At 57.5% G+C, this 72,089-nt stretch overlaps 1 protein-coding gene across 4 annotated transcripts; it reads right to left on the bottom strand.

The window, feature by feature from the left end:
* Positions 1-23,881: 23,881 nt before the first annotated feature.
* LOC144936286 (uncharacterized) lies at positions 23,882-36,829 on the bottom strand. 4 transcript variants are annotated; one of them, XM_078863359.1, is made up of 2 exons: positions 36,387-36,829; positions 23,882-26,123 (listed from the first exon to the last, which is right to left on the bottom strand). In XM_078863359.1, the coding sequence occupies exon 2, from the start codon at positions 26,098-26,100 to the stop codon at positions 24,982-24,984; it is 1,119 nt and encodes a 372-aa protein (XP_078719485.1). In that variant the 5' UTR covers positions 26,101-26,123; positions 36,387-36,829; the 3' UTR covers positions 23,882-24,981. The 4 variants fall into 4 exon arrangements, with proteins under 4 accessions (XP_078719485.1, XP_078719483.1, XP_078719487.1 ...); XM_078863357.1 differs by lacking the exon at positions 36,387-36,829 and adding an exon at positions 28,673-29,174; XM_078863361.1 differs by lacking the exon at positions 36,387-36,829 and adding an exon at positions 27,264-27,502.
* Positions 36,830-72,089: the final 35,260 nt, after the last annotated feature.

The raw sequence follows: 72,089 nt of genomic DNA, 5'->3' as shown, positions 1-72,089 counted from the left end.
AGAATCAACTGCTCCAATCTCCTAGCCGCCTCAATTGCTCCAAACACCGAGACGGGCTCACACGGGGGGTGACGTAATCGCAGGTAACAGCGCCCGTGAGTCTCAATCGGCAGGGTTCGATCAAAGGCCCCGGTCGCATTTCTACAGCTCAGTCGAGCGCGAAGGCCGAGTGAGGCGCGTTAATGTTTTACCGCGAGGGGGGAGCAGACGGGGATCTCCCACCCCCTTATCCCCTCGCTCCCCCACGACCCCCCATCACCTTCAGCCCTCACACTCGAACAGGTGGTGTGAAGTTAAGGATTTCCTCCAATGGCGTCGGTGGTTGTGGTGGAGGCGACGAGGCGGGGGCAGTGGTAGGGGCAGGGCTCTTTGTATAAACCGACCACCGCGTGTGCCGGGGTCCCGTTAATTGGCCTTCTCCCGCAAAGGGCCTTTCACTGCCGCCCGTTTAAAGTCCCTGGACTCCCGCGAGCGCAGCGCTCCCCCCACCGCGGATTCGTAACGAGCGCCTCCGACACTCACGGAGCGCGGTGCGCGACATCGGCCTCGCCGCGTGCGTGAGCACACGAGTACGTGGAGACCTGGGACCAAATAAACCACCCACTCACCCACCCACTCACCCATCAATTTACCCACCAACTCACCTACCCACTCACCCATCGACTCACCCACTCACCCATCAATTTACCCACCAACTCACCCACCCATTCACCCATCGACTCACCCATCAATATACCCAACAACTCACCCACCCACTCACCCATCGACTCACCCACTCACCCATCAATTTACCCACCAACTCACCCACCCACTCACCCATTCACCCGCTTAAACACTAACCCATTCAGCCATTAACTCACTCAACAACACACCCACTCCCCTAACTCACACCTGACCCTCACCATTCGTCACCTGACCCTCCATCTAATACTCTCCTCCGCGCCATCACGACATCATTCACGGGACTGGGTAGGTCACGTTGTCTTACCTAACCGCCACTCACCTGGGCACCCAGCCTCCCAACCTCACCTCCCGCAAGCTAAGCAGGCCGAGGGGATTGGTGGCAAACAGCATGCCTGACCGCCTTTGTCTCCCCAGTGCTGGTGTTCTATACACTGCACCAGGCTGAGTCTACCTAGGGGAGGCCCAGGACCGGTTCATTTATTCGCTACTTCTATGGGTCGTGAGCGGGAATCGAATTCGGGGTACCGAGTTCGTACGATGCGCTCATCACACTGCAGCCCGAGTCGGGGATCTCACCCACGTGCTGATCGCTGGGAGGCGCGACTGCTGCCACCGCGCCAACCGGGCGCCGGGGAAGAAAGGAGGAGGCGGGGGCGGGGGCCTTGTGGTTGGGGGTGGTGGAAGTGGCACGAAGTGGTGGCACGCTCCCCGCTGGCTCGTTTCCCTCGCCAGTGGAAATCTACCTGGCTGCTTTCGGGCCCACGCCGTGACCTCGCGCGGCGCGCGTGGTCACAACTCGCCCATTAACGAGGTGGCGTGTCCCACGAGGCGGGGGAGAAAGGGAGGGGGAAGCCCCCTCCCCGCTCAGCCCCCTACGCCTGACACCTCTTCGTAGCGCAGAGGACGAATCCCAGAGGACGCGGGGAGATTCCTGTGGCATGGCCGCCTTTGTCAGGAGGAACTCTCCAGAGCAGCAGCTGACGCGGGGTTTTTTTCAAACAGTTGCTTCGTGCAGGCCGAAACGGCCAACAACATCACGCGGCCAGCAACAGACAGCACTGTCAAAGTTGTAACAGGTAAGACTACAGGACGTGTTTCTTGAAGCGAGCAGGTTTTTGTTGTAAGGACTTGGGAAAAGAGACGATCGCGGGAGGGAATTCAACCGTCAAAAATTGAGACGCAGAGAGAAACGGGGGGGTTCTCAAAAAGCGGGGTCCACCACGTGACTATACCTCACGTGCACGGCACTGCTGGGTATGGTGACGATGACAGCAGAGAGAGCAAACGTGATGATTGACGATGATGACGATGATGATCCCGTTCGCCGGGAAAGCAGTTACATCTCGCTGATCCGCATCACGGTTACCCCTTCCTCGACCTTGAGTGGGGGACACGTGGGAGAACGGAGGAGGGGAGGGGGGGCTCTGCCGGGGGGGGGGAGGCGACTTCTATACGGGGCCACGTGCAGAGGGGGGCGGTGGGGGTGTCGGTGAAGGGGCTGAAGGGGACGCGGCGGGGACGGACATCACTCGCTCGATGCTTCACTCAGGCGGAGAGAGCGCGGTGGCAGCGGCGGCGGCGGTGCCGCTGGGAGGAAGCGAAGAATTAGGAGCAGCTCGTGATGTCACGCACGATCCGTGCCCGAACCCGTGCCGCTCGCACCGCATTAACCTCGCAGCATGGAAACAATCGCGGCCACGGCGGCCACAGCGGTCATGGCGGCGGCGCGCGCTGAACCCTTTTAATTGCGCGTAATTGGAGGCGCACTGCGCTTGCTTGGGCAGGCGGCGCGCAGGAAGTGGAGCGCGCGTGCGTGGGTACGTGCGTGTGTGTGTACGTGTGTGATCACGTGTGTGAGTACGTGTGTGTGTACGTGTGTGATCACGTGTGTGAGTACGTGTGTGTGTGTACGTGTGTGGGTACGTGTGTGATCACGTGTGTGAGTACGTGTGTGTGTACGTGTGTGATCACGTGTGTGAGTACGTGTGTGTGTACGTGTGTGGGTACGTGTGTGATCACGTGTGTGTGTAAGTGTGTGTGTACGTGTGTGGGTACGTGTGTGATCACGTGTGTGTGTAAGTGTGTGTGTACGTGTGTGGGTACGTGTGTGATCACGTGTGTGTGTAAGTGTGTGTGTGCGTGTGTGTGTACGTGTGTGATCACGTGTGTGAGTACGTGTGTGTGTACGTGTGTGATCACGTGTGTGAGTACGTGTGTGTGTACGTGTGTGGGTACGTGTGTGTACGTGTGTGAGTACGTGTGGAGAGGTTAGCGCGCTGCGCCACGAACCTGATTTCCGCTCACGGCCAACACCAGTGACGAGTGTCTGCACCGGTCCTGGGCCTCCCCTAGGTCGACTCAGCCTGAAACAAGTGCGTAGTGTATAATCATTATCACTGGGGACACAAAGATGGCCGAGCATCGCGTTGATCAGACCACTTTTTCGTGGACTGTGCGAGTCACAGCCGAGTCTCCCCAGCGGTCTGCGTGGCGGACATCCGTCACGTCACCCTCGCCCTGGGCATTGCTCTTGAGCCACTCCGGGCCCTGGTCGAGCTAAGGGAAGGCCACCGAGCCCGAGTCACCCACGTGGCCCACTCGAGTCAGGCAGCGAGTCGGCAGATCCTTCCTCCCCCCCCCCCTCGTGTCTCCCCCCCCTCGCACCCCACCACCCGATATGGATTCGTGCCCCCGCCCCCCCGGGCGCCCTCAACGTCTTTCCGATATCCGCCCGTGCCTCGTTTCCCACGTGTGTCATCTCCTCATCCATCACCCACTATCATCCACCACCATGCACCATCCCCGCCATCATCCAACATCTACTATCCATCATCGTATACCATCATCCACGATGTGACATCTTCCACCATCTACTGTCATGTGATGTGTAAAAAACGACTCTTATTTTTTTATCTGTAGGGGACAGTTATGGCTCGGAGGTGCAATCATCTGCCCAGCATTGTTGCGACGTTAATTCCGCCTATCGGTCCGCACCATTATAGACCCATTTGTGCATCTCCCACGCCATCGTCTCCCGCCCAACCGTCCTCTCCTCTGCTCCCCCTCCTCCTCTTGTGCCCCCTCCTCTGCCCCCCCTCCTCTGCCCCCCTCCACGGCCCCCCACTCCCACGCACTGCTCCTGCAAGCAGCTCCACCACAACCCTTCCGACTGACTCACTTCCGAACGCCGAGCCCCTCATTAGGGGTCGGGTGACGGTGGCCGCAGAGACTGAGGGGGGTGGATGAGGGGAGGGGTGGGGAGGGATGAGGGGAGGGGGTGGGGGGGAATGAGGGGAGGGGTGGGGAGGGATGAGGGGAGGGGTGGGGAGGGATGAGGGGAGGGGGTGGGGGGGAATGAGGGGAGGGGTGGGGAGGGATGAGGGGAGGGGGCGGGGGGTGGATGAGGGGAGGGGTGGGGAGGGATGAGGGGAGGGGGTGGGGGGGAATGAGGGGAGGGGTGGGGAGGGATGAGGGGAGGGGTGGGGAGGGATGAGGGGAGGGGGCGGGGGGTGGATGAGGGGAGGGGTGGGGAGGGATGAGGGGAGGGGGCGGGGGAAAATGAGGGGAGGGGGCGGGGGTGGATGAGGGGAGGGGTGGGGAGGGATGAGGGGAGGGGGCGGGGGGGAATGAGGGGAGGGGTGGGGAGGGATGAGGGGAGGGGGCGGGGGGGAATGAGGGAAGGGGGTGGTGGCCATTGGGCGGTGGACCCCACGACCACCGCAGTGGGACGACAGCAGCAGCTGAGTGGACACTGAGGGGAGGGGTGGGGAGGGATGAGGGGAGGGGGCGGGGGGGAATGAGGGGAGGGGGTGGTGGCCATTGGGCGGTGGACCCCACGACCACCGCAGTGGGACGACAGCAGCAGCTGAGTGGACACTGCACCTCACTCACTCACAGATCCGTCCCTCCACATGGACCGAACAGTTCCCTTCACACATCCCATCAGCAGCACGGCCTTCTGGCAGTGTTTGATCTTAGTCGCAGTGTTTGATCTGAGTCGATTACACTGTGGCGCGATGCCTCATGAGCAGTCAGCTTGCTCGACCCATTCCTCGTGACCTGCCGCCTGGTGTACAGGAGGTCATGGGTTTGATCCCAGCCCTGACACCTGTATATGTGGAGTTTGTATGTTCCCCACGTGGTCGCGTGAATTTCTCACCGGGTACTCTGATTTCTCCCTCCAAACTTGGAAACGTGCGTTTAGAGTATTTGGCTGGTATAAATGTCCACATGATAAGCCACTTCGTTGAGCTATCGGTTGTGGCCAGGTCGCTTTTGAAAAAGAGCTACGTGGCTCAGTGGGCCTTACCTGGGCAAATAAAAACAACAAGTTTAGTTCATAGGCAAGGGCCGTCTCTGTTTCATATGGGTCTCAGTTCGACGTAAGCCTATGAAACGCAACACAACATGATAACACATTAGCATGGTGGCGGGATGGGATCTCTGGGGCTATCCTGAGCCAAACGAGTGTCGATTCGTGCCAGAGCTGCGGTCCCCACGTGGGTCTCCGTAAAGGGACCAACACGAATATTATGCTTCGTGGGAATCCTCACAGGGCACATTCACTGCATGTGCGTTGATGCCACATACCGGAGACGCACGCACACACACGTGGACATTCGTCCACGGCATCGTCCCGTTGTCTCTGCGCTCGTTCATTCACTCACTCACTCACGCTCACTCACACTCATTCACACTCGCTCACTCACACTCATTCACACTCTCTCACTCACACTCATTCACACTCTCTCACTCACACTCATTCACACTCTCTCACTCACACGCATTCACACTCTCTCACTCACACTCATTCACACTCACTCACTCACACTCACTCACGCTCACTCACACTCTCTCACTCACACTCTCTCATTCACACTCATTCACACTCACTCACTCTGCACACTCATCCATACTCGCTCACTCACACTCATTCACACTCTCTCACACTCTCTCACTCACACTCACTCACACTCATTCACACTCTCTCACTCACACTCATTCACACTCGCTCACTCACACTCACTCACACTCGCTCACTCACTCACACTCATTCATACTGACTCTCACACTCACTCACACTCATTCACACTCACACTCATTCACACTCTCTCACTCACACTCGTCCGCGCGGCGCGTGAGTGACAAGCCGCTATGATGATGTAATGTCCATTGCCTCACTCGCCATTAATTCCGAACTGACGGAGACAAATGGGCTCTTGCGGCGGTGGAGTGCGCCGCGCTGAGCGCTGACTGACAGCAGCGGGCGCACAAAGGGGGGCGCGCGGGGGGGCTGCCCGCGGGGGGCGGTGTGTGTGGGGGGGGGGGCTCACCCCATGGGAACGCTGCGCCCCGACGCGCAACAATGGGGGACTTGTTCCCCTGCGCCTTTCTCGCTCCAAACCAGCAGCCCCCAGAGCCCCGGTGGCGGGTCCAGGGGGCGGGGGACAGGGGCGACAGCCGCCCGCCCACTCCTCCCCCCGCTTGAGATTCCGAAAATGGTTATCTTATTGATTCTCACCACGGGAGAGACATTGGACGTACTTGTGTTGTTATTGATGTCGGGCTCATGTGTATCAAGGTTTAGATTGCTGCACGGTCCCTCCGTTCCCCAAGAAGTTACTAGATGCGCCCCCCAAACGAGGCGCCAGCTATTCACCCCCCCCCCATCCCATAGCAGCTCATCTTCCCCACAACCACCAACTCCGCTAATAGCCAGGTGGCGGTGGTGGCTATGCACCACCGCATCGCCACTGCTTTTTGTGTTTAGTTTGTGGTCCTTCCCTCCCACCTCCGACTAGCACGGGTGGCTACGTGCGGTGCGAGAGAAGTTCAACACACAGTAGTGACACACATGACTGGGATCCAGCCAAGGTGGAGGAAGCAGCGAGGGTTGGAAGAGCCGTACTCTGCCATGTCGGGAGAAGGCAGTACAGCAAACATGTGGACTTCACCTGTTTCATCTAAACGGGATTGAGTGTTCCCCCCCGCACATGAGGATTTTGTCCGCTTGTTCCGATTTTCTTCCACGTGTATAAACACTCATTAATTGGCAGAACATATTACTATATCCATTGCCAAGGTCCAGTCCGTCCGAGACCCATCCCTCTCCCAACCACCCCGGCACCGCCCCGCCCCTCAGCCGTCGTCCTGCGGATGGTGGCCCACGGCACGACGCCACGTGGCCACCGCGGGCTGGGCCCCACCGGGTGACGTGGGGGGGGGGGGTCACGCGGCCACCAGCCGCTTGCCGGCGAACACCACCCCCGGGCCTGGCTCCAGGGGGGTGTCCCCGGTATCCCGTTTCCGGTCGAGGTTCTCTGATCTGTATATGTCTGAACCATTCTGAAGGGGCTTTGTGATAGTGTTAGTCGGGGGCGACGGCTCCGGGGCCGGCCCGGGACACGCTGGTGGGACTAAGTCGCTCAGCTGGCCTGGGCAGGCCTGGGATTCACCTGCAAGAGTTCAGAGTCCGTCGCCAGGGAGAGAGAGGCCTGGACTGCCCCACTCAAGATGCTGCCGCCGCAACCCTCACAATCACAAGCGGTTTGAGAAACGAACGAACATATTGCTATATAGAGGACCGCAGAGCTTGGCTAATTGTTGGAAGCGCCGGCTCACCGCGTGGCTGCTGCTGCTGCTACTCTCCTGCTCGTCTTTGGTTCCTCCTCCTCCTCATGGCGCCTCGGAGCCGTCCTCTCTCTACGACAGCGAGCGAACACTGTGCGAGAGCAGCCACTCTCAGTGTCACGAGTTGGCACAATGATCACACCACGTGACAAGGGCGCCCAGAGATGTCCGGGAAGGCTGGGACAGACGCCACGTGCAGCCGGGGCCCCACTCTTTCACGAGCGACCGAAATCATTCCCGGTTGTGCCCCTTTGGTCCTCTCCCCCTCCCGTCAAACACCCCCCGTGTCTCCCTCTTACGGTGCGAAAGAAGTTCAACATACTGTACATACATCCGCCTCCCCACCAGGCCACGCTCACGCCTCCTTGAGCCAGACTCGCTCCCCCGCCTCTTCGCTGAACTGCTGCGCAGCGTCACCGCCACGGCCCCCCGACACAGCCCATGCCCTTCCCCCCGACACAGCCCATGCCCTTCCCCCAGACACAGCCCATGCCCTTCCCCCAGACACAGCCCATGGCCTTCCCCCAGACACAGCCCATGCCCTTCCCCCCGACACAGCCCATGCCCTTCCCCCGACACAGCCCATGCCCTTCCCCCAGACACAGCCCATGGCCTTCCCCCCGACACAGCCCATGCCCTTCCCCCCGCGGTGTTTGCGCGCCCAACTCGGGGTGAGTTCCGCTCGGGATGTCCTGAGCCCCCCCCACTCCCTCGCATGATGAAGGAGCCGCTCCTCCATCCACCTCCAGACGCATCGCGCCGCCACCCGCCGCTTCCCCCGCTTCTGTCGATGAGACCCAGGAGGTCGAAACCGGCCGAAGTTTTGCTCGCGTTGAACCAAAATACCGCCCGATTGATGCATTCTCAGCAGGAAGGCCGCGTGGCTGATGGGATGTGTCAAACATTCTTGTATTTTGACGTGGAGGGGCTGACATGCGAAGCAAGTGAATTCATTAAAGATTGTTGGGTCAGATTGCGTAAGTAAAGATGCGTCTCGTACACCCTCCTCCATCTCACACAGCCAACTTCTGCCGCGACAGCACCTCTATTGGGTGCGGCCGTTTCGCTGATGGCTACAACCAGCATCATCAGGCAGCTGCCATCATTGTCTGCGTGTTTATGTTGTCTCTTAAACTAACGGTGCTTAGTGCGGTTGGTCTGAAAAGCCACGTGTTCTTCGTTTGGCTGATGTAGTGCAGAGCGACACCTGCCATGTGCACACTGGGGAGGCTGATGAGCCAGATGATTGCGTCAGGAGGATCGGAGTTGTGAATCATCGCTGCTCGTGTGGCGAACTTCACAGAGCGGAACGCGCCGCGGGCCATTCATGGAGCATCCGATGATGTTACTGATTGCAAAACGATCACGGCTTGTCATCGTAGTTATCGCATACGATAGAGAGAAAACAATCTCGAAGATGTACACGGAGAGACCAATGGGAGGCGAGTACTTGTCCCAACAGTCTGTTAAAGCTATACGGGGGACCTTTGCCGTCGTGCGTGCGTGTCCCTGTGGCGCCGTGTGCCAGTCGGCTCGGAGAGTGGCGGTGTCGCGGTTTGCGTGCTGCGCACTGGGGATACAAATGCGGCCCGGCGTGGAATTGGCGACCCACCCCCTCGTGTGCCGTGCCGGTCTTAATTCTTCTCAATAACAGCACTTGCCTGAACAGTGTTTAAAAGGCTATATGGAGAGTCTTTGTCTTTGTGTGCATGTGACGACGAGTGGATCGATGCGTCAGTCAACGAGTTCATTTTAAAAACACCCAGGCACGAGGAGGCTCTCCGCCTTCGTTCCACGGCCACCTTCACGGAATGCCGCGGGCAGCGTGGGGGGGGGGGGGCACGGGCAGCGTGGGGGGCACGGGCTCTCGATCTCCTGCTGAGAACCCGCCCCAACGTCACCCGGTCCCCTGCCAAGTCTTCCTCGGAGACCGGCCCTGACGCCCCCAGCTAACATCCGACCCCAGCTCTGGCCCTGAGGCGTTCTCTCACCCGAACCGTTGGTCCCAACCCGACCCAGAGTTCAAGCATCTCTGACCACAACCTTAGCAGTCAGCATAACCCCACACTCTCTGTCTCTCCCTCTAACCATAACCCTCTCCGCATCGCTAACGCTAGCCCCGTCCCTCGCTCCTAACCCCTGACCCCAACCCTCGCCCTCACTTCCGCGCGCGAGATAAGCGGTGACGCCGGTCGCCCGCCTCGTCAGCAGAGCTCGGTGGACTTTAGAACTCGGGTGGAGGGCGGGGGGGTCCTGAGGGGAGGGGTGGGAGGGCTCCCCGCTGCCGAACACCAAACTTTCACCCCCTCCACGTCTCCCGCACCCCACGCCTCCCCGTTCTCTCCGGCGTCTCACGAACATTCACTCACAGAGCCTCTCCCTTCCTGGCCCCGTGGGCTGTAACCTTTGAACCGAGAAGCGCCTTTGCTCTGCAGACAGCGCGGGCAGTCCACCGGCGTCGCTACAAGCAAGCTGACGACTGCCGATGAGACATTGAATATCGAAACCGGTCCAGAGTTTGCTTGTATTGAACCAATCTGAATGATAGGATGCACTCAATCCCGACTCTGCTGATGAGACATTGAATATCGAACCCGGTCCAGAGTTTGATTGTGTTGAACCAATGTCGCTGAAATTATGCTCGAAGGCCGCTGAAGGATGTCCAAACGAACCATGCGTTTAGCATTTGTAAGCTATGGAATGAAACCGGAGAACCCAGAGCAATCGCCATGCAATGCAGGGGGGAACATCCAAACTGCACTCACAGCCAAGCGGCCCTCGCGGTGAGGCGCCGGCGTTACCACGGGGAGCGTTGCGCTCTCGTTAGGCGGCACATGTCGACCACTGGACCGGGGCGGGGGTAGTGGGAGGGGCAAGGGAAGGGTCAAGAACCGCGACCTCTTGCGTCTGAGAAGCAATCACGAGAACAGACAGAGACCGCCGGCCGGGACATCGCGTGTCGCCACGGCCCGGGAGAGACACCGGCACTTAGCGTGGACGGCGAGGAGAGAGAGAGAGCGAGCGAGAGTGTTGGTCCCGTTTCCAGATGAACAGATAGAGAGAGGGAACTCCCCCCCCACTCCGAGGGGGCACATCAGTCGGCGAGCCAGACTGAAAAGCATAGACCGCTGCGGATATAGCCCGCGGCGCGCTCTGCACAGAGACAGATGAAAGACAGAGAGACAGATGAGAGACAGAGTCAGACAGGCAGAGAAACAGAGACAAATGAGAGACAGAGAGAGAGAGAAACAGATGAGAGACAAACAGAGAGACAGATGAGAGACAGAGACAGACAGGCAGAGAAACAGAGACAGATGAGAGACAGAGAGAGATGAGAGACAGACACAGAGACAGACAGAGAAACAGGTGAGAGACAGTCAGACAGGCAGGGAAACAGAGACAGATGAGAGACAGACAGAGAGACAGATGAGAGCCAGAGAGAGCCACACGGCCTTCTGGGGTGCGTTATTCCAGCAGCATTGATTCAACACGAGCAAAGCACAGGACCGGTGTCTGATGAGACATTGTATGTGGAACCCGTGCGCGAGGGGCGGTAGTGTAGTGGTTGTCGCGCTGCGCCACAGACCCGGCCACGTGAGTTCCATGTGTACTCGTCGCCACTCGGGAGACAAACGTGGCCGGGCCTGGTGCTGGCCACTGACCCCCAGGTCCAGCCTTAATAGACGCTCGCTAACAACACTTGCTCCAAATGCACGTGTAGGCTACACGGGGGGTCTGTGTCTTTGTGTGCACGTGTGTGTGTAGGTGCGTGCCGTGCAGCAGCTGTGAGGGGTGTGAGTGGTGGCGCATCTCGCTGGGGGGAGGGGGGATTACTCCTCGGGGCGCGGCGCGGTATGGAGCCCAGACCCTAATTGACGGCGCAGCAAGATAATGACGGCGGCTGCGTGCGCGTGTGTGTGTGCGTGCGCGCCAGCATGTGTGTGTGTGGTGCATGTGTTGTATGTGCGCCTGGTGCGTGTGTTGTGTGTGAGTTGTGACTGAGTGTGTGTGCGTGTTGTTTATTGCGAGAGATATCTCTTATAAGTGCGGCTAACCGGAAACTGGTATGTCTGTGTGTGTGTGTCTGTGTGTGTGTGTCTCTGTGTGTGTGTGTGTCTGTATGTGTGTATGTATGTCTGTGTGTCTGTGTGTGTGTCTGTGTATGTCTGTGTGTGTGTATGTATGTCTGTGTCTATGTCTGTGTGTGTGTATGTCTGTGTGTGTGTATGTCTGTGTGTGTGTATGTCTGTGTGTATGTCTGTGTGTGTGTGTCTGTGTGTGTCTGTGTGTGTCTGTGTGTGTGTCTGTGTGTCTGTGTGTGTCTGTTTGTGTGTATGTCTGTGTGTGTGTGTCTGTGGGTGTCTGTGTGTGTCTGTGTGTGTATGTGTGTGTGTCTGTGTGTGTATGTCTGTGTGTGTGTATGTCTGTGTTTGTGTGTCTGTGTGTGTCTGTGTGTGTCTGTGTGTGTGTCTGTGTGTGTGTGAGAGCGGCGGCCCAATAGAACGCTCCGACCCTGGCGACCTGAGTTTTGGGTCTCCCTTAGATCGACTGAGCCTGGGTTAAGACGAGGGCGACCGGGCGTGATGCTGCCCCCCCCCACTCGTGTGCCAGTGTCGGCCTTCAGTGGCGCCGCGACTCGCGAACAGCAGCACTTGCTCCGCCAGGGGCTACGAGGGATCTTTATTTACGGGTGTGCGTGCGTGTGTCTCGGCGTCCGCGCTATGCGCTGGGAGGAGGAGGAGGCCGCCCCTCTGCTTCTACTTGTGCTGCTGCTGCTGTAATAACAGTCCGGAGCGGCCCGGCGTGGCGGCGGCCGCCACTAATGGACGGGGCGCGCTCGGCTCTGTGACAACAGGCAGCAACCCCCCGTCTGCGCGGGCTCTCATTACGGGGCAGACACTCACTCAGCTGCCCCCCCCCCACACACCCCACCCCCCGGCTCCGCGGGCACCGCGCCCGCCACCCCTCCCCCTACCCCCACTAACAACTCCCTCCCACGTGCTCCCTCCCTCCCCCGCCGGCTCCCACGCGGCGCGCACGTAGACAGACAGCGAGCAGAGAGTCGAAGCCACATTCATCCAGAGCGGCCACCTCCATTGACAAGCAGAGCCGCCTCTTCCAGGACGAGCCGCTCACTGCGGGAAAAGCGGAGCGAGCGTCAGCTGGTCTGGCTCAGCTCTCCCTACAGCCAGCGAGAGTGAGCCTGGCCTGGCCTGGCCCAGCTCTCCCTAGAGCCAGCGAGCGTGAGCTGGTCTTGCCCAGCTCTCCCTAGAGCCAGCGAGCGTGAGCTGGTCTGGCCCAGCTCTCCCTACAGCCAACGAGAGTGAGCCTGGTCTGGCCCAGCTATCCCTACAGCCAGCGACACCTGGGGCCAACATGCCGTGCCTTGTCTCCACATCCCAATGGGCTCCACTGACCCCTCGCTCCACCTCTGAACACATTCAATAGCCCCATGGCATCGCCATCCGCGTGGCTCCATCTCCCCGTGGCTCCATCTCCCGTAGGCCAGGCGGTGGTAGCGATGCCCGCCTGTAATCCGCCAGATATTCGTTGTTTCAGATAATCGTGATTGGTGATGGCCATGAACGGGAATTGAACTCGGGTATTCGGGTTCGTAGCGCAGCACGTGAACAGCTACGCTACCGCTTCCAACACACGCCTCCAGGAACACACTCACATACACGTATACAAACATGTGTATACACTTTCGATTTAGAGCTTTCGTGACTGCTGTTACCACCCACGTGTAACACGCACACACAGGGCCGCTGCTTTGCACGCAGAACGGACCGCGGCTGCGTCATCGCTGTTGACATTGGAGATCGGCGCCGGAATGATGACGATGCACATCTACACGTGCGTGTGTTAAGTAAATAATACTCTAATTAATTAATGTTTCTTATGAATTGCGAAACACTGCATGGCAATCGTCACCACTACTGCGAAGTCTTGGCAGGACCCTCCTGTAGAAGAGTCTTGAGTCTCAGTGAGACTTTGCTCAGTAAAGAAGACGAATAATAAAATACTAATCATCACCCATCATCATCATCATCATCACCCATCATCATCATCACCCATCATCACCCATCATCATCATCACTCATCATCATCATCATCACCCATCACCATCATCATCATCACCCATCATCATCATCATCACCCATCATCACCCATCATAATCATCACCCATCATCATCATCACCCATCACCATTATCATCACCCATCATCATCATCATCACCCATCACCATTATCATCACCCATCATCATCACCCATCATCATCATCACCCATCATCACCCATCATCATCATCACCCATCATCATCATCATCACCCATCATCATCATCACCCATCATCACCCATCAACATCACTCATCATCATCATCATCACCCATCACCATCATCATCATCACCCATCATCATCATCATCACCCATCATCACTCATCATCATCACCCATCACCATCATCATCACCCATCATCATCATCACCCATCATCACCCATCATCATCATCACTCATCATCATCATCATCACCCATCACCATCAGCATCACCCATCATCATCATCACCCATCATCATCATCACCCATCATCACCCATCATCATCATCATCACCTATCACCATCATCATCACCCATCATCATCATCACCCATCATCATCACCCATCACCATCATCATCACCCATCATCATCATCACCCATCATCATCACCCATCATCATCATCACCCATCATCATCACCCATCATCATCACCCATCATCATCATCACCCATCATCATCTATCATCATCATCACCCATCATCATCATCACCCATCATCATCATCATCACCCATCATCATCATCATCATCACCCATCATCATCATCATCATCACCCATCATCATCATCACCCATCATCATCATCATCATCATCTCTGACCTCCTATTCTTCAACAGTGGTTGTCCTCATAGGTTTTACCCTTTCTGGCAAAAAACAGGTGTCAACATGTTAAAGCACCAAACAGAATCCGTATTCAAGGACTCCTGTCTGTACTTGAGACTCTGGTCTGACGCCGTTGTGAGACTCCTGTCTGTACTTGAGACTCTGGTCTAACACCGTTGTGAGACCAGGCTCAAAAGAAAGCCGTCTCTGGTGTGGACAAATCAGTTTCAAAGACAATGCCCATACATTATCAGAGTTCGTCATTTGTTTGCATTCTGACCACAAGTATTGTGGTTAATGCAGACATGATTCCTTGTAAAAGGTTTCAATTTGGTGTTTTTACATCTTGACACCTGTTTCATTGCCAGAAAGGGTAACAACCTATTGTTAGAGTGGTTGTCATATTGCGATACTCGCCTCCGCCATAGGAATGTGGAATTGCCACCACTGGGTCGAGCAGCAGGGCCTCTGTGTAGTCGTGGGCACTCGGTGGGTTTGGCCCAGGTTGGCCCTGTTGACACACATGTGCATGCGTATGTTGACGTACAAGTAAGTGCGTATGTTTATGTATTCATGCGTGCAGGTGTGTACGTACTGTGCGTGTACTCTGTGTGTGTATGTACATGGCTGTGAGTGTTTACGTGGATGTGTTTGTCCACGTGCCCTGGACCCGCGATGCAGAGGGTCGCCAGGTCGACTCGAACTCCCGGCGCGGCAGTGAAAGCGGCGGTGCCCGCCTCTGTGCGCCCCGCGGGTTGGCAGCGATTGTCACAGCGACTGTGACCGGTAGGTCGCGCGTGGTGTGGCGAAGTGTGGCTACCCCACCTCTTACACGAACACGTCTGGGCAGCGTGGACGACAGATCGACGTGGAGGAGTAGACCAAATACCCTTGAGTGGGGCCCCTTCCACCAGCAGTGGCGTGAGCGACCAATTGCAGGGCTGCGCCTTTAGCTTCAAATCGATAAACTTGGGTCAATGGCATCACCACGCGGCGGCTCACACCGACGTGCAGTTCGAATGTCCCCATTGGCGCGTCATAATCTGTGCACACAACAAATCCACCGAAATCGGTTACCGGTTTGTAATCTTTGTAACCGGTAAACGTTTCAAAAAAGGTTACCGGGTTTAGCGAAACCGTTCCTGGTTTCTGTATGTGCACGCTCTGACGTGTCCGCGCAATGTGCCCCGGTGATGATGAGGACGCGATGGGGGGGTGGGGCGGGGAAGGGGGCCCATTACGGAAGGGAGGACGGGGCCCGGCGCCCTTGTTTGGCGCCACGAGTGGAAACAACAACAACAGCAGCAGCAGGAGTCGTTGTGGTGCCCATTAGGGGCCTGCTCGAGGTGTCGGGTTGCGCGCTCTAATAACAGCGCGCGCCCCTCCCCCCGTGCTGGCGGATGCGGGGACAGGGGTGGGGGGGGGCACTGGGGTGGGGGGGCACTGGGGAGGGGGGCGGGGTCGGGCTAGGCCGCGGCTGAACTCGCAACTCGAGGCCTCCCTCCTCCATTCCTCTCGATGTGCCCGGGACAATTCGCGGCCCGGGGCTGCACACAAAAGAGCGCTGCACAACCGGCCTGGGTTTTGTTGTGGTCGCTAATGATGAATAAGGACCTACCCCCCCCCTCCACGTGGCATTCTGCCCACAACCGCCCCCCCCCACCCACGAGTCTCCAGGAACATTCTAGGAGGCCCTTGCGTCCAACAAGTTTTGGAGTTTGGATTTTCCAGGTGAAACGTTTTTAGTGAAAACAAATCGTCTCTTTTGCACCTGGGAAGTGCAGTATCCCAGGGGCAGAGCAGAACTGCAACAACATTTACCGCCGATCAAACCTCCCTCGACTCCTGGAGGCGGGGGGTGAATGAGGATGAGAGGCCACGTTGGGGGTCCCTGGTTTGGAGCGGAACGCTCCCGCGCGGTCACGTGGGCCGCGCTAATTGCGGAAGCGCCCCATTAATGGTCTCTTTCATTAAGAGACCGCTCCGCGCGGCGGCTCACAGCCAAATACCCAAATACCGTTGCACAGGAAAAAAATAGTTCTACATCGTATCCGATTGCCAATCATGAATCGAACCCTAACCGTAACCCTAACTCCATCCTTACGTGTCACCCTACTCCCGAACATCACCCTAACTCCAAATCCCAACAGCGAAGCCCACTCACTCATTAATCCTGAACCTAACCCGATCCCACATTAACCCTAGACCCAACCAAAATGTATATCAAACCTCTAACTCTAAATAAAACCCTAACAACGTATGTCTATCATAACCCTAACCCGATCTCTAACCGCGATCCCAATCCTGTCCCAAACCATAGCCCTAAATCCTAACACTAATACCCTATCCCTAAACCCTAGCACCTGATCTCACCCCTAACCTGAACCCTAATCCTAATTCTAACCTCAACCCTATCATAACTCGAGCCGAAATACGAAACTGCAACTCGACTGTAACCATAGAACAACGGATGACTCTATATCGACCCCAGATGATGAGAGGTGGCGAGCGAGCGGTGGGCAATCAAGCGGAAGGTAAAATTGTGGTTGGGGAAGTTGACCCGGTCCATCATGTTTCTGAGCGGATAGAGTAAGTGCCACTTTTTAGGGAAGTCAACACTGGCTGCGCTATGGATAGTATCTCCCTCGCCATAGGAATGTGGAATTTCCACCACTATCTCCTGAGGGCTATGTACAGGAAATGAGCACCGATGCCTCGATATAGCGCAGGCACGGCCCATGAGACACGTGACGAACAACCCGACAGGAAATCGATGAGTTTTGGCGAGTCTGGCTCTCGAACGGAGAATCCCGTCGATGTCGACGTTCCATCTCGTGCGCGCCGTCGCCTGCCTCCTCCTGTTCCTGTTCCCGCTCCGTGGTTCCGTGTTAAGCATCACGAGAGGCGATGGAACACGCGAACGATTCGATGAATGAATCTTGAGCGCAAAGTGAAACTGACGTGGATCGATGCATGGTCTCGTGTCTGGTTCGCAGCGTCTCCGGGGCCGGGGGGAAGGGGGCAGGGGGAGGGGGCAGGGGGAAGGCATCGCGCGAGGGGGTTCTGATCCCCAGGGGTCCCCGCAGGTGCACGGGGCAGGTGAGGCCGAGTGCTCGGGGTCCCCTCGCTCACCCCCTCCCATACCCCCCCCCCCCGGAGACTCCCCGCGGGGGGAGAGGGCGGAATGCAGCCGCGCGTTTCCACCGCCTGCTGTTTGCACAACAAGAGTTTTAACATCCATCCCCCTCGCCCCCCCCATCATCCATTCCCCTCGCCCCTCCACCACCCATCATCACCGACCCAGGCCTGTAGACAACGCGAGGCGCGGGGGGGGGGGGCTTCCCACGTGACCGCGCGCGCGCTCCCCCCTGGTCACGCCGTCACTCCGGTGGACACACGTTTACAATAATAGTAACATTATTTAATAATGATAGTAACACTATTTAATAATGATAGTAACACTATTTAATAATAGTAACACTATTTAATAATGATAGTAACACTCAAGAACAGGTCTGTGTCTTCCCGACAGACCTGTTCCTCACCTGAGGACGGCTGCTTGCGTTGTAGCCGAAACGTCGTGAGAATTATTTTATTATGTTTTATTTTTATTATTTCCCTTCTACGTGACTTTACCGAAAGAACCAAGAAGATGAATCCCTGCAGTCACGAACGCTTTAAATCGAGATAGTAACACTATTTAATAATGATAGTAACACTATTTAATAATGATAGTAACACTATTTAATAATGATAGTAACACTATTTAAATGTGTACATATTTGTCCGGTGCTTCTTTGCTGTATTGTGCCTCTATTCCCCCGCCTTCATAAACCCGCATTGACCAGCGCGGTGAAGTATGGTCAAATAACCCCACGTGGCCCGCGCGGATTGGGGGAGGCCCTCATCCGGCAGAGGATCGACACCAGCTCCGTGCGCGCGTGTATGTATAGCGTCAACAGTAATGATACCTGCACGTTCTTTACCCAGCACAATATCGCTGAAACTCAAGGCTCATTTGCAGGAAGCTCCTGCCACTGCATTTGGATGTTTGGCCATGAATCACACGGAGGAGTTGTTTGTTTCGTGTGGGAGGCGGATGACACACACCCCGACACACACACAACAACAACAACAACAACCGCCATTCGCCACTAAGTGGCGGTGACGTCACCACGACGCTTGTGCCAGGCCATGTGCACCCTGAGGCCACGTGAAGTGTCGAACGCCCGCTGGCAGGAGGTCACGGGGCAGACCCAGGTGCCACGGGTCGACTGACCGAGATGACCGAGATGACTGGCTGATCCACCACCTGTGCCCCCTACTGTGCCAACTTGCTGTGCTTTAGCCACCCGGCGCTCCGCTCGTTGTTGTGAGCGTCGCTCCTCCGCCCTCCGTTGTTGTTGGAGGGCGACTGCCTCCAACTGCCCAGTAGCGTCCTTCACGAGCCCCCTCCACTGAGGCCGATCTTGACACCGCTGGTACCAGTCATCGGCAAGTCCACTCAGCTCCACGTCCTCCTGTACCACATCACTCCATCTCTTCTCTAGCCCGTGCCGCGCCCGTTTAGCCCCCTCGATCCGGCCGAACAAAAGCTGTTTAGGCATGCGGTGGCTGGGCATGCGGGCTACATGACCCAGCCAACGCAGCCTTGCCTGCCGGAGGAGCTCACTGATGGGACTTTGCCCAGATCTTTCAAGGACTTGTGAGCTCCTCACACAATCCAGCCTGGTTAAACCCAGGATGGATCGTAGGCAGGCCAGCCTAAATGTTTCCAACCGGCGAAGATGCTCCACTAGGGGGGTCCACGTTTCGCAAGCGTAGAGAAGGGAGGGAATGACCGTGGCCGAGAAGACCTGAAGCTTCGTGCGGAGCGACAGACCAGGTAGCTTCCACACAGCGTTACGCAACCGATGAAAAGATATTGCCGCTCGACTGATTCGGAGTGAGACCTCTGCTGATAAACTGGAGCCGGTCATAAGCACACTGCCCAGGTATGGGAAACTCTCCACTCTCTCCACAACTGCCCCATCACCGATTGGGAGTTGTGGGGGTGGAGTGCCCGATGGTACAAAATACCCAGGCAGGTGCTTAGTTTTGGTGGGGCTGATGGTAAGGCCCCACCTCTTAGTGGCACGCTCCAGTCTCAGCAGCAGCGTCTCCAACTCCTCTTCTGAATGAGCAGCTATTACCAAATCATCGGCATACATAACGTGGTTGACCAATAGGGAGCCATCCCTTGATCGCACCCGGGCGTCGATCAGCCTCCCATTATATCTGTACCAAATGGTAATTCCCCCGGTACAGCTATTGAAGGCTTCACGAACTACGCAGTCGAAATAGATGTTAAATAATGTGGGAGCCAGAGGACATCCCTGTCGCACCCCAAGGTGTACAGGGAAAGGCTCCGACTCCCGGCCACGTAGTTTTACCCGGGCCCGCTCACCATCATGAAGGTCCTTAATGATCGTGAGCAGAGGGTCAGGGACTCCGAAAGCACGAAGAACAACCCAGAGCCCAGTCCTACTGATGGTATCATAGGCCTTGACCAGGTCAATAAAGCAGAGATGTAGGTCTTTTTGGAATTCCCTACACCTCTGCTGTAGCAGACGGACATAAAATATGGCATCTGTGCAGGACCGCCCTTTCCTGAAACCGCATTGGGGCTCCGCAAGCCTCTCCTCAGCGTGCCTAGCAAGGCGATGTTGAATAATCCTTGCCAGGACCTTGCCCGGCACACTGAGGAGTGAGATGCCCCTGTAGTTGTTACAGTCGGTACGGTCCCTCTTCTTAAAGAGGGGGACCACCAGGGCATCCTTCCAGTCCTGCGGAACCCGTCCAGTGGTCCAGACTGTTGTTATGATGTCATATAGGGCAGTCTGTGCACAAACGCCACCCTCCCTCAACATTTCGCTTGGGAGATCATCTCTGCCCGGTGCCTTCCCTGGTCTCAGACTCCGGATCGCCCTCAGTACTTCCTCAACAGCTGGTACCTCAGCCAGCCACTCACAGGGGATGACCTCTTCCACACACACACACCTCGACACACACACACACACCCCCCGACACACACACACACACACCGACACACACACCCAAACACCCCCCGAAACACACACACCCCGACACACACACACACTCCCCGACACACACACCTCCCGACACACACACACACACCCCGACACACATACACACACCGACACACACACCCACACACCCCCCGAAACACACACACCCCGACACACACACACACTCCCCGACACACACACACCCCGACACACACACCTCCCGACACACACACACCCCGACACACATACACACACACCCCGACACACACGCACACATCCCGACACACACACACACCCCGACACATACACACACAGTTGTCACGCAACTCTTGCTCGCAGTTACCCAGCGAGTGGGGGGGTGGTGTGTGGGGGGTGAGTTGGGGACCACTAATGCCTGTCGTTTAAACCGCATCCTCTGCCCCCCCCCCGCCACCCCCCCCCCCCCGGCGCGCACGTGTAATTGTTTGGCTGCAGCATGGAACCCATTACAGTAATTACGGCTCCGGGAGGGGGAGGAGGAGGGGGGGGAGGAGGAGGGGGGGGGAGCGCGGCCAGTCGAGAGCCGCGGAGCTCCGCGCTCTCGCGCGCGTTGGGGGAGGGGGGGAGTGGGGGGGGGCAGCAGCCGCGTGGAGAAGTGGGGGGGGGTCGGCGCGCGGCTGCCCGGGCGTGCGCGGCGCGGAGACAATGGAGCCTGCGGCAAAAAGCGCCGTTTCCTTCCTTCCTGCGCGCCGCGCTCTCTGCCTCGCTGAGCAAAGTCAATGGCCCGGGGGGACGAGGGGGACGGTGGGGGGGGGGCGAGGGGGACGGGGGGGGGGGCGAGGAGAGCGAGCGCTGGGTAAGAATGGGGGGGGGGGAGCGAGTGCTGGGTAAGAATGGGGGGGGGGGCGAGCGCTGGGTAAGAGTTGGGGGGGGGGGCGTTTCCATTTGTGCGCCGCTACTCGAGCTCCTTTTATGATGGAGACGGCTCCCCCTCCCCGCCCCCTCCCACCTCTTCGTTGCGCCCACACTCGCTGCCCCCCCCCGCCCCGAAACACATTCTATAAACATTCTGATGATGTTTTCGTTGGAGTTCGCGGCCATTGTTCTGATATGTATCCGCGTGTTTTCATAATAGCGAGGGCTCCTCTGCGGATGTTATGTCCTGCGCGGAATAGCGCTATTAAAGCGCAATACTTGCGGCCGCGCGCGTCGCTATGGAGACGCGGGGGGGGGGCAGCGGGGAGGGGAACCTTGAACCGGGCGCGATGCGACCGCAGCGTGCGTCGCGTGTCAACACCGCGACCACAACCTGAGCGGCCCAATTCTCGGCTGACCCCACCCCCAGCTCCTGCCCAGCTCCTGCTGCCCCTCCGCACGCTGCGCTCCAAATTCAGCGCAACTTCTGTTTTTATTGCCCCCGTGAGCCTAACTCTGCGCTCTGCCCCCTAACTCTGGGCCCTGCCCCATAACCCTGTGTCCTGGTCCCTGCCCCAGAACTCTGGCCCTACCCCCGGACTCTTGAGCCCTGGTCTCTCTTGACCCTGCCCCATAACTCTGAGCCCTCAGCCCTAACTCGGGGCCCTGTCTCTAACCCGCGCCAGGCGTTGGGGAACACGAGGCCCCGGTTCCCCAGCCACTGCCGCGGACAGCGCGAGGCCGGCGGTGTTTGTGGCGAGGTTTGGAACTCGCGCGGTACGCGCGGATCCTTGGCCTGGCCACGTCGCGAGATGGATCATCATCAGCTGCAGCAGTAGCTGCAGCAGCAGCATCGTTCGAACAAGAGGGAAGACAAACTTACCTGCAACTCACGGGTGCGATCCGACTTCGTGGCGGGGGCTGTGTGGGGGGTGCCCCTCACCGCACGACCCCCAACTCACCTCGCTACGGAAATAAACTTCTGAACATTCGAGCCATCGCTGCCATTACTCCACGAGGGGCATTCCATTTGTCCGTAGCGCAGGGCAGCAGCCGGCGGCGTCTTTACAAACAGGACACGCCCTGCTGGTGAGACGCAGTGAAGTCGAAACCGGCCCAGGGTTTAGTTGCCTCAACAGCCGCTGCTTGGAAGAGGACTCTGGGTCTGAATAAACCGTGAGGCCGCTGGACTAAACGCGTTCTGCTTTGGATGGCGAAACGGATCTTTGATTTTGCAGCACCAAGAGTCAGTACGGTGGGGGGGGGGTCGTGACAGCTGCCGCACAGCAGTGAACCGCGGGGGGCAGATGCTCAGGGTGGTCCCTTCTCTCCACTCCCTATGCCGCACTGTTCAACAATGCTGCAGTTAATCAGAAGTGGTTTTGTGGCTAACGGGGGGAGTGTAACTACAGTGTTCAAATCTGCACATGACGAGACATCTCATTAGAATAATGAAAACTCATGCAGATGGGAACAGATTTGATACCACTCACAGCTCTCAGCCTTATCCAGACAACCAGCTCGCAATAACTGAACACATAGCCTTGTCGTTGAGCACCACGGATTGCTCAAGAGTTGAGAAAATGTGGCCATCCCAACAGGCAGCAGTGCATATTGATGACCCCACTGTACCGATGAGTTCTAATAATGGTGAAACCGGTCGACAGTTTCCTTCTGGTTTCACTGCTGCCTCTGTTGGGACGGCCACAATTTCTCAGCCTTTGAGCAGTCAGTGATTCTAAACGACAACGCACGTTCAGTTCTTGCGAGCTGGTGGGCTGGACAAGGCCGAGCACTGTCGCACACGCGATGAACGTCCGTGTGTGCCATTACATATGATGGTAGCTCTGTGATTGGACAAGGCGTGACCATGTATAGGAACGAGGTGGGGGGGGGGGGTATGGTGGGGGCTTGAGATTGGCTGCTCCACTATTTTTCACTCTTCGTGGTTATTCGGAGCACACACCCAGCCTACACCGCATGTACACGAGGGGACAGCGCCGACGGCTCCGCACAGATAGATTCAACAAATTCGTAGCCGTACTCGTAGCCTCGTGGCGGTGTAAAGGACCAATGCTGCATGTGCGGTAGCTCACGATGGGGGCCCCTGCGCGTTTCGTGGTCGAGCGTGGTGATCGTCGCGTTGCCAAAACTTGAGAAACTCTCGGCACTTTGTTCAGAGTTTGGATCGTGACGAGGCCGGCGCACAAAAGCGGCCCGCCACTTGTTTCTCCAACGTGGCACGTGGGCTGGGCACCCACCGTGGAGCGGAATAATTTTTACGGTGAGTACAAACCGCAGGTATTTACCAGGGCGGCCTGACGGATTTACAAGCACGAACCTCTAATGTGCTACCGACGGGCTACGTCACTTCCTCGTACCCAGCGATACCAGTTGCATGCCAGTTTGACACCAGGCCTGGCGCCTACCTGGACAGGTGCGATGTGGGTCTGATAGCGAGTCTGGTCGGTGCCTCGTCAGTACGCTTATTTTGGGCAAAACCCACAGAGCTAAGAAGCTCTTTACAAACGGCAACGTTATCCCCCACCGGATGGGATGGGGGTGGGGGGGGGGGAGTCGTTGGTACGTGACTTCATGCCCCCCCCACCCCACAGGCCCCCTCACCCTACAGGCCCCCCACCCCTGGCCCCCCTAACCCAGAGATGAGAGTCGCACTCGCTCGTCACTTCATTCATATATTTTCTGTTTCAGTCACAGCCGGCTTACGCGGCGAGGCCACTCGCGCGGGATGGTTTCCTCTTTCCAATAAATATTATAAAATATTTAACTTCAAGTAATAAATATTTCTTTACACTAGACAAAAAAAAGTGGGGTGGGGGCGGTGGGGAGGGTTTAACACAGAGAGAGGGAGAGAGAATTAGAAAATAATACGGAGCTCTATAATAACTTTACATTGTGAATGCCGTACGCTGAAGCCACAGGATAATAATAACAGAATCCGGCCGCCAGGGCCGCAGCGGCCTCGTTGGGGAGACCGCTGTGGTCCTGGCTCACATTCCACAGGATGCACGGGCATTGGAAAGTAGCGAGCTATACTTTTTTTGTTTTAAACATTCATGGGATATCTTGATCTTTACATTAATATTATAGCTATGTACAAAAATAGATAGACAATAATTTGTTATTTGTACATAAAGAGGGGAAGGTTAATTTGTGCCACAGGTAACACTCGATCGCCGTTCGGAGCCAGCCCCCTTCTTCCACCCCCCTCCCCGGGGGGGGGTTAGGGGGCAGTGGGGGGGTGGGCGTTAAGCATCATCGCCTGGTCCCGGTGCCAAACCCCACGGGGTCCCCAGGTCCAGGGCACCACCAGGTTCGTTTTGTATCCAATCCAGCTTCTCTTCCACAGTTGGTTCCCTGGGTCCCGATTCCATCTCACGTTCCGCTCATCCAGGTTCGGCGCGAACGCCAGGTTCGGTCACGCGGTCTCCGAGAGCCGCGGCGTGGAGGATTCACCACGTCCGACCCCAACTCCACATTCCCACGCCGGGGGTTCCCAGGTCCACTTTTGGCGCCAGTCACCGGGGGCACACGTGTTTCCCCCGTCTTGCCCACATGGGGGCCAGTGGTTATATCATCATCACCAACGTTATTAAAATTATTATTAATATTTGTTATTAATATTATAGTCGCTGCCGCCGTCGTCGCCGCCGACACGCGAGGGCTCGTACATCCCGGAGCGGCGCGGGAAGGGAGGAAGGTGAGGAGGCGGCGGCGGCGGTCACCGTCGTGTGGGCGAGAGTTTGCGAGAGGGGAGGGCGGTCAGATGGGCTTGCGGGGGGGCACCTCCGGCGGCTTGCAGCGCACCGAGTTGCTGCTCTCGCAGCGGCAGCCGGGCCGCGTGAGGCGGTCGTACCCCGCGCGGCACAGCTTGAGGGCCCCACGCGCCGGCGGGTAGCACAGCAGGCACGGCAGGCACAGCGAGAGCGCCGCCATGCTGGCCCAGCGCAGGCCGCAGCGCGACTGGCTGCAGCCAGCGCACGGCTTGTCGGCCCACGAGTCGCTCGAGTCTCCGTCGCCGTAGTCCGAGCAGTGGTAGAAGAGCGCCTTGACGCAGCACAGGCACGTGCACGACTCGAGCAGCGCGTCCGCCGAGCACAGGCAGCGCTTCTCGCACAGCCAGCACGCGGGCAGCGCGCGCGGAGCCACGCACTCGCCGCACTTGCAGCGCCCGCACCGCTCGCAGATGCACGCGTGCTGGCCCCGCTCGTGGCACGGCTCCTTGCCGCCGCCGCACCCCTCGCCCGCCTCGCACTTCCGGTCGCCCCCGTCCTCGCCGTGCCGGTGCCCGTCGTGGCGGTGCCGGCGCTGCTGCTCCCGTTTCGGCTCGGTCGTCCCGTGGGCCGGCGCCGCGGCACGCGGCTGACCGCGGACGACGATTCCCTCCCAGGGCCCCTGCCGGTGCTGCGGTCCGCCCCCCAGCAGACGCCGCTCCGAGCCGGCGCTGCCCGCGCTGGTCCGCGACGCGGTGCTGCCGCCGCTGGCCGAGCGGCTGGGCACGGGGGGCGGCCGCTGGGCGGCGCCGCCGCCGCGGGACGGCGGCGCGGCCTTGTGCGGAGCGGCGCCCCGCGGCGTCTCGCCGCTCGGCGGCCGCTCGCGCTCCTTGTGCTGCTGCGGCGGCGAGGAGGAGGAGGAGACGGCGCCGCCCCCCCAATGGGGGGGCTTGTTGGAGCGCACGACGGTGGGCGGCTCCGAGTAGTCGTTGTTGGCACGGATGGCCTTGATCTGGTCGAGCGAGAGGACGAGCGAGTGCGGCGACGCGGCGAGCGACTCATCGGGCGGCTGCTGCTGCTGCAGGAGGAGGCGCGGGTGGCGCACGATCGTGCGGCCCCCGCCGGTGCCGCCGCCCCCGTCGCTCTGACGCCAAACGCGGGAATCCATGTGCGGTTAAGGCATCCAAATACCTGCGGGGGGACAACACGGGGGTAGTGGGGGAGGCAGATGGCGTCATCATCGGGGCACACACCACGCTCACAAACCCCATTCACAAAACGCTCTCCCGCGCCACATGGCAGCTAGCTAACAGCACTCGCCCCAACGGCGGGAGGGGGGGGGGGTGTAATCGCTGCTTGTTTGCAGAGGTTTCGTGGTTCGAGACTGGCGGGCCGCCCTGGTTAACACTGAACATTAATCAGAAAGGCAGTCGTACTCAAACACGAATAAAAACACTTAACACGTCCGCCATTAGCACCTCGGTGTGCCGCATTAAAGGCGAATATAATCGGCCGACGGCTTGGCCAATGAACTTTCTTCATAGCACACCGATCAGATACTGCGGCTGTGCGTCGACCGAGAGCACGCTCGGTGCTGTGCGCGTTTAGAGATCCCGTGACACCGTTGGGAGGAGAGAGTCGGCCATTGGGTACCCGCTAAAATTCACCAAAGTTGAAAAAATTACGCAGTTTGCTCAACCGGGAAACTCTCAGCGAGCCTGACCATGAAAACCTGGCAGGACCCTCCTGAAAATGCGTCTCGAGACTCGGTGAGGCTTGCCTGGGTAATCGTGGCCCATGCGGACTGCTGCAAATTGTGCCGTGAGCAATGCCAACACCACCACACCCGTGTACCTGGCCCACGCTGATCACCTTTACAAACTGCACCGGATAATCAAAGCCCTAGCCAACCTCGACAATGATCGAACTCGGGTTGTGTGCTAATCACTGCACCACCAAGCGCTTCCCCCACAGACTCACAAAAACCCCCCGTGTAGCCTTAACAGACTGTTGGGGCGAGTGCTGTTAGCGAGCACCTATGAAGGCCGGCACAGCACACGAGGGGGTGGGTGGCCAGAACTCCGCCCGGTCGCCTTTATCTCCCTAGTGGCGATGTTTACACACCGCACCAGGTACTCATTTGAGGCCGAGTCGACCTAGGCGAGGCCCAGGCCGGATTCAGATAATCGTCACTGGTGTCGACCGTGAGTGGGAATTGAACCCGGGTCGCCGAGTTCGTAGAGCAGCGCGCGCTGACCGCTGCACGAGACTGCGAACCAAGTTCATCACCCACCCAGAGCGACCCACACAGACGCGCGCACACACACACACCGAGAGAACAGTGAAGCCGCGCACCGGAGCAGAGCCACCATCACTTCCAGCACTCGTCCGCCTCCCCTGGGCCCCTGGCAGAGAGAGTGTGCTCTCCTCTCTCTCCTCTCCACTCTCTCCCCCCCCCACTCTCTCTCTCCCTACTCTCCAGCTCAAGTGGCAGAGTCGCGCCGCGCTCGCCCGCGCATGGCGCCGCGGGAACGCGACTCCCTCCTCCACGGGGCGAGGCGGCGGCGGCGCGTAATGCATCCTCCTCGCTTGCGTGCAGAGAGCCCCACTCCCCCCTCCTGTTCCCCCAACTCCCTCCCTCCTCCATCCCATGCATCCCCCCACCCTCTCCCACCCACCCACCCAACACCGCCCCCCCGCAAACCCGACATACCAAGCACAACAAAGGCGGAGGCTGAGCGGCAGCGGAGAAACCCGACGAACGGCATTGCAGCGCCGCAGCGGCCCGTGAAGCAGGGAGAGCCGGGCAGGGAGAGAGCGCGCGGGGTTTGCGCCCAGCAAGGCAGCCAGCAGCACGCATATGATGATGATAGCGATGATGCCCCGAGCGCGACACCCGGCAGAGACGAGCGGCGCTCGATCCGCGCGACACCCAGCCAGGGACACTGCACCCAGCACCAGCCCGAGGCTCGTGCTCGTGGCCCAACGAGCCCGCGCCCTGCAAGGCGCCCGGCAACTCACGAGCAGCGTGGAACTCCACCTCCAGGTGGATTATATCGGCCAGCAAACCTCGCGGCTCGGCCGAGCGAATCCACGCGCTGGACGGAGACCCCTCGACATCCATACGCATCGGGAACCCAATAAACTCTTTATTTTACCAGGTAAGGTCCACTGAGCGACCTGGTCACAAATGACAGCTTAACTCAGAGGCCTATCACGTGGAAATGCAGAGCAGCCAAATACTCCAAACGCGTGTTGCTAAATGTGGAGGGGAAAACCGGAGGACCCGGTGAAAAATCCACGTGACCACGGGGAGAGAGAAACGCAAACCCCCCCAAATACGCAGCAGCAGGCGTCAGGGTCGGATGTTGAACTTATCTCGCACTGAATGTAGCCAAACGTGCTCATCGGAATTGACATCGCGCCACCCAATTATCGGGACCACTAAAGATTGGGACCCCTGAACACCCGGACCCCTCGACACCCGAACCCCTCGACACCCGGACCCCTGAACACCCGGACCCCTGAACACCCGGTGGACGTGAGAGGGGTAAAGACTGAGAAAGGGGAGCGCAGCGCTAACGAGGACGCGACGACCCCGCAGAACCCCGTCCGAATCCCACGAGCCCCCCACGTGCCCCTCACGAGCCCCCCACGTGCCCGCCGCGGGCCCCCCACGAGCCCCCCACGGGCCTGCCGCGGGCCCCCCGCGCCGACGCCCCAGGCTGTGCGGGACTCACTTAGACATCAGTGCGCGACGTCGGGCGGCGGTCGGGAGAAGCGCTGCGCTCCATGCGCGGCCGTGGGGAAATGGGGGGGGGGGTCTCCTCGACTCCGCGCCGAGAGTCGCCACTCCGCGAGCGAGGCAGCGGCGGCGGCCGTGGTGGTGGCAGCGGCGGTGGTGGTGGCGGTGCTGATGAACGCGGCTCCGCGGCGGACGGAGGAGGGAGGGGGGTTTGCGGATTCGAGTCTCCCCGTTCTCCGCGGCGCACGCGGGGTGCGATTCGGAATAAGATCGCCCGCCGCGCGAACTCCACGCTCTGGCGCGGTCGGCACACGCCCGGGCGTCGTGGTACGCGCCGCGAGGACTCGCACGGGCACGCGCGGCACGGGCACGCGCTCCGCTCGCACTCCGCCTCTCCCCTCGCTCCCTGCGAGTGTCGCGCTGACGTCACGCGCGCCCGTAACCCGATCCCGCGTTTGTTATCCGCCAGCTACATCGCATCCGGTCGCCGCTCATTGGCCCGGGTTTGTTGCCCCCCCCCTGCCCCCACAATCCCTCCACCCCACCAAACTCCCCCCACCACCCCTTTCCTCCACGCCCCTCCCCCCAGGCTCCCCTACCGCGCTCATCCCCCGTTCCCCCCCCACCTCTCACCGCCGGACCCCTCCCCCCACGCCACCCCTCGCCTCTCACCCTTCCCCCCGAAGCCTCCCTTTCATTCCCAGCCCCGGCCCCCACCCCACCGAACCCCCACCCCACGCAACTCGCTTCCTCCCCTCCCCCACCCCCTCCCCAACATCCTCAACACACCACCCCCACCCCTCCCGTCCCCCGTCAGGCACTCGTCTGCGCATGCGCGCTCTCGTTTCCGGAATGTATCGCGGGCGCCCGGGCATCAAACGCGACCGGATGCATCTCCTCACCCCGCGCCACTACAAAGCGCCGCGCCCCCCACCCTCCCCCGCGGCCCCCCCACCCAGCCCACTCTTCCACCCCGCCACCGCTTTCATGTCGCCCTGACGCCCGGAGCCGCACAGGCCCCGTGGCATTCGTAGCCGCGCACGGAGAAGGGAGAGCGTAGAGCGCCGAGAGAGAAGGGAGATCGCCAGGCGGCGCGTGGGGGGGGGCTTGCTCGCAGGGACGGGCGAATGCGGTTATCGGGGTGGTCATCAGCAGCAGCAGCAGCGCGAACTCGGTGATCAGCCACGGTCAACTCAATTGTCCACCACCCCGCGTCAACCTCAGTATCAGCCGCACTGCGGCAGTCATAGCTTGCGTGAGAATAGCCGGGGATGCGCGTGAACGCAAGGCGCGTTGACCATTCTGGATTATTGAATCTATTTGTGTGGCGCTATCGATGCTCTGATTTTCTCTATACACACGCACGAAGCCACACGCCCAACAATGCGTGTGGCCACACATCCAAATGTAGCGGGACCCTCCCTAAAAACAAGGATCGAGACGGAGTGAGGCCGTCCTGGGCCACGCTATCCAGATCGCTTCTATGAATTGGCCGACGCTTTGGGCATTGACCCTTCTTTGGAGTAGAGCGATTGACTGACAAAGTTCCACAAGTAAAACCCTGGACACGTGACCTGTGCCACGGAGGTGAGAATTGTGGGAGCCTGGGGCTGGTAGCTCCCTTAGAATCCGATCTCTGGTGCTCGGAGCTCTATTGCTATGTTTCTTCATTTCAATATTATCCCGAGAAAGCCTCACTGAGTCTCAAGATTCGTTTTATGGAGGGTCCTGCCAAGTGTTTGCAGTACGGTGAGACGTTTTGTTTAAAAGCCAGCAAACTTGGTCCGTGACACCGACTCACAATGGCCTACTCTTCCGAGAGAGGACGCTGTGCCTGCAGCGGGCGCCCACCTCATCATCATGAGCCGTGCTCAATCCACTGCCAGATGAAGGTCTCCCTCCCCAAGATGCAAATGTTCTCATGTTGATACGAAGAACAAAATGACCCCTCGAGTCACCGCGTCCCGGCCGTGACCACGCGGGGGCCCAGCTGGAGCGCGTTGTAGACATCCGCAGTGTTACCCAGCGGCCGCCTTGGGTAATACTGCGAGTCGGTGTCATAACCATAACAATACGTGCCGTCTGCTTCACTCACAGTGTCAGATGACTCAATTGGGATGATACAATTGGGATTATACACACACAGCAATCATCATGTTCCCCGACTGTCAGACTGAGGCCCCAGGTCACTCTTGCGCATACGTCTCCTGTCCTCGTGTGTGGAGCTCCCATCTGGTCGCACGAAATCAACTTGAAGCTGAACGTATTCCCTAATCAGAGCTGGTGGAATTGTCCCTTGGCCCTGAGTGAGCTCCTGGCTGTAAAGGGGCTCTGACTCGAGTCCGTCCAGGAGACAAAGCAATGGAATCCACTCGTGTGCGGTTACGAGGTGGACGATTCCATCCGGAGAGGTGGCCTTCATCCATCAGTGGATTGACCATGGCCGATGATGCCGATGACCCGACTTTAACTGGCTGATTCGGCTCTCTTGATAATTTCTCTTGAATCAATATAAAATATCTATAAGTAAATCTCTCACTGAAATCAGCATCTATTTAATCTGTGGGTGGATCACATCGAGATGTTGTGAAACTCTCTTCTCATGGGCGCCGAAAAGAAGCCGTACCCTGGTTGGCCAGGAGAGGGCGGTACAGCAAAATGTGGTCTCCACCTGTTCCATCTGTAGAGGATAGAGTGTTGCCCCCTCGCACGCGTGGGTTTTCTCCAGGCGCTCTCGTTTCCTCTCACATGTGTAAACGCTCTTTAATTGACCGATAACACCTAAATATATAGAGGACCGCAGAGCTTGGGAAATTGCTGGGACGCTATGGTCAAGCTATCCTCACGACCGACACGTGCAAAAAATAATCTTCATCCAAGAGTAGATTGACAGCGGGGCTATGTATTGCATTACATAAGCGGCTTTGTTCCGATAGCTATCAAGCAACAAGCACTGGAGTCACAATGACGGAGTGCGCATGGAACGGGCGCTTCCATTCCCAGAGCGCGGGGCGCCCGTCACGCAGGGAGGCGCCGCTGCCTCACAGGGACAGCCTGAGGCGGTGGTGGTGCTGCTGCTGCTGCCGTCTGTGATCCGAATTTTAGTAATCTGCGATGTAATTTTTCTCAGTTGGTCGATTGGCCTGCTCCTTAAGAATGCCGTCACTGGCTATTGAACGTCCACTGTGCAGTGGAGCAGTGTATGTTACGGTTAAATACGCACCACGATACGATCCAGGGCGTCCTTCAAGATTCGAGCCGTGAACCTCTGCAACACGCGACGAAAGAAAAACATCACCGCCCCGAAGCATGCCCACCGGTGCTGTGGGCTACGGAGAAGGATCTATTACCCGAAACGTCGCCTATCATGTGTACAGCATACAAATAGTAACTTATTTGAAAGCCACGACGTGCTATTGACGACTGTGTTGAGCGTTCATTGTGCTGCCCGCCGTCTTGGGGGGAAGGGGGGGGGCAGCAGGCCTCTCTGCCGTGAGCTGTTCCCCACTCTGAGTCAGTCGATGGTTCCCGCCGGCCCCTCCGCGCCCCCCACTTCCCGCTACGCGTGAATGTTTCTATTCTCGGGCAGCGGGCGGCTGCTGGTGACGATCGTGCGGAGGAGCTATTTCAGGCAAGAGTCCCCCCCCCTCTCCCGCTTCCTTCAGTCCGGACCCCGCCGCTAACCGCACTGACGCACAATCGTGAGGATCCCACGGAACGCGGAGAGGTAACAGTGCCCAGCAGTTATTTGCGACCCGATGGGAAACTACTACGAGTGACCAATTAACCCAGCACAGACCGATCGCCCATTCCGCTAATGAGCTTCTGGCTTTCTGTGCGTGGAGACTTCCATACGAGGGTGGTGGCGGGGGGGGAGTTGAATGTATCTGCAGGCCGTCGTAAATAGTTATGTATTCATTAATTCATTCAGGAAAGAGACTCTGAGTCTCGAGAGTGTTTTAAATGAAATGAGAATGGAAAAATGAGAAAGAACCAAGAACATGAATTCCTGCAGTCACGAAAGTTTTAAGTCCAAAAATAAACTTACATTTTAGAGAACTCGACCGTTGGGAAACTTTGTGGAGAGAAAGCGCCGCTCACTCCGACGCGAAGCGGAACAGCCCCGCGCTCAGGCAGTCGCTAAGGCCCCCCCCCCGACACCACCCGTCGTCATTGAGCTCCGTGTAGGGGGAGCGGTGGCGCAGTGGTCAGCACACCGAGCTACAGGATCCCAGAAACACTGCGGTCGGTGCCCGGCCCAGTGCTGACATCACAGAAGAAAAAACCTGCACCGGCCCTCGGCCGACGTCCCATATAAATGAGAAGACAAATGACCTATTTCCCATATATGTCCCAACACGTTATATTAATAAAAAAAATGTTTAACACATCCTAGCAGCCACACGGCTCTTCTGGGAGTGCATTCCCACCGAATTCACCTGTGTTGAAGCACGCTTGACTCAGCCAATGAGACGCTGAATGTCGACAACAGTCCAGAGTATTGCCCGTGTTGAACCAATGCTGCTGGAGTGATGATGCTCTCGCAGAAGAAAGGCCGTGTGGCTGATGGGCCGATAAGGGTACGGGTTGGTATTGTCTGACAACTTAGTCCGTTCCCGTACCTCCCTTGAACGACGCAGGCGTTTAGATTTAACCCCCCCCCCCCTCTTGTCAATCCCCTGCTGGATGGATGGACGCTTTCTCACTCCCGTGTCGGTCACGAGGGCTGTTTGACCATACTTCACCACGCTGGGCCAGTGCGCACCCGTGGCACGGAGACGTCGGCCGAGGACCGGTGCAGGTTTTTGCTTCTGTGATGTCAGGACTGGGCCGGGCACGGATCGCAGTGTCGGAGTGAGCGGCGCTTTCTCTCCACAAAGTTTCCCAACGGTCGAGTTCTCTAAAATGTAAGTTTATTTTTGGACTTAAAACTTTCGTGACTACAGGAATTCATGTTCTTGGTTCTTTCGGTAAAGTCACCTCGATAGAAAAAAGCAAAAAAACCCATGACGTTTCGATCGCAACACAAGCGGTCTTCATCCGCCTGATGAAGCAGTCTTCAACCGCTTGTGTTGCGATCAAAAGTTCGTGGGTTTTTTGATTTTTTTCTATATATAAATATTTTTTCTATCGAGGTGACTTTACCGAAAGAATCAAGGAAATGTAAGTTCATATTTGGCCATAGCCCCATTCACGACTCTGACCACTGCCCTCCCTCTCTCCAACACAAACATGCACAGGACCAGACTCGGAACACGAAAAAGTCGTTTTGTAAAACAGAAACAAAAGCAGAAAGCGCGTGCCTTCTCATCTCGGGGGGCAGATTTAATTTTGGATGTTTTTAATTTGACTTGTATTCACACGGAAGGGGGCGGGCGTAGTGCCCCCTGCTCCCCCTCTCCCCGCCCCCCACCGCCCGTGTCGGTCGTCAGAATTAAGTTCATTCTCTCGCCGTTCCCGGGGGGCAGCGAGGCTGGGGGCTGATGGGAGGTGTCCCGGGCCTCACGGAACCCTCAATGAGTCGAGCGCCACGCGCGGCCGCGGAGGGGAGAGGGGGGGCGCTGACGTCAGCAGCGGAAACGCCATTCAGCAGAATCGCGCGTGGAGTGCGACCGCGTCCCCACGCGCACGGGAGGCGCCGGGACGCGGCTGTAGTCGCCCTGAGCCCGACCCCTCTACTACCGAGCGTCGTGCCACTCTGGAGGGGCACGGCCGCTGTGGTCGACGGGGCTGGAGAGAAGCGGGGCGTGTGGGGGGAGGGGGGAGCTGGGGTAGGTTGGGTGTCGGATTTGGGGCAGATTTATCCAAACGGAAGAAGCCAAATTGCGCATTACGGCACTTTGCACACACGCACATAATGGCCAACGCGGTGACATCGTCAGCGCGGGCGGATTAGGCAGGAAAGGGGCAATTACCGAGCCACCGCGGGCCGCCCGTGGGGGGTGGGAGGAGTGGGGGGGGGGCGTCCCGGGCCGGGCTCGACTGCGCGGGTAACGCTCAGGTGAGAGACCCCCCCCCCTGCCCCCTACTGAGCGCTCAGCCATCGGTGTGGGGGGTGCCACGCGGTCACCCCACCCCAGCCCTGACACCCATTACCTATATCACCCCCACCCCCCTGCTCTTGCTTACCTGTGCACGACACGCACTATTGGATGACGGTCTCTCCGTGGCATGGAGGTCGTTTGACCATATTTGACCACGACGCTGGTTAGTCGTCCGGATTGGGTGAATACGAGGAGCACAGATAATCTGCCTCCGCTGGTGTTAGCCGCGGCCGGGTTAATAGCGCAATCTACCAACCACTGCCCCACCGCTCCAGCCACTCATATCACAAGAGGCGAATAATAATCGTCAATGAAATGTTCTTTACATCTTCTGGATAAATCGCATACCATGCCTGTCACGTTGTACGCACACATGGCATTCCCAGGCAGGTCTCCTCCATCCGAATGACTACACAGGCTCAACGCCTGCTTAACTTCCGAGATCTGAAGAGACAGATCTGGCGCATTCAGAGCGAGTTGTCTGCAGTGACCAAGATGGTGAGTTCATCTCCACTCGTGTGGCCAACGCAGTCACGCGATTTTATTTGAATTGGCACCGTCAGTGACCTCAAAATGCAAAATCTCCATCGAAAAATCACGAATATCGAAAAGATTGAGATGTCATCGTGGCCAAAGTTGTTGCTGCCACCACTACCACCACCACGACCTCCTCGCTAACTCAGCGCTCTGCTCTCTCCCAGATCCCGCAGCTGCTGCGCAGAAGTACCGCGGCGACCTCCAAGATCGGCCCCACAGGGTGCCAGCATCATCTTCCCTTAGATTCACATCGAGGCCAACAAATTCACACAGAGACCCATAGACCCACAGAACCCGACAGACTCGTATAGAGTCCCACAGACTCACACCGAGACTCATGTACCTGCCCTGACAGTCTCCCACCGTCCGGCGCACCTCGGTGGAGTAGGTGAAGCGTTTCGTTCGGCTGGCGCTCACGGAATCCCCTCGCCCAGTCATTTTCCCTTTAGCCCCAAAAAAATCCCCAGCACTGAATTCCCGACTCCATGCGCGACAGAGCACGGAGCGATCCCGCGCCGTCAGCATTCCCCCCGGGTCCGCACGGAGATGAATACTCCCACGCCCGCCCCCTACGGCCTTACAGACTGCTGGGACAAACGAAGTCAGCGAGTGCCTATTCACTCCGGAACTGTGCACGAGGGAATGGCGTGGCCAGAGCCACACCCAACCGCCTTTGACTTCCAACGGCGACCGCTCACGCACCCCACCAGGTTACATCTCGATTGACATCGAGTCGACCGGGCCTAACCCCACGCAACCACACATATCTATACACGCACACACGCACGTGTAGGCCCACACGCGCACGCCTGCCCACGCACACGTGCATGGTCCACGCACGCGTGTGTGTGATTGACGTTTTGGCGCAGGGCCCTTTAACTCAGGGACGACTCCGAGTTGGAGCCGAGCACGTGGCTCAAGCTGAATCCCCCGGGGGGCCACCATGTTTCATGACACCCGTGAGATGTATTTACAAACCAGATTAGTCGGGGCATCGAAAGTCGAGACGCACACACGCGCGCTCGCTCCGTGTGTCAACGCCACTCGCCCTGCGCTCACGCGGGGCGCCCACCCGGGCTTCTCTGCGCCACCACCTCGAGACGCCCGGCGTCGCCACGGCTGCGTTACCTGCAGCAGGGCGGCGAGGAGGTCCCGGGTTGCGAGGAGGTCCCAGGTTGCAGGGCGCGCGGTGCTGGGGCCGGGTGTCCTCCTCCGCCTCTGGCAGCGGTAGCCTCACTCGGCGAGCCAAAGCTCCCCCGGTCTGCACTCGGCAAACTCCCCGTGTGGCCCCGCGGGGTGCCGCGGTTTGCAGAATCGCACGCGTGGGGTGACGGACGTTGCTGCTAGTGATGATTGTGTTTGTGATGATGTTTGCGTTGATGGCGAGTAGGAGCAGATATTCCACGCGTGTTGGGGATGGCGGCTTCGCGAGCCGGGCCGGGAGGAGGTGGCTGCTCCTCCTGCTCGCATGCGCCTCACGCGGCTCCGGCTCGGCACGTCCGCCCGTGCGCGACTCCGTCTCCCCGTTGTGGCGTGGCTCCCTCGACGGGGGGAGACTAAAAATAACCCCCGAGCTGCGCGGACCCCACCCACAACTCCCCCCCCCAGCCTCCTCCCCCCTTCCCTTTCTTTCTCCCTCCCTCCCCCTTCCTCTCCCGCCTCCCTGCCTCCCTCCCCCCAACTCCCACCACCCCCGCCCTCATTTCCCGGGCGGAGGATGCGAGTCGGGACATCCTTGAGTATGGGAGCTATTCTGGCCACGGAATCCGCGCAATAAAAACTTCCTCCGACCTCCGCAGCCCCCACTCCCCACCACGCTTACTCATTACAAGAGCCGATCTCACGCTCTCACGACGGTCCCCATCGTCGTCAACAAGCGCCGCGTCGTCAAAGGAAGGGCACCCGTGTATTTACGTACCGTATGTATCTATTCACGTACAGTATAAATAATTATTAGAATCAAACAGAGGACACGTCCCATCTGCCACACGGCCCCCTGCGGATTGACTTGTTTTCTACGGCGCTGGTGTAACGCGAGCAACACCCTGGGTCGTTTTCGACGTTCGGTGAGCACATCAGCAGTCAGGCCTGCTTGAGCCAAACCATCAGAATCTTCTTCTTGGTTCTTTCGGTAAAGTCACGTAGAAGGGAAGTAATAAAATAATAAAATCCCTGCAGTCACGAAAGCTTTAAATCGAAATTCATCAGAATCTTTTTCTAGCCTGCAGGATACATCCGATGAGCTATGAAGCTCTCTTTTCAGAGATGTCCAGTCGGGGCACGGGGTCAGCAAGCGCACGCTGGTAACCTACCGGAGGTTTATTGGCGAGGGCCTCTCTGTTAGACACGGATCCGAGTTAGACGGGGAGATGTATGACACAGCGCACAGAATACGCATATGCCGCGTGTCACCAACAGTAGTACTCGCACACGTCGTGTTAACAACACAGCCACACGCACGAGCACACAGCTGCTGCTCGTGACCCACAGCCCCGCGTGGTGCATTCCAACTCTCCCTGCAGCCAGCCTCTCGTTGGCGGCCCTAGCGGGACCTCTAGGGGTTTCATCCGGGCCTGCCTCGCACGGACGGTTATCTGACCATTGCCGTGGACATCTCTGTGAATGACATCAATTCGTGTCATTTCGTTCCCCAAAATATTATCCTGGCTATGGGCGTCGAGGCTACCACTTGTATCTCTCACAACGGCCCACGGAAGCGGATGCCACAGAGCTACCTCTGAGATCTCCCTCACGTGACCTATGGTCCATAGACAGTAGCACACTCTGGACACCCGTGCACAACGAGATTTGTTTAATCTCAAGGGATTTCATTCGGATTGGTGGATCGCGCAAATGTTGTGATATTCCCCTTCCTATGGAGAAGCCGATACAGCACACATGTGGACTAATCGCCAACGTGTATAAACACTCATTAAATGGCGGATAACGCATTCATATCTAGAGTACCGCAGAACTTGGGAAATTGTTGGTAGCGTCGGCGACACCTCGCGGCTGTTGCAGTTTGCACGAACGCCGACTCCGTACATATATACTATAATAGACACCCATACAGACTCATAGAGATCCACACATAGCCACAGTGACGCATAGAGACTCGTAGGGACCGATGGGGACTTGTGTAAAAACACGAATTATTTGACTGAGCATATCTTAATTAACATCGCACCAGACTGCTGCTGTCCTGCCGCTCGTTTGCGGCTCGCTGGAGATGACACTGCACATCGTCAGGATTGTTCAACATTCTACTGACAAAGAGGCGGCTTCAGGACTCTCCCCGAGTGGCGCTTCACGTGGAGGGGGAGAGGGCGACTCGGGGAGTTGTATGAATGAGACCGCGGGCGCTCGGATCCGGGTTTCATTTCCCGGCTGCTGTTGTTTATTTGGGCAACATCGTCGAGTCAGCAGAAATGTTAATTACGAACCCCGCTGAGCAAAGACGCTAGGGGGGTGGGGGGGGCGTCGCGTGAGCCGCCCGTTCGCCTCCGCGCCGCGTGCGTAATCACAGCGGAACGACGACGATGATATGATGGTCATGATGACGATTACGATTATTATACTACACGTTCCATATTAAAATCGATAAGCTGCTTCCTTCACATATCCGTCTCTCCACGTAAACGTGTTTGTTCTTACACATCCCATCAGCCGCACGGCCTTCCTGCTGGAGTGCGTAGTTTCAGTGGCATTGGTTCAAGACAAAGCCGGACAGCTGAAGAGACACTGACTGTCGAAACCGATTAAGAGTTTTGTTTGTGTCCCATTCCAGTTTTGCATGCGGCAGCTACATCCCAGCGTCGGGGTCTGCTCGTCACGACGAGAGGGCTTCAGGAGAGAGTTTGTGTAATTTCGCTTTTCCTCCTCCTGTGTTGAAGGAGGGCAGGCCGCAGTGGTTTATCACGTGCCCACAGTTTTGGTTGCATGAACACAATCGCACTACCGGAGATTGTCTACTATATCTATATGTACTGTATCTCTATGCATCTCTCGGTGTCTCTATGGAGCTACTGCAGTACGATGCATTGGTGGCATGCTCACGAGCGCACTGCCGGAGATTGCCGACTATATCTCTCGGTGTCTCTATGGAGCTGCTACTGCTGCTACTGCTGCTGCTACTGCTGCACGATGCATGGGTGGCATGCTCACCAGCGCACTGCCAAGGCTCGTGCTTCTAATTTGCTCTCGTGTTGAATGCCGCTGGAATTGCAAAACGAAGATCGTGTGTTGCAGATGGGATGTGTACAAAACACGTATTTATGTTGATGATGACGGCGATGGCGCTAGTGATGGTGACGGTGGTGGCGCTAGTGATGATGGTGGCGCTAGTGATGATGATGGTGGTGGCGTTAGTGATGATGATGATGATGGTGATGATGGTGGTGTTAGTGATGATGATGGTGATGATGGTGGTGTTAGTGATGATGGTGGTGCTAGTGATGATGGTGATGGTGGTGCTAGTGATGATGGTGGCGCTAGTGATAATGATGGTGGTGGCGTTAGTGATGATGATGATGGTGATGATGGTGGTGTTAGTGATGATGATGGTGATGATGGTGGTGTTAGTGATGATGGTGGTGCTAGTGATGATGGTGATGGTGGTGCTAGTGATGATGGTGGCGCTAGTGATGATGATGATGGTGCTAGTGATGGTGGTGGTGCTAGTGATGATGACGGTGATGGCGCTAGTGATGATGGTGGCGCTAGTGATGATGATGGCGCTAGTGATGATGATGATGGTGCTAGTGATGGTGGTGGTGCTAGTGATGATGACGGTGGTGCTAGTGATGATGGTGGCGCTAGTGATGATGATGGTGGTGCTAGTGATGATGGTGGTGCTAGTGATGATGACGGTGGTGGCGCTAGTGGTGATGGTGCTAGTGATGATGATGGTGATGATGACGGTGATGGTGATGATGGTGGTGCTAGTGATGATGATAGTGGTGATGATGGTGACGGTGTTCGGGCGAGGGGGCAGCTGGAACGAGTTCGCGGGGCTTCGGAAAGCCCCGCGCCCCCCGCGGCGTGTGAATGTGACAGGTGTCACTACAGGGACGCCCTCCCTTCGTGAGGGGGGGGGGGTGTGGGGGAAGCGAGGGGGGGGGGCCTGGGGGGTTGTAATTACACAGAGGGAGGGCCGGAAGGAGACCGCAGTGGCGACAGCCCCGCAGTAATTACAGCCCGCGGCTGTGTTTGCACAGGAGCAGCCCGCGGCTGTACCTTGGCCCTGTGCTCGCCGAGCCGAGGGGAGAGCGGCGAGAGAGACACGCAGATGGGCGAGAACGGCGAAGACGCACGGAGAGGGGGAGAGAGAGAGATGCACACGCATCGGGGAGAGAGGGACACAGGCGGTGGGGAGCGTAGAGACGCAGGGAGATGGGAGAGATGTGCACACAGGGGGAAGGGGAGAGGCAGGGGGAGACAGGGGAGAGCGCGACTGGAGAATCTTCACAGCAGAGCCGTGCAACTCCCCCCCCCCAGCCTCAACTTCGTCCCCCTCCGCCGCCTCCTCCCGCGCCATGAATATCACATTGACACCTTGGTCAGACATCCTGTTTGCCGCGGGGGGAGGGGCGTGGGTGGGGTAGGGGGCATTGTGAGTGGCGCCCAAGGCGGGGGGAGCCGTGGCGGGGCCCCGTGCTGCGCCATTGTGAGAGTTCAACGCTTTTACGAGACCCGTTTCCACCGCGCGCACATCCGCCCAGGAGATTGTGCCGCGATCGCGGCCGCGCCGCGGCGTTAAAGCGGTAAAGCGGCGGCGGCGGTGACGGCGGCGGTGGCGGTGGCACGGAGGAGCGCAGTGTCGGGTTCCGCCTGGTGGCAACTGCGGAACAGCCGTTTTCGGGTCAGCGACAGCCGGATAGGGGAGGGGGGTAGGGAGCCCTAGCCCCCCCCTCGTCCTGAGGGAACGGGGCTCGCCGCCCCGTCCATCACCCCACCGCCTCAATCGCGCGCGCAACACAACAACCAATCCGTGGTGAAGTATGGTCAAATAACCACCTAGACCCGCACGGTGTGGAAATGCCGCCTCATCCAGCAGTGGACCGCGAGACCGGGCGGCTTCCAACGCCTGACACGAGCCCCTCGCGCTCACCACGCAACGCGGCGAGGTGATGAGGCCACATTCCACTCTCGCCGGGACTAGCGGATGTGACATCACTTTAGCGGTCCCAGTGTCTCCATGTGGCCAATAACAGTGACCTGTGTGATAGACACGCGAAATGCGTGGGGTCATCAGGGAATTGACTCTCATGAGCCGTGCAAATAAATCGGCACGACTAAAGTTTCGCCACCGTAGGTGGTACCGAGGCTGCTGTGGCCCCTGAACTGTGATGTGACTCGGCTCAGCGAGTGGCTCAAGGTCGCAAGGTCGCGAATTCAAATACTCCCTCTCACGGAGACCGAGAGAGGGGGCCACTCGGAGGCGTCATGAGGAGGAGGAAGAACCACAGACGAGCGGGGAAGGCAGCAGCAGCCACGCGGTGAGCAGTCGGCGCTACTAGCATTTTCCCAAGCTCTGCGGTTCTCTATGTATCATTGTCTTGGGTATTTTGTGGGCGGGGGGGGGCAAAAAGATCAGAAGAGCGGAGGGGGTCCCGCACGAGTTCATTAGCAAATTAGAATCACCGTTGTTGGCCACAGGCCCAAAACTCCAAGCGACCAGAAGCCAACAGCAACAATGACCGTGGTGAGTGGTGAGTGTAACGCTTTTCTTGAATTGAACGAGGTTATTATAATTCAGCACAGCATTGCTCCCTCCGGGCTCGACAAAATGCCCTCCTCTACTTTGTGGGGAAGTCAACAGTGGCTGTCTCATTGATATACTCGTCCCTGCCGTGTGGATGTGGAATGTCTAACTTTGGCTGTCCAGGGTTGTGTAGGGCCGGGAGGTAAGCACCAAAGCCTCGGTGCTCGTTTGAACACCGAGTCCATCCGACACGGGCCGCTAAAGGTGGAAGGGTGGCGAATCAGCGGAGTTTACATTCGGGGTGGTGGAGCGGTGGCGCAGCAGTTGTCGCACTGCGCAATGAATGCATGAGGGAGGAAGCTCGGCTCGGGGGGATGGGGGGAGAGGGGCAGTAGGGGATGAGCGATGCCATCGTTAGGCCGCATTCAATGCGGGACAATGCTCAATGGGTAACGCACCGCACATTACATCACGGCCAATTATTCGCCCAGTTAAGTGAGGACGCTTCCTGTTGAGGGGAGGGGTGTGTGGTCGCGGGCGGGGGAGATGTGGTGGTGGTGGGGGGGTGCTACTCTCAGCTGCTCACCATCCCCTATCTCGCGAGCTCTCCGAGCTGTCAGCGCTCGATTCGACATGTTAAGGGCGCTCAAGCGGACGCAGAGGCGACGCGTGGTCACGGTGTAGAGCTGTGGCGCAGTGGTTAGCACGCTGCGCTACGAACCCGGCGACCCTAGTTGGATTAACTCTCACAGGCCAACACCAGTGACGATTATCTGAGCCGGTCCTGGGTTTCCCCTAGGTCGACTCAGCCTCCAATGAGTATCTTGTGCGATGTGTAAACATTGCCTCTAGGGAGACAAAGGCGGCAGCGCATGGTGCTGGCCACCCTCCCCGCGATGTTCCTCTTCAGGCCTCTTTCTGTGCTCGCTCACAGCATTTGGTCCAACAGTCTGTCAAGGTCATTCGGGGGGAGTTGTCGTCTTTGCCGAGAGCATTGGCCAACCCTGTGATAGCCCGACTCAACGAGTTAACAGCCCCGAGTGAAGGGAGAGGGGCAGCCCTGCAAGTGCCTCCTCACGTCACTGCTGGCAGAAGGATCTCCACAAAAAGCCCTCTCGGCAAGAGGGTACGTGGCCGACTCTTCCAGACGTCTTGGAAGAGGTGCCCACACTTTATCCCACCACACACCCTCTGGTGTCTGCCAACAGTGGAGTGGTCCGGCCGCTGCAGGGCTGCGCCCCTACCTTTACACGGCGAGGTTGTGGACGGGATGATCGAGAAGAAGCAAGAATCGCCTCGTCCGTGTGTAACCGCGTATGGTGTAGGCCTGTAGGGGAAACAAATTGCTCCCGCTGGACAGGCGTCCAAACTCATTCCCGTGGCGCGGTCCGCGTCAGCCGCTCGCGGTATCTGTCCTGACTACCCCCTCGGCGCTCCCCCAGCCCCCTTTCTCCACACCCACCCCCACCGCCGCCCCACTCCACCCCCGTGGGGTGAGTGTAGTGCGCGTCTCGCCGTGGAGCGCGCCGCCGCTTGTGGTGTAATAATCTGGCATCACAGGAGGCATTACGGGCCGGTCCGCTCCGACCCGTGGTACCCCCCCCCCGCACACCGCACCCCGCGGGGGCAGCAGAGGTCGCAGTTGTCGTCGCGCGCGCGGGAACGCATGGAGCATTCGTTAAAGAGGGTGGGGGGGGGGCTACCACCCCTCATAAGCCATATGTTGTGCCCCCACCACCCACTCGATCCCATTGATGCCCCCCCCGTCGATCTGTTAACCCTCTCGCTACCCGGAACAATGCGAAGCTGCCCACGCACGCGCCGCCGTGAGCGGAGCTCGCGCCAGGGAGACCGGCGCGGCACGGAGCGCGAACGCCGCGTGAGTTGGGTGGTGTGGGGGGGGGGCAGTGTGAGCTCCTGCCCCCCCCCCTCCTCCTCCGTGCCGTCCCCGTGACGCCAAACTCTCGCTTTACGTAACAGCTCCGCGTTGCGACATGACTTCACAAAAGCGCGCATTGAGAGCGGCGAGGAGGGACCTGCGCCGCGCTCCGCCGAGGCCGCCCGAGTGCGACCTGCGTCGCGCCGTCAGGGGCATGTTCCACGAGACCACTTTGAAGTAGGGGAGCCGGGGGGCGGGGGTGGAGGGTGAGCCACCCCCCTCTCAAACACAACCCCCCAACCCCCCACCGCACTACCGCGACGCATTGATATCTGACCCAGGTCGCCCTTGCAACAGAGCCACTGATGTTTCATATGCGTCTTCCACGGTCGATATTTCATCTCCTGGTTAAATAAAGGATGCAGCCTTGACGCAGCTCCACTGTGATTGAGCGAGGCAGCGTTGCTCTGGAATAGTAATCACCATCGTCATCATCAACGTGCCCTTTTAAAGAGGGAGGCTTCGCTGAGTCCCGAGACGTTGTTTTGTTCAGGAGGGTCCTGCCACGGCCCATTGTTGGCCCCCTCCGCTCAAGGCCCTTGTGGCTTTTTTGTGAGTGAAAGGGGGGGGGGCGTAACGCTCAAACCGCCGCACGAATTGATTTATCTGCCGGCCGCCAACATGTTTATTTACTCATTCATGAGGAATTATGAATGAGAAAACAATTTGCCTCTTTCCCATATCTGTCCCTCTACGTAAAACAATATATACGTGTGTTCTTACACATCCCATCAGACACACTGGCTGAGGCATCATGGGCTTCGCGTGGGAAGGACCCACAGACCACGGAGACATCCCGCCATGCCTTCGACGCGGGCCGACATTCAAGGCCACGCACAGATGTATTGAATCATCTGTTGCTGCATTATCAACCCAAGCTCACACAAATCGAATGTGAATTGGCAGGCTCCCATCTCAGTGCTAACCAGGCTGAGGCCTGCTTAGCTACGAGACGTGCTGAGAGAGACGAGTTTGGTGGAGTGGGGTGGGAAGGTAGAATGGGGGAGCCAGTGGTGGACATTACACACTCCTGTGGCGAGTTCCACAACCCGCTCCCAGCCACTGTCGGCTTTCTCCAGAGCGGTGCTCGCTTTATCAACACCACGAATGAGGCGGTCGCGTCGCCCCTCCAACTTCTCTCGCTGATTCTCCACCTCCGCATCTCCCCCCCCCGCTCCCCCCCCCGCCCCCTCCCCGCCAGGCGGTGTCTGTGTACCCACCCCACCCTGCGCGCCGTGGACCAGGGTGATGGGGTCTCCACGGCAACGCGACCCACGCGGGGCACCGGGGCTCCCCCCCCCCCCCCCGTAACCCCCCTGATCTCCCCCACCCCCTCATCCTCCCAGATAATGTCTCTCCCTGCCCCCATGGCGGGGGCGAGGAGAGACATTCATTTCATTACGAGCGGTGGACTCGAACGCGGCTATAAAACTCCCACAGAGGGGGGCGGGGGGGGGAGCTGGGGGCGAGGGGCCGACGGGGGGAGCGGGATGGGACGGAGGGCGGGGGTGGCGGTGTCGGAGGGCCGGAGGGGGAGACACCTGCCGGGTGCCTTGGGCATCAAAGATGGGCCCTGCCACGTGAACGAAGGGGATGGGGAGGGAGCAGGGGGGGGGGGGGGTGCTAGAAGCCATCACGCAGGTGCGAGCACACTCTCAGGCCTGCTGAGGATCCGAGATCGACTGATGTCAGTGTAGTAACGCTTATGACTCGTCCACACCGGAGTTGGAGGCACACTTGTTTATTTAACACCACACGTTGTGACATACACACTGAGGGGGTATCGGCCCCCTCACACGTCTATCTGAGGACACACCTCTAGGCTAACCCTAGCCTGCCTCTGAGTCCTCCTCTAATGGGCTAGGGGAGGCTATCTTGGCCCGACACTGGTCAGTCGGGCCCGGTACCCAGAGTCCAGACCAGCACGGGCTCTGGCTCTGGCTCTGGTACCACGCCACTGGCTCGAGCCTGCGCGGTCCTGATAAGGACGGCGTGCCAGGGGGAGACCAGGGCTCTATCTAGGACGTCTTCCGTCTCCTCTTCTTAGCTAACACAACACTCCCGAGCCCCTCGATACATTCCCCTTTTATACCCAACCCCTCCCTGAGGGGTGGGGCCCCGGGGGATCATAATGACCGAATCGACCCCCCAGGGTGTCTGGCGCGGACGTCGCAGAGGGCACCTGCTCGTGCACACATGTAGCCCCGCCTACTGTGTTTGTTTACCATAGGCTGCCATGCATAACGGGCTCTCTGTAACAGCCCTACATCAGGATGATGCGGGCTCTGGATGTGGACTCGGAACACGCACAAAGACGAGGGGGTCACAGGCGGGGGGGGGAGAGATATGGGGGGGGTGAGGGGGAACGGGGGGACACCTCGCCTGGGGATCTCAGGGGGCAGACGCATCGATTGCTACACTCCTCGTTCTTGCGCCCCCCTCCAACTATTACTACCCCTCCGACCTCCCCTCCACACCCCCACCTCCAACTATTACTACTACACACTCACACAGTCACACAGCCACGCAGTCACCCAGTCACTTAGTCACACAGTCACTCAGTCACACAGTCACACAGTCAAACAGTCACTCAGTCACACAGTCACACAATCACTCAGTCACACAGTCACTCAGTCACTCAGCCACACAGTCACACACTCACTCAGCCACACAGCCACACAGTCACTCAGTCACACAGTCACTCAGTCACTCAGCCACACAGTCACACACTCACTCAGTCACACAGTCACACAATCACTCAGTCACACAGTCACACAGTCACTCAGCCACACAGCCACACAGTCACACAGTCACTCAGTCACACAGTCACTCAGTCACACAGTCACACAGCCACACGGTCACACAGTCACTCAGTCACTCAGCCACACAGTCACTCAGTCACACACACACACACCGTCACACCGTCTCGTCTGCTGCGTGGCCGCTCACGTCGCTCCTGGGAGTATGTGGGGGGGGGCGCCTTGGTGGTGAAGGCCACGGGGCCCCAGCTCGCGTGGAATCCCTCTCCCATCATTCCCTCCCAGCTGTCATATCCTTGGCCCTGCTCAATTCAAGGTACGCGTCGCGACCATTTATCGATCACAACTTTGACAGCGCTGCTTGTTGCTGGCCGCTTGGCGCTTTTGACATACGGGCTTTTTATATTTATAAATAAACAAATCAGCCCCCTCCCCCGGCGCTGTCCTTAGCGGTCACTGCGGACTTGGCATAGCGGGAGGGAGCCCCCCACCGCCCCAGCCCCCCCCACCGCCCCAGCCCCCCCCCCCACCGCCCCAGCCCCCCCGGGTGAAGGCATCTGCCCGCCGGCTGCTGCGAGGTCGCGCCGCGCCAGGGACCGCAGCGTTGGACTCGCATCTGAGAGATCGTGGGAAATGAGCTGCAGCCCTCGCAGCAGCAGCAGCTACAGCTACACCACGTGTGTGTAGGGGGGGGGGGGTCAGCTACACCACGTGTGTGCAGGGGGCGGGGGGGGTCAGCTACACCACGTGTGTGTAGGGGGCGGGGGGGGGTCAGCTACACCACGTGTGTGTAGGGGGGCGGGGGGGGGGTCAGCTACACCACGTGTGTGTGGGGGAGCGGGGGGGGGGGGTCAGCTACACCACGTGTGTGTGGGGGGGCGGGGGGGGTCAGCTACACCACGTGTGTGTGGGGGGGGGTCAGCTACACCCTCCCACCTCCCCCCCCGCCCCCGCCTGGCCCTTGGAGATGGAGAGACGCGTGCGCGTCATTTGTACTATTGGAGCACGAGTGCTGTGTGTCTATATGTGTGTCCATGTACACCTAGCCTGGCACAATCGCCTTGGTGACGTCACCAACACTTAGCGGCGAATGGAGGCTCTGTTGTGGTTGTTGTGTCCATGCGTCATTGGGGGCTCGTTATGAATCGTCATAGCGCTTCCCCCAACAGTCTGTTAATGCTATATAGGGGCTCTGTGTCTTGGCCGTTGTCAATGTGTTGATGTACTGCGGACTGTTCGACTGGCTTCCGGTTGCCGAACGAATTAATGATACGGTCGCACTCATTATACGCAAAGTGATTGCCACAAATGAACCACAATACCTTGCTGATCTCGTCAAGAAGCATAAGCCGTCACGCGAACTCCGGTCATCCTCGCAGCGACTTTTGACTGGCCATAAAACATAAACGGTCATCACATCACCTGCTTTCAGATGCACATCTGCAGCCGTCTGGAACGCTCCTCCTTCCGAAGCCACTGCAGCTATGCACTTTGCATTCAACTTGATCACGACTTTCTTTAGAAATGCTCTTTGTGTTTAGTGTGTTGTCCTTCACCCGCACCTCCGATTAGCATAGTTGGCTACGTACGGTGCAAAAGAAGTTCAGCATACATACGTACTTGAGTGTGTTTGCACGCGCGTGTGTGTTTTGGGTGGGGCGCGATGGCGCAGTGGTTGGTGCATTGCGGACTCCACCTGTTCCTTCTGCATGGGATAGCGTGTTGCTCCCTCTTACGTGTGGGGTTTCTCTGGGACCAACCGTTTTCCTCCCACACGTAAACATTCACCCATTGGCTGGAAACATTTTAATATGTCGAAGACCGCAGAGCTTGGGGTGGGGGGTGGGTGACGCCGGCTCCTCACCGCATGGCTGCTGCTGCTGCTTCCCCGCTCGTCTGCGGCTCATCGAATTATTAGCGAATTATTACAATGAATGTGTGTCCACCCGTGAGTGCATGTGTCCAAAGTGTTCGTGTGTGTGTTGGTGTGTGTTCGTGTGTGTCTGTGTGTGTTTGTGTGTGTTTGTGTGTGTGTTTCTGTGCGTTTCTGTGTGTGTGTTTGTGTGTGTGTTTCTGTGTGTGTGTTGTGTGTGTTTGTGTGTGTGTGTCTGTGTTTGTGTGTGTCTGTGTGTGTGTTTGGGGAGCGGTAGTGTAGCGATTAGCGCGCTGCGCTATGTACCTGGCGACCCGGGTTCGATTCCCGCTCACGTCTAACACCAGTGACGATTATCTGAACCGGTCCTGGGCCTCCCCTAGGTCGACTCAGCCTTACATGAGTACCTGGTGCGGTGTGTAAACATCGCCACTGGGGAAACAAAGGCGGTCGGGCGTGGTGCTGGCCACCCACCCCCTCGTTCGTGTACCGTTCCGGCCTTCATAGGTGCTCGCTAACAGCACTTTCCCCTACAGTTTGTTAAGGCTATACGGGGTGTGTTTGTGTGTGTGTGTATGTTGTGTGTGTTTGTGTGTGTGTTTGTGTGTGTGTGTATGTTGTGTGTGTTTGTGTGTGTGTTTGTGTGTGTGTGTATGTTGTGTGTGTTTGTGTGTGTGTGTATGTTGTGTGTGTTTGTGTGTGTGTTTGTGTGTGTGTTTGTGTGTGTGTTTGTGTGTGTTTGTGTGTGTGTTTGTGTGTGTGTATGTTGTGTGTGTTTGCGTGTGTGTTTGTGTGTGTGTTTGTGTGTGTGTGTTTGTGTGTGTGTTTGTGTGTGCACGAGTTGTGTTTCCGCTGGCTGCCAAAGGGTTCTCGGGCTCGGCTGGAGAATGGGACGATGGACATCACGAGGCAAAAGGACATCCCGCGCCGCTCATATTGCTCTTACTATCAACTATCAACCGTTATCATCATCATCCTTTCAATAAAACCAACTATCGTTCATCATCGTCAACATCATCTATAATGGCACGTCATCGTCAGTCGTCAGCAACCATTATCATCATCAGCATCTTTTAAAAAAAAACAAGTCACCGACTATCATCAGCACCATCAGCATCATCATCGCGTGCGCACACGCGTGACGCAGGAGCGGAAGCGTCTGCTCATGTCCATCCCATCTGCAGGCGCTCCCCCCAGCCGCACCCAGCCCCAGCCACCCCACCGCGACCTCCAGCAGCCCCCCTCACTGCCTCACCCCTGGATTGCCCATCATGAAGGTGCCGAGCAGCGGCGCGCCGCTTGCCCCTCTGCTGCAATATGCTGAACCGCTCTCGGGAGCGTCCGGCCACTGCGTGAGAGTGGAGGGGGCGGGGCGGGGGAGGGGGGCACCTTCTTCTAGATGCTCGCATTTTTGTTTTGAAGAAGAGAAAATGTTTAAACAATTTAGTGAGGTTATGTGTCCCACGTGTGCGTTGAGAGCGCGGCTGAATGAGATCCAGGTGAACGGGAGAGGCTCTTTGGGCAGCCTGGCGCGGCGTGCACAGACAAAGATCCCCCTTACAGCCTTGACAGACTAATGGGGCAAGTGCTGTTGGTGAAGAATCTATGAAGGCCTGCACGGTACACGAGGTGGTGGGTGGCCAGCAGCACGCCCGGCCGCCTTTGTCTCCCCAGTGGCGATGTTAACACACCGCACCAGGTACTCATTTGAGGCTGAGTCGGCCTAGGGAAGGCCCAGGACCGGTCAGATAAGTGTTACTGGTGTTGACCGTCAATGGAAATGGAATTCTGGTCGCCAGATTTGTAGCGCATCACGCTAGCCGCTTCACTACCGCTCCCCACACACACAGGCACACACGCACATAGACACACACACGTACACACAGACACACACGCACACAGGCACACACGCACATAGACACACACACGTACACACAGACACAAGTACTCGCAGGCACACAACTCATAAGCATGCACAAAACACACGCATATATACCGACACACGCATGCACTCACACGTATCGACATGCACACCCCACATATCCATAGGGACACCCCATCGCTCGTCTCCACCTCATCTCGACCTCTTCAGGTCTCACAGCAAGCCGAGTTGACTCGTGACCGCGGCTCAGCGCCATTGCAGCACCTCCCGCGGGCGTCCATCTCGAGTTGAACGCGCACGCGGCCCGGGTCCCAGAGCGGGATGAGCCCCCCACCCCTCCCCCCTCCACCACCCCTCCCCCCACCCCTCATCCCCGCCTCGTCCCGACGGAAGCGATGCCGCAGCTCGGGGGCCGCCAAGGACGCGGCGCGCCGCCTCGGATCGGAAGCGACCACGCGCAGAGCGCGGCTCCGACTGGGGGGTGAGGGGGAGGGGTGAGAAGGGGGCGCCCCCCCCTCATCCCCCATGCCCCCCCCTCATTCCCCATGCCCCTCCCCGACTCCGTTGGAAGACCACGTGCGCGGCGTGTGGGAGACTCGGGGCGGTGTCTCCGAGTCTCATGGAGCCACGTGGAGCCTCCCGGATGAGCCTGGGTTGGAGATCCTGATGGTGACGGCGCTGATGTATGAGAGGAGTACGACTGGCATCATCAGGCGACAAGTCTGGCTGTCGCCTCATGGTGGCAGTTGTAATTATTGACAAGACGTCGTACTCAGATTGTAAATGTTGTGGATTTATTCTCCAACACACCGGTGTTGCTGTACTAGTAACGCATTTGCATGTTCTGTTTACCTTACTAATTGGCTGTGTCGGTGGTGGCGGATGTAACGACAGATTTATATATTTACGCGATCTAACCACAAAACAACTGTACATGGAAGCGTGGCAGTCCGCTCTTCGTGGTGGGGGAGACCGAGGCCCGGTTCAGATATTCAGATCTGTGGGTGGCCAACACTTGGGAACGTGAAGTTCCCAGCAGCAGCAGCAGCTGTGCTGCAGGGCTGCGAGCCGGAGATGAGCAGCGATGCCTTCTACGAGCAGGACAGCCCTCGGGTCTCTCGCCCAAGCACCTTCCCATTCCCCTGTAGCCTCTTCCCAGATCCACAGGGAAGAGAGGCCCTTCTTCTCGCTGGTGTGCTCGCGTGAGAGAGCTTGTGGGGGTTGGAGGGTTGGAGCGGGAGGGGGAGTGGGGGCGCCGGGGGGAGGAGGGGGATCGCGTGGTGCCGGAGGACGGGCTCCGTCAGGGTAGAGTGCGCGTGAATCCCGTCGGGGTCTCGGCCCGGCGCCCCTAAACAAACCCTGTCTGGGCACCATCGCCCGGCACACAACTACCCACATAGTACCCGAACCCCCTACCCCTATCCCCTAACCCCACAGCTCCATATTCACAAAGCTGATTATCGACTCCCCTCCCACATCACCGAGTCCCGCGGAGCGAGGAGATGGGAGCAATAAGACCGGGTGGTGGTGCCAGGTGGTGCCAGGTGGTTCTGGGTGACGCCAAGTAAGATCAGGTGGGACTAGGTGGGACCATGTGGGACCGGGTGGCACCAAGTGGTACCAGGTGGGAGCGCGTGTTATCAAGTGGTACCAGCTGGTACACCAAGTAGAACCAGGTGGGACCGGATGGTACCAAGCGGTACCAGCTGGTACACCAAGAAGAATCAGGTGGGACCGGATGGTACCAAGTGGTACCAGCTGGTACACCAAGAAGAATCAGGTGGGACCGGATGGTGCCTATTCACATCTGAGAGCACGGTGGTGTGGGAAGCCTCTATCCTCATTGGCCAGATTCCCTGCTGAGTCACTCCTATTTGCTCATCCGCCTTTGTCTCCCCTCTACGTGGATGCTTTCCTCGCTGAACCCGAATGCACAGATCCTCCATCACTAACATCAACATCATCATCACGAACATCAACATCATCATCATCACTAATATCAACATCATCATCACTAACATCAACATCACTAACATCAACATCATCATCACTAACATCAACATCATTCCCATCACTCACACCGTCTCCCATCACTAACAGCATCATCATCACTAACATCATCATCACTAACATCAACATCATCATCACTAACATTAACATCACTAACACCATCATCATCACTAACATCATCATCATCACTAACATCAACATCATCATCACTAACATCAACATCAGCACCATCACTCACACCGTCTCCCATCACGAACATCATCATCACTAACATCATCATCATCATCATCTCTAACATCAACATCATCATCACTAACATCATCACCATCACTCACACCGTTTCCCATCACGAGCGAGGCCACCACAAGGCGCACAAGCGGACAGCTGGCGGCTCGGCGGTGGAGCGAGCGGCCCGCAACCCGGAAGGTTGCGGGTTCACATCCTGGTTGGGGGTGAAAATTAACTCAGCCCATCAATCCTGTGGGGTCGATACATTGAGTACAACTTTGTGGGAAAGTCAACAATGGTTGCCCTATAAATAGACTCAACCCCCGCCATGTGAATGTGAAATCGCAGCCTCTGGGCTGCAACGAAAGGCGATGTCGCAATGTCGCGATGTTGATCTGATGCGGAAATCACTGAGACGAGTGTCTTTGCAGGGTTAGGCCGCCCTTTGTAATGTGGAGACATTTTCGTCGCGATACCTTTTGTCTTCTTACTTGTCTTCTTACTTGTCTTCTTACTTTCGCGTCTTCTTACTTGTCTTCTTACTTTCGCGTCAGCCTTGTCGGGTGGTGGAGGGTTACACGACAAATAGATCGCCATATCATTACGTGGCCCACAAAAAAACTATGGCAACATTGGTAGGAAAATCGCTGTTCCGTGGTAAATTTAGAAAATCGCCAGGACTTTTTACTGAACACAAGACAGAGATCCCCCGTTCAGATTAACAAACTGTTGGGTCACGTCCTGTTAGCGAGCACCTATTAAAGCCGGGGTGTGGCTAACACGACGCCTGCTCGCCGTTGTCTCCCCAGTGCTGCTGTTTACACACCGCGCCAGTTTACTCAGTTAAGGCTGAGTCCACCTAAGGGAAGTCCCAGTGTCGCCGGGTTCAGAGCTATGCAGCTCAGTGAGCCCTACCTGCTAAATACACAAACATTGTTTGGTTGAATTGATGGTGGCGCAGTGCGCTCGCCGCGACACTCGCAGCTCTCACGCACACGAGGCAGGGAGGGAGGGCGCGCACTCGAGCGGACGTCCTTCACGACACCACCCGGTGCTTCCCTTCTCACGGAGCGCGGCCCTTTCAGCCCCTGGCAGGCGTGACGGGGTGACGACGGAGCAGGAGCGCCTCCAGCGCCCCACGACGACAGCGGCCGCGTCAGGAATCCGAACGCGGCGCGTCTCGGCCGCTCCGGGCCGTGACGCGGCGCGGCGCTCAGTCGACTGGGGGATGTTTCAGGTGGCGGTCTCACTGAGCCGTGAGCGAGGAAGTCGCCCTGCCGGCCCGCCTGTCCCCACACTCTGCTCGTGTGTGTCTCTCTGTGTGTGTCTATCTGTGTGTGTGTCTATCTGTGTGTGTCTAGTTGTGTGTGTGTCTATCCGTGTGTGTCTATCTGTGTGTCTAGCTGTGTGTGTGTTTATCCGTGTGTGTCTATCTGTGTGTGTCTATCCGTGTGTGTCTATCTGTGTGTGTAGCTGTGTGTGTCTATCTGTGTGTGTCTATCTGTGTGTGTTGAGCGTGTGTACCGTGCCCCAAAAGTCGGTTAAGGCTATTCGGGGGATCTTTGTCTTTGGTTGGTGTCTGGCTGTACCTTAGTCTACCTGTTCCGTCGTCGACCTGTGTGTCTGTATGTATGTGATGTTGTCGGTGTATGTGCCTGTCTGTGTGTCTGTATGTGATGTTGTCGGTGTATGTGCCTGTCTGTGTGTCTGCCTCTAACTTTGTTTGTCTGTGTATATAACTGAGTGGACTTAGCGAAGACTGCCATAAGCGATGTCAGGATCGTCCTTTATGGAGGAGGCTCGTGAAGGACGCTGCTACTGGGCAGTTGGAGGCAGCCGCTCTCCAACAACAACAGAGGGCGGAGGAGCGACGCTCACAACAACGAGCGGAGGGTCGGGCGGGTAAACAGCAGCGAGGTGGCACAGTGGGTAGCACAAGGTGGTGGTGCATCTGCCAGTCATCTCAGTCAGTCACCCCATGGCACCCGGGTCTGTCCCGTGACCTCCTGCCAGCAACCCTTCCAGACTTCACGTGGAGATCTCAGAGTGCATCTAGCCTGGCACAGAGAGTGGCGAATGGCGCCTGTTGTTGGTATGTCAGCGTGCAGTATACAGGGGAGCGGTCGTGTCGCGGACAGCGCATCGTGCTCACCCGACGACCCGGGTTCGATTCCCGCTCACGGCTACCGACAGCAGTGACGATGATCTGACCCCGCGGTGTGAACATCAGTGATTTGGAGAAAAAGGCGAACGAGCGTGGCGCTGACCACACCACGCCATCGTGTGCCGTGCTGACCTTAATAGGTGCTCGCTAACAACACTCATCGCAGCAGTGTGTGTGGGCTGCACGAGGGAGCGTGGTCGCGCTCCATCTCTCCACGCCCCGGCATCGCACAGTCGCAATGTGCGCGCCACGTGAGCGCCCTGCAATGTGGCAACAATCAGCACTCATTATCGTACGTGGCGCAATTAAAATCAGATTTTTTGTTAATGTTATCCAGCAAATGTTCCACGTGTGTCTCGGGCGCATTACTCATCGAGTGACACGCACGTTCCTGCACACTCACACGCACTCTACGACAAAGACAAAGACGCCCCGGGTAGTCCACCGTCGTCGCCTGTTGGTTGGGGCAAGTGCTGTTCGCGAGCAGCTACGCAGCCCGGCACGGCGTACGAGGGCGTAGGCTGTCAGCACCGCGCCCGGCCTCCTTTGTCTCCCCATTACTGACGGTTACACACCGCGCCAGGTAGTCATCAACAGCAAGCATTAACATCGACTAGCAATGTCCCGAATAATTTTCATCATACACGGTCATTCGTCATCATCATCAGCCATGATCAATCCGCTTCTGAATGAAGACCTCCATAATGGGATGTAACAATCCACCCAGCACGTGCTCACGAACTGGTTTACACTTCATAATTATCATCAACAACAAATATCCTCGTCATCATCATCATCCACTCTCAATCATCGCACACATTTACCCATCATCATCATCAGCAATAACAGCAATAATAGAGGCAGCAATAGCAGCAGTAGCAGAAATAGCAGCAGCAGCAGTAGCATCAGCAGCAGCATCATCATCATCATCAGCAGCAGCAGTGGACATGTGTTCGTCATTTAGGAGCGCAGCTCAAGTAAACACCGCGCGGGGTCCGCGGGCCGCCGCCTCCTCCTCCTCCTCGGGGGCGCTCTCGCTCCGAATGGAACGCAGATCGCGCGGCTTCACAGCACCCACCACATGGACACCCAGGCGCGAGAAGGCAGCCAGCGGCGGCTGGGAGAGTCGGAGGAAGGGGTGGAGACGTGAAGGGAGAGCAGAGAGGGTATCGGGGAGAGGAAATTCGGTGGAGCGGCGGGGGGGTGGGGGGACGTGGGGATGCGAGGGGATGGAGGGAGAGGGGCACTGGGGGTGGGGGGCACTGGGGGTGGGGGGCACTGGGGGTGGGGGGCACTGAGGGTGGGGGGCACTGGGGGTGGGGGGCTCTGAGAGGAGTCAGGCGAAGCGATCCCAGAGTCGCTCTTGCAAATGAGGCTTCTTCTGGTTAAATAAAATGTACTTTGGTATTCAGAATTCGTAATTGGTTTATTTTGGGTTCGGGATTGATCACCGTGTCGATATTCTGCCATAACACTATAACCCTCCACCACCCGACGGAGCCAATCTCATGAGGTTGTCACGTGGGGCAGAACGTGCTGATTGAGTTTGTTTATCAGCACTGCCGGAGGAGGAGGAGGGTTGAAAAGCGAGCAGAACGCAGAGCCAAGCAGAGTGGTGGGGGATTATAGACCGACACGACCGAAACCAATATGGACGAATCATCACATTAAACTGGGATTAAAGTGGCAAAGTTGCAACTCTCAGCGTCGCTATCAACGTCCGCTTGGTGAATTTTAACATCTCAAATCGCTTGCACAATGAAGTCTCGATGACGCTGAGAGCTCGACAGCCTCAACACGGTAATCGCTCGTTTAACGCCGTAGATGCGTTCCTTAGCAGTGCCGCGTAAAAGCGAATCCGCGTTAAGCGAGGCAATACTGTACTGCATCACATTGTCACTGTGCTGCATCACGCCGCCTGCTGACTGCTGAGGAACCGCGTTACAACGGGCACGTTCCACGTTGAAAGTGTTCCTTCACAAATCAACCTCGTTGTGCGAAAACACGTTAAGCGGGGGCTTGCCTGACTTTATAATTGAGTGCACGTGGCACGGGCGCTGTCGTTCCCACAGCGCGAGACGATCGTCACGCAGGGAGGCGCCGCTGCCTCACAGGCGCAGCCGGCGGTGGTGTCACTGCCAGGGGTGGGGGCGGTGCTGCTGCTGCTGCTGTCCGTTATCCCAATTGAGCAATTTGCCGTGGAATGTTTCAAATTTGCAGATTTGGACCGCGCCGCCGGCACAAAGTGACCGACTCGTTTCGAATGGCGTCACGGAATCGTTAAAGTTAACTGTGAGAGAAGCAGATGGTGCGTGGTATGATTTTCGTTAACACGCACAGTGTTGACCAGGGCGGCCTTCCGGGGTGGAACCGCGAACCTCTGCCATAAGCGGCGAACTCGCTACTGCTGGGTCACGTCGCCGCCAACTACAACACAAAGACAGAGAAGCCCCGAATAGCTATCAACAAGCTGTAGGGCCAAGTGTTGTTAGCAGTAGCACCTATGAAGGCCGGCACGGCACGTATAGGTGGCCAACACCACGCCCGGTCGCTTTTGTCTGTGAGTGGATGAGTGGGTGGGTGAGTGAATAGGTGAGTGAGTAGGTCAGTGGGCGAGTGGCGGGATGAGGGAGTGAGTTGGTGGGTGAGTGATTGAGTGGGCGAGTGGGTGAGTTGGTGGGCGAGTGGGTGAGTTGGTGGGTGAGTGATTGAGTGGGTGAGTTGGTGGGTGAGTGGGTGAGTTGGTGGGTGAGTGGGTGAGTTGGTGGGTGAGTTGGTGGGTGCGTGGGTGAGTTGGTGGGTGAGTTGGTGGGTGAGTGGGTCAGTTGGTGGGTGAGTGGGTGTATCGACCATTCACCAACTGGAGACGAAGCAACTCGACGGCTACCTCACTTCCAACAGAGTCTCTAAGAGCGCCACGAGGCAGGACAACGCGTCCACGCATCCCACCCATCGCGATCATCGCCGTGGCGCGGCGCGTGGGCCGCGCTGAACGAGGCGGTGGTGTCACGGCGAGGCGTGGGGACGCGGCGTGCTTATGCGGGAGTCGGGGGGGAGGGGGATGAGATGCGGGGAGGGGGCTGAGGTATCCATGCTGAACCCGACAGAATCCCACCCCGGTGAGTGAGTTGGTAATCGCAAACCCCAGGGAGGCGCGGCCGTGGGTCGCGGCGTGGCTGAAAGGAAGCCGCGCCACGGCTCTGATCCTCGGGACCCAGAGCCCCAGCCCAACGCCAGCCCTAATCCCAGCTAATCCGAGCCGTAATCCCATAACCCTGAGCGAACCTCATCCCAAGCGCTAGCCCGCCATAGCGCTAGCCCTAACTCTCACTCCAGCCCTAACCCTGCCTCAGGATTTCCTAATCCTGGCTCTAATCGTAGCCCCTGCCATAGCCTGAACCCGAGCCACACAGTCCTAGCCCTGCCTCGTCATGCAACCATTAACCCCTTACAGCGCTGATTCACCAGCGCTCACCGTAGCGAATGCGTAACCCGAGTGCTCCACTCCTGTCCCGAGCTACAGCGCCAGCCCATGGCTCGAACCCTCATCCTCGCTGCAGCCCGAACCATGACCCTATCACAGTACAGCTCACAGGAGTGCTACTGTCACGTGCTGGCAAGTGGTGCGCGAGCACAGATCACAAAACAAAGACTCTCGGCACATTCTCCAATGGCACTGCTATAAAGGGGCGGGGCGGACCAAATAGATGATCGGAGACGTTTCGGGTAATGGCCCTCCTGCTTCGCGGCCTCTGCGCGCAGCGGCCACGGGGCTGTGCAATTGACGCGACTCCTCTTGGACGAGGCGCCGACACCTCGCGCGTCCCGTCGCGGGGGCACGAAGCGGGGCGTGTCGACGGCGGCCAGCGCCGCGTGCTGCATTGCGGTTGGCTTCGTGGAGCCCCGGGGGCCACTGCGGATTCTAATCATTACTGCATTCATCCGAGATGGGAAACTATCGAATCGCGACCACGAGTCGTGACTATGGAATCGTAGAGTCAGAGAATCGATCCACGCACGTGTGCGGTGCGCCCCCCCCTCCTCTCCCCAGCAGCCCCCAATCGCCCACCCCCTTCCCACCCAGCCCCCCCCCCGCTCTCCGCTCAATGGACGCATCCCACGCTCTTTCACAAAGCCAGAGTCGTGAGCGCGTTTATGCCGAAATCAGAGACGCGTTTGAGACATTTTCCCACCCGCCCGCGTCCCCCACCACCCCCTCTGCGCTCCATTCATGAATCTCATTCATAGCGAGATCGCAAACCTTCCTGCGCGCCCCGTCTCCGTTGGTCGTGTTAGGGGGTAGTATAGGGGTAGTGTTAGGGGTAGTGTAGAGGTAGTGTTAGGGGTAGTGTAGTGGGTAGTGTTAGGGGTAGTGTTAGGTGATAGTGTTAGGAGATAGTGTTAGGGGGTAGTGTTAGGGGGTAGTGTTAGGGGGTAGTGTAGTGATAGTGTTAGGGGTCGTGGTAGGGATAGGGGCAGGAAATCGCCTAAAACGAAGCGATTTTCTGCTCAAATGAACATTCAGGCGGTGGTCATCTCCTGTTTACAGTCCTAATCCGTTGGTGGAAACTCCACGTTCCTGTGGATGGGACGGGTCTATCCATATGAGAATGTGGGATCGGGGTTAGAGCTCGACGTCAGGTCATGTCTCGGTTGGGGCTCTAGGATGAGGGCGAGGGCCCGGGCAGGCGAGGCCACTCTCCGCAGCTCACCCCTCCACTCCGACTGTTGAGACTCGGGGACTGCGCCGCAATTCCGGAATCAATCGCGGGACTCGAATCTCCCGGCGCGGCACGCGGCACGCAGGTGGCGCGGGGAGGGCACCGCTGCTGGGAGGGGGCGTGCGGCGGGGCCCAGGCTCATCGGCAGCACAAACAACCGCTGGTGTTGACCACGTGAAAGGTCGCGCAGAGCAGGAAGGGTTGTTTGCTTCACCGGGGGGAAGGAGGAAAATGGGGTCCTGGAGCGAGGTTCGCAGAGCCCCAGTGCGTCCCCAACGCGGCCTCCATGCCCCGGGGCCTTGGGCCGCGCTCGCCGAACGCGGCGTGGGGCCCCGGGGCCTTGGGCCGCGCTCGCGGAACGCGGCTCAGCGTGGAGGCCACTCGGTGACGCTCTTCCTGGCTCACTCACTCGGAAGTCGACCGGCGCTCGCTGTTTAAGTTTAATTGTAATGTCTGGAGTTAATCTTATTACCGCATTACACGAGGCTCGCTCTCCCCTCTCTCTCCCTCCCCCCACTCTCAATCTAATGCAGACCCGGCCCCTCCCTCTCTCCCTCCCTCCCTCTTTTCCCATCTCCCCCCGACTCTGGAAGTGCAACGCATTCCAAGGCAAGTGCGTGGCGGAACCATCAGCCAGTTACTCTGCTGCTGCTGCTGATGAGACATTGTGTGTCGAAATTGCTCCAGAATGTTGCATGCATTGAACCGATGCTTATGAATTGCGCGCTACCGGAAGATAGTGTAGCTGATGAGATCTGTAGTTACATTTTCATGTATTTTATGTGTAGGAACACATCTGTGAAGGAGGCCCATCGCCTTGCCAAATGCACCGTGCGTGCCCCATCCACCAGACCATTCATCCGTTCCATCAATCAACCTTCCACCCGTCTATTCATTCACCCACTCAACCACCCATCCATCTACTCAACCATCCACCTACTCAACCATTCATCGGCCCATTCATTCACCCACCCACTCAAACATCTACAAAATCATCCACCCACTCAACTGTCCACCCACTCAACCATTCACCCAGCCAACCATCCTCCGACTCAACTATCCACCTAATTAACCATCGGCTCAAACTTCCAACCGTCCACTCAACCATCCACCCACCCACTTATTCATTAACCCATTCAACCATCTACTCATTTAACCATCCATTCACATATCCATTCACTCAACCATCCACTATTCCACCCACTCAACCATATTCCCAATCATCCACTCAACCACCCAACCACTCAACCATCCACACAAACTACCCACTCATCCAATCATTCATCAACCCACTCATCCACCCACTTAACCATCTACCATCCACCCAGTCACCCCCTAAACCATCCACCTGATGATCCTCTCACCTACCTATACATCCATCTATCTAAATTGAAAACGTATTTATTTACAACTGGTATGTGTGTTTAGTTTGCTGTCCTTCCCCCGCACCTCTGATAAGCACGGTTGGCTACGTACGGTGCGAAAGAAGTTCAACACACATACATACATACCTACACATCATCCACTCAACTCATGCGCACATACATTAATTCCCCAACTCAAGCACCCACACATCCAACCATGGCACCTGTGCTCGGGACAGGAGCTCGCGAACAGAGCATGCCCGCATGATCATCATAATTCCAATCGGGGGCTTTCGTCATCGTGTGCGGCAATGAGAGAGCGAATGAGTGAGCGCGAGTGCAGGTGTATGGCCTCATCACGTGATTCGGTGATACACATCAAAGCGGGTCTCATCAATAACCTGGAGTGAGGGGGGGGGACTGTTCAATCACGGAATCTCACTCCCAAATTCGCGCTCTCAAAGTCTGAAAGCGATTTCCTGCTTAAGTGAGCATTGAGGCATTTCTGCTGATCTTCTGTTCACAGCCCTGTAGGACCAGGGGCGGAAAGTCCACGTTCCTATGGTGGTGAGCGTTTCGGTAGCATATTTCAATCACTGTTGATCTCCCACACAAAGTGGTAGTCATCGTATCGACCCCGGAAGGATGATGAGCTGAGCCAACCCCGTTCCTCCCACTCCCATCCAACCGCGATGTGAAATCGCGATCTTCCTATTGGGAGCCACTCGCTCCAGCGAGAGGCGAGAAGAGGCGAGAGGAGAGAAGAGGCGAGAGGAGAGGGGCGAGGAGAGACCTCCATGAGCACGGCAGTGGCGAGGGGGCCACGCTATCGGCTCGGGGAGGAGAAGCGACGACGTCGGGAGACGAGGCTGGGATATGATGGGGGGTGGTGGGGGGCGAGGGGTGGTGGGGGGCTAGGGGTGAGTCGGTGGGTGGGCGGTGTGGTAATCACCGTCTCGGATGGAAACCCAAGGCGCGGGGAGTGCAGAACGACGTGGAACTGGAACTGAGAGAGGCACCGGACGACGGCACGAGGAGGGAGAGAGGAGGGAGAGGAGGGACACACGTGAGGGGGGGTCTCATTTTTCTCGTGTGCTGTCACGTGTTTATCCAGTATCAGGCACGTGATAATACGGCCAGCAGTGGACAGACCATGGCTCTTGATGATGATATGGCCAGCATGGATATACCATGGATCATGATGATGTTGATGACGGTGATGATAGGGTCGAGTTTGTGGCCCTGGCGAGGTGTTACACGGTGCCCACACAACAACTACTACCACAAATAATGGAGAGCAGTAGAGAGAGGCGCCATAGATGGGAAGGGGGGGAGAGAAGAGGGAGGGAGAGGAGAGCGGGAGGAAGTCTCCCCCACAAACATTGCCGCCTTTGTGCGGCCCGGAGACGTCTCGACCAGCTGCGTGGCGAGAGACGGAGATACGGGGCACTCGGGAAGGAAGACACTACATCATCATCTTCATCATCACCACCACAAACACCACCATCATCACAATCACCATCATCACAATCATCACAATCACCATCATCACAATCATCACTGAAATTAGAATCGTCTCTATATCCACAATATCATCACGATAATCGTCAATCAGTCATCACCACCACCATCTATCGCTACTATTCATTAAACTAAAATCGAATAAAGTTTTGCTATCTGACTGGATAGACGGACGGTCATGTACTACGGACGTGCGGGCTGCTAATTAAAATAAAATATATAAATCATCATCATCATGGTTATCTTGCTGTCCTCTCTGTGTGTGCTGTGCTGGAGGTCTTTGTCTGGGGAGCTGGGTCACGTAGGCCGCATGGCCCAGCCGCCGCGTGGCCCGGCAGCTTCTGTTTGGCCGCATAGAGGGGGCTGCTAAACGGGCACGACACGGGCAAGAGAAGAGATGGAGTGATGTGGTACAGGAGGACGTGGAGCTGAGTGGACTTGCCGATGACTGGTACCAGCGGTGTCAAGATCGGCCTCTGTGGAGGAGGCTCGTGAAGGACGCTGCTGGGCAGTTGGAGGCAGTCGCCCTCCAACAACAACGGAGGGCAGAGGAGCGACGCTCACAACAACGAGCAGAGCGCCGGGGTAAAATATAGCAGGTTGGCACCATAGGGGGCACAGGTAGTGCATCAATCAGTCATCTCGGTCAGTCAACCCGTGGCACCTGGGTCTGTCCCGAGACCTCCTGCCAGCGAGCCTTCGACATTTCGCTTGGCCTCAAAGTGCACCTGGCCTGGCACAGACGCCGTGGTGACGTCACCGTCACTAAGTGGCGAATGGCGGGGGTATTAGTCCTGGTGTGGGAGCCTCGATGCAGTGATTAGCGCACTGCGCCCATGTCCTGGCGACCAGCACTTGTGTCGACTCAGCCTTGAATGAGCACCTGCTGGGGCGTGTAAACTTCAGCGACGGGGAGACAAATGCGGCCGGGCGTGGTCATGGCCAGACCCACCTCACCTCGCCGTGTGCCGCTGTTGGCCTTCATGGGTACCCGCGAACAGCACCTGCCCCAACATCCTGGGGGATCTTTGCCTTTCTATGTAGATGTACAGTGTCGCGTCTCGCTCGTGACCCCCCATGCGGCCGAGCCTCTCGCTGCACCGCAGCACAGGTGCGGCCCCCCCTGCCCCCCCCCTGCCCCTCCTGCCCCCCCTGCCCCCCCCTGCCCTCCTCGCAGGCCCGGAGGAGTCTGCGCTATTAACCTGAGGGGCGGGGCTGGGGGGGACGGGGGGGGTCACAGTCGCTGGGGGGGGGGACGGCTTAACGAGCATAAATCTCTGTGCAGTGGGGCGCGCGCAGAAATCCATAAGCCAGCGGAAAATGCACCCCGCTGAAATGAGTTCAAATCGATCTGTTCCTGCTTGGACCCGGCTCGAGCGGGGCTCCTGATGCACCCGTCTTCCTGTGTACCCCCCACCACCACCACCCCCCCCACATCAACCCCCCCCCCCCACATCAACCCTCCCCCCACAAACCCCCCACCACCACCCAACCCCATCCTCCCCCTCTTGAGCTCGCCTCCATCCCAGCTCGGAGCGCGTCAATGCTAAGAGCGACTGATGCACGGCGGCTTCCTGTGGCCCTCTCCTTCCTCCCGCCCACTCTCCCCTCCCCCCACTCCCCCCAACTCCCTCCCCCCACTCCCCCCCCACTCTCCCCCCACCATCTCCACCGAGAGCGCTCCTGAAGCACGGCGGCTTCCTGTGCCCCCCCCCACGCCCCCTCGGGAGAAGGGAGGCGGCGCGGGGGGGGGCACCGGACGAGCGGACACCGGATGCGACTTTAAATAGACGGAGTGACTCACAGTGCCCCCCGCTACAGCAGGACACACACCACCAGAGTACACACCACCAGTGTACACACCACCAGTGTACACACCACTAGTGTACACACCACTAGTGTACACACCACCAGTGTACACACCACCAGTGTACACACCACTAGAGTACACACCACCGGTGTACACACCACTAGTGTACACACCACCAGTGTACACACCACCAGTGTACACACCACTAGAGTACACACCACCGGTGTACACACCACTAGTGTACACACCACCAGTGTACACACCACTAGAGTACACACCACTAGTGTACACACCACTAGTGTACACACCACCAGTGTACACACCACTAGTGTACACACCACCAGTGTACACACCACTAGAGTACACACCACCGGTGTACACACCACTAGTGTACACACCACCAGTGTACACACCACCAGTGTACACACCACTAGAGTACACACCACCGGTGTACACACCACTAGTGTACACACCACCAGTGTACACACCACTAGAGTACACACCACTGGTGTACACACCACCAGTGTACACACCACTAGAGTACACACCGCCAGTGTACACACCACCAGTGTACACACCACCAGTGTACACACCACTAGAGTACACACCACCAGTGTACACACCACCAGAGTACACACCACCGGTGTACACACCACCGGTGTACACACCACTAGAGTACACACCACTGGTGTACACACCACCAGTGTACACACCGCCAGTGTATGCACCACCAGAGTACACACCACTAGTGTACACACCACCAGTGTACACACCACTAGAGTACACACCACCAGTGTACACACCACCAGACTGTTGTTGGTCGTGAACGGGAATTGTGTATCCAGGACAACAGCCGCTATTCGCTGACGTCACCATACCGCTTGTGCCAGGCACGGTGCACCTTGAGGCCACGTCAAGTGGCTACGGCTTGTTGGCAGGAAGTCACCGGACAACCAGGTGGCCTGCGTTCACAGAGACGACCACGTGTGCTCCCCACTGTACCAACTTTGCGCGTTTTATCCGCCCGGCGCTCCGCTCGTTGTTGTGAGCGTCGCTTCCCTGCCCACTGTGGTTGTTGGATGGCCTCAAAGTGCACCCAGCCTGGCACTGGCCGGTAGCGTACTTAACGAGCCTCCTCCACGGGGACTGATCTTGACACCGCTGGTGCCGGCCATCGGCAGGTTTTGAGGAGAGTGAAGGGTTAACCCCCCCCCCCCCTTAAACCCTCGCCCCCCCCAAACCCTCGCCCCCCCCCCTTCCGCAACCTGCTGCTATAAAACCCAACCGCTCGCCAGTGCTGGGCTCGGCGTTGTCGTGTTCTCATTCACCGAGCGGGGGGCGGGGGGGGGCACGCGCGGATGAACCTGCTGGTCCGGCCTCGCGAGTTGCGATTTTTTTGTTCGCTCGTGGCGATAAAATCTTTATTTCGGACTCCTCTTCCTTCCTTCCTTCCGCCGCGGCTAATGCCACGATCAGGTTTCCCTGCCAGCCAGCCCTTGTTCCCCGGCCAAACGAGCAGAGGTGGGTGGGTGGGGTGCAGGCGCAGGGAGCGAGTCACCTGGAGCGGAGTCATCCGGTAGAATTGTTTGTAACAAACGAGAGGTACTTTGAAGGAGTTCGCTGGGAGAGAGTAACCTGGGAGATCCTTGCCTGGGAGAGAGTGCCCTGGGAGATGATTTGGTTTTGACCTGAGAGAGAGCCATGGAGGAGAAAGTCGCGTGGGATTTAGATTCCTGGGTGAGAGTAATTGAGGAGAGATTAGATGGGAGAGTCACATGGGAGAGACTTGCCAGGGGTCGAGTCACCCGGGACAGGTTCGAATCACCTTGGAGATGTACCGGAGAGATTTATGAGGGACTGAATCATATTCTCATCGTCATTTCAATTGGGGGAGCAGTGGTGCAGTGGTAAGCGCACCACGCTAACAAACCGAATACCGCAGTTTGATCCTCTGGCACGGCTAGCATCAGTGGTGAGCGGGTATCTGAACGGCTCTTGGGACTCACCCCTTCACAAACCCAGACTCGCCAACGTGGTGAAGGTGGTCAAGCAAACCCCACGACCGACACGGCGTGTGGACCACCAATAGTCTGCGTTCTCATTATCGATCCACCTCACCGAAAACTGGATATACCACAATTCGTCAATGGGCAGGTCGCGTGCGGTGAGGTGAAGTGTGGGTAACCCCACCTCCTTCAGAGTACGCCCTTTCTGCCCGCAGTGGCGTGAGCAGGCAGTTGCAGGGCTGCGCCTTTAACCGTCGTACGATTGTGATGGGGCCACTGGGAGGCTAAACCGATTCCCTATTTCTATCCCAACACACCCCCACTCCCCCCTCCTCCACTCCCCCCTCCTCCACTCTCAACACAAATCGATTGACTGTGAATTTCCTGTGTGGAGGTCTGGGCGGCGCGCTGCGTGGGTGGGAGGGGGTGGAGATGGGGGTGGGGATGGGGTTGGGGGATGTTCATGCGCCTCTAATCAATGCGGACATTAGGACATCAGTCGGCAGCACGGGATTAGCCCCCCACGCTTCTGCCCCCCCTCCCTCCACACCACCGCCACTCCACCCCCAGCATCGCTTCTCCCACACACAAGCACACGCAGGCCCCTGCATTTGTCACGTGAACAATGCCCATTATTTACCGACGAGAGCCTCGCCGAGTCTCGAATGCTTGGATCGTGAATGCCGCACGAGTGGCGGAGGCCTTCGGCTTCGTGCCGGAGGCAAACCGGAGAACTCGGAGAGAACCAGCTTCGCGTACGAGAGGGTGTAACGCTCATAGCTCCGCACAGATGGATTCAAGAATCCTATTGCTGTGCTTCCATCTCTTGGCTATCTCGCAGTGCTGATATTGTGTTTGTAACGCTGCCCCCGTTCTCTGGAATCCCCTTCCCCAGTCGTCCGTGCTGTCGACTCCCTGTCCAAGTCCAGACTTTAAACCTTCCTCGTTTTGCATATGATGGACTGCTTCTCACTCGCCCACAGAATCACACAGAGACCCACAGACTCACACAGAGACCCACAGACTCACACAGAGACCCACATACTCACACAGAGACCCATAGACTCACACAGAGACCCATAGACTCAAACAGAGACCCACAGACTCACGCAGAGACCCACAGACTCACACAGAGACCCACAGACTCACATAACTATCCATAGACCCACATAACTATCCATAGACCCACACAGAGCCCCACAGACTCATATTGCTATCCATAGACTCACACAGAGACCCACAGACTCACATAACTATCCATAGACCCACACAGAAACCCACTGACTCACATAACTATCCATAGACCTACACAGAGACCCACACACTTATATTGCTATCAATAGACCCACACAGAGACCCACACACTCACGTAACTATCCATAGACTCACACAGAGACCCACAGACTCACATAACTATCCATAGACCCACACAGAGACCCACTGACTCACATACCTATCCATAGACCTACACAGAGACCCACACACTTATATTGCTATCAATAGACCCACACAGAGACCCACACACTCACGTAACTATCCATAGACTCACACAGAGACCCACAGACTCACATAACTATCCATAGACCCACACAGAGACCCACTGACTCACATACCTATCCATAGACCTACACAGAGACCCACACACTTATATTGCTATCAATAGACCCACACAGAGACCCACACACTCACGTAACTATCCATAGACTCACACAGAGACCCACAGACTCACATAACTATCCATAGACTCACACAGAGACCCACACACTCACGTAACTATCCATAGACCCACACAGAGACCCACAGCCTCACGTAACTACCCACACCCACACAGAGACCCACAGACTCACACAGAGACCCATAGACCCATACGGAGACCTACACAGAGACCCACAGACCCACACAGAGACCCATAGACCCACACAGAGACCCATAGACCCACACAGAGACCCATAGACTCACACAGAGACCCATAGACCCACACAGAGACCCATAGACCCACACAGAGACCCATAGACTCACACAGAGACCCATAGACCTACACAGAGACCCACAGACCCACACAGAGACCCATAGACCCACACAGAGACCCATAGACCCACACAGAGACCCATAGACTCACACAGAGACCCATAGACCCTCACGTGGTTATCACTGAGCACGAGTCAGTGGCGAGGTTCGGGCTCATTGTCATCAATCGGCCCCCGAGTCGAGGAGTGAGGTGCCACGTGGGGTCCCACACGACATGGCGTGAGCGTTAAGCCCTCCCGTGAAATCACGTGCGGATAGTTGCGTGCGATGGGGGCATTGTTGTTGTTGCTGCTGCTGACAAAGGCGGGCGGGGGGGTTAGGACGGTGTGGGGAGCGGTAGTGCAGCGGAGAGCGCTACGCCGCCGCGCTACGAACTCGGCGACCCGGATTTGTTTCCCGCTCGTGGCCACCAACACCGGTGGCGATTATCTGAACGGGTTCTGGGCCGCCCCTTGGTCGACTCAGCCTCAAATGAGTACCCGGCGCGGTGTGTAAACATCGCCACTGGGGAGGCAAAGGCGGCCGGGCGTAATGCCGACCGCCCTCGCGTGCCGTGCGGGCCCTCTTATACTTCATGGGAGGTGCTGCTGCTCGCTACCAGCATCAGCTCCTGCCTGCAGTCCGTGAAGGCGATACGGGGGGTCTTTGTTAGGACGATCCGTCTCGACGAAGGCTGTCAAAATATTTCTGTCTTGCGTTACCGGTAACCCGATTGCGAAAAACCGGTTTTAATAAACCAAGATAACTGGTAACCGGTTTTTGGCAACGGTGCCCGTGGTGAGACACCCACCACGGGCGGGCGGTCGGCAGCTGCCGTCCAAGTTAGAGTCTCGCGAGGGCTCAAGAGGGACCAGGACGAGTCTCGGTTTGAGTCTCGGTGTGAGTCTCACCAGGAGGAGACTCAGTATGAGTCTCAGTGTGAGTCTGACCAGGAGGAGACTCAGTGTGAGACTCACCAGAACGTGACTCAGTGTGAGTCTCACCAGGAGGAGACTCAGTTTGAGTCTCACCAGGAGGAGACTCAGTTTGAGTCTCACCAGGAGGAGACTCAGTTTGAGTCTCACCAGGAGGAGACTCAGTGTGAGGCTCACCAGGACGAGACTCAGTGTGAGACTGTGATCCGTGTCACCAAAAGTCCAAAACAAATTCAATAAAGTTGCACAGCAATGATGCAAATAGAAATCGGTGCAAAAGCAACTGCGTCATTACCAATGTCAGTAACTGTTAATTGATAAATTCCCTTCCGCGTGAGTCGGATCGGGAACATTTAAATACATGACCACTGCCCATTTACAATAAAGTTACTCGTATGTATGTTGAACTTCTTTCGCGCCGTACGTAGGCAACCGTGCTAATCTGAGTATGTAGCTCCTAGTGTGTAACTACACCAGGGTATGCAGCACAGTACGTCGATTGCGTAATGGTTGAGTGCAGTGTGGGTACACCTGCCATTAAGTTTGGTCAGCGTGGACCCATCGCTTGGAGGTGTAGCTTCAAGTTGACTTTGTGTAACGAGGTGATCGCGTCCACCATAGCCACCTGGGTCTTCAATGGCTCACTCTGTGCCGCCCCTTTCCCCACGTCTCCCTCCCCCCCGTGCCGCCACCCTTGTGGTGAGACGAGGGGGGGGGGCGTCTGGACACCACTTGCGCGAAAGCTCCTCGCTCTGTGTCGCCATTGCTCGTTTGTCGCGTCCACCTGCTCGGGGTGATGCGATGAGCGGTGGGACGAGAGGTCCCAAGCGGACACGGCTCGCACATGGCCTCGACTCCTCCCCGACTGGGGACAAAACCCGGACCACCCCCCAGTCTCAGACAGACGACAGGCCGAGCAGTGGAGCCGTAATACAGTCGTCGACTGTGGTGACGCTCAGCGCAGCGAGACCGGTACTAGAACCCGGGACAAATCAATTCCTGCCACCCACTCAATCAATCACTCACTCACTCACCCACCGAATAATTTACTCACCGACTTACTTGCTCCCTAACCAACTCACTAAATTACTCACCCATTAACTTACTCCCTCAATCACTCAACCACTCGCCCACCAACTTACCCACTTATCCACTGACTCACTCCTCCATCAACTCCCTCACCCTCTTATTCGCTCGCCACACTGCAAGTCACAGGACATCTCTCTGCTTCTTCCCTCCTCGCACTGCTCCACTCTGGAATTCCGTCCTCCAATCATCATCATCATCGTCTGTTTTCCAAGTTATTCTAACAAACATTTCTCGAAACAAACAAGTGCCCACTCTTGTAGCTCTATAACCGCTTTAGTTGTGCTGTTTGTTACTCGTCATCTGTCATGTTTGGGCCTTGTGTGATAAAAACACAGTGGAGCCGAGTGGGCCCCGCACGAGGGAGCAGGTGGGGGGGGGGGGGGTTCGCGGCCAGGTGAGGCTGGGGGGCACGCGCGCAGGTGTGCAGGTGTGCAGGTGTGAGACGGGCCAGGGGGCGGCGGCTGTGGTACGCCTCTCACTCCCCCCGCGCGCCACCTCCAGAGGAGGTGTCTGTCTCTCTCCCTGCTGCTGCTGATGATGATGATGAGGGTGCTGATTATTATTCTGCTGATGATGCTGCTGACGCTTTGTTTGGGCAGGCGAGACCTTAGTCTCGTTTGCAACTATCCGAGGGGCCTGGGGCATCAGTCTGCCAGCGGGGGGTGATGATTGTGTGATTCCGATTCAGTAATTTTCGGTTTGATTTTCGGAATTGGCAAATGTGGATCCTGACGCCGACAAACAATGGCCTGCTCATGCGAAAGACGTCAGGAGATCTTCGTGAGGCAGAAGTGTGATCGTGGTTATGACACCCACACTCATAATCAGGGCGGCCGCTGGACTCGAACCGTGAACCCGAACCGTGAACCGTCACTGCAAAAGCCCTTGGCCTGCTCACCGGCCTGCTGCTGCTTATGATTCTGATGCTGCTGATAATGCTGTCGATGATGACAATACTGCTGCTGCTGCTGAGCACTTGAGTTCCAAACGTAATGATTATTGAGCACGGCAGGGCGAGCTTTCTTCACTGACTGTAGCTGTGGCTGTATTTCTGACTGTAGTTGTGGTTGTGTTTCTAGCTGTAGCTGTGGTTGTGTTTCTGGCTGTAGTTGTGGTTGTGTGTCTGGCTGTAGTTGTGGTTGTGTTTCTGGCTGTAGTTGTGTTTTTGGCTGTAGCTTTGGTTGTGTTTCTGACTGTAGTTGTGGTTGTGTGTCTGACTGTGGTTGTGTTTCTGGCTGTAGTTGTGTTTCTGGCTGTAGCTGTGGTTGTGTTTCTGACTGTAATTGTGGTTGTGTGTCTGACTGTAGTTGTGGTTGTGTGTCTGACTGTGATTGTGTTTCTGATTGTAGTTGTGCTTGTGTGTCTGACTGTAGTTGTGGTTGTGTGTCTGACTGTGGTTGTGTTTCTGACTGTAGTTGTGGTTGTGTGTCTGACTGTGATTGTGTTTCTGACTGTAGTTGTGGTTGTGTGTCTGACTGTGGTTGTGTTTCTGACTGTAGCTGTGGTTGTGTGTCTGACTGTGGTTGTGTTTCTGGCTGGAGCTGGGGTATGCAGGAAACTCCCCCCCCCCTCCCGCGCCATAGGACAGTGGAATTTCCACCACGGGCTTTGCCTTTGTTTGAGCTCTGATTGCGGCTGGAGGCGGCTGTTGTGGCCACGTGACAGAGCACCTGGGCTGTGTTGTGGCGGTGCTGTCCGCGCGGGACGTTCCGCGGCCTCTCCCTAACCCAGGAATGCACTCCCCACCAGCAGCAGCAGCGCGCACATCGACCTCCCATCCCTCCCTCCCTCCCACCCACCACGACTCCTCCCTCGCCTCC

This window comes from Lampetra fluviatilis, chromosome 15, assembly GCF_964198595.1.
Source record: "Lampetra fluviatilis chromosome 15, kcLamFluv1.1, whole genome shotgun sequence".
NCBI classification, from domain to species: Eukaryota; Metazoa; Chordata; class Hyperoartia; order Petromyzontiformes; family Petromyzontidae; genus Lampetra; species Lampetra fluviatilis.
This window is presented reverse-complemented; position numbering and strand designations above follow the sequence as displayed.

Excerpts from the sequence above, each read along its gene's own strand:
- LOC144936286 (XM_078863359.1), bottom strand. The coding sequence starts at position 26,100 with ATGGATTCCCGCGTTTGGCGTCAGAGCGACGGGGGCGGCGGCACCGGC.